Raw genomic sequence first — 72,089 nt, 5'->3', positions numbered from 1 at the left:
TGTATGTAATTTTAGTAGCCTCTACATATGTATGTATGTACTTAAAGTCTAAGTCTGATAATTTGGTTTCGCTAATTGCGCGCGTACTCAAAGGACCTTGCGTCTAATAATTCACCGCTTACCTCTGAGTTATTAGTTGTTATTTTGCATTAAGAGCTGTTTAAAACAAAATAAAGGTGGTAAAATTTACAACTTCTCAATCATAATAATTCATGCAAAGGATTCATTATTGCGGTATTATTTTCATATTGGTTTAATAACGAGTCTGTGCCCCATTGATAATCAAACTGCTGTAGGCAAGACCTTATAAATTTGGGTTTACTCGATTCTGTCAGTTTTTGAGACATCGCTCTGAAATTTTGCACACGTCTATTTCTCCTACAGCAGCTGCTTATGTGTTGAAACCGTCGCTATGGGATCACTATAACATATAGCTACCATACAAACTGAACAATAGAAATCAATTTATTGTATGAGAAGGTCCTTATTTGACAAGATTTCTTCACGACATTTGGCATGGCTTATTGCTAAAGGCAACGACAGAATCTCTGAAGAAATTCAGAGATCCTGCTAGCATCATTGATATATCAAAAGGATCGGCGAAAACCATTTTGTAATGGTCGTAATTAGTCTGTTGTACCGTGACGTTGAATAAAGAAGAATGCCGCAGGTTACAACAATGAATTTATTTGGTTTAAAATGCCTTCGTACTATTTACAATCACATCCTACGTGAGTAATGTACCCAGTAAAGCACTCTCCCTTCTATCACGGTTTCTGCCCTTAGTGCGGCACCGCTTTTGCATTATTTCAGGGCAGGATTTCCAAAATGGACGTATTGCAAGCCAGTTTCTACTCTCTCTGCTCCAGAGATGCCTACGGTTTTTAGCCAGCACCGAACTATTGGACTCACCTTCTTTTGACTCGAGTTCTCCGGTGCCTGAGAGTCTGCGTGTATGTCTCTTCTTTTAGTACGTAGTACATATTCCTAATAAAACGTGGTTTTCCACTTATATGAGCACCCTAATTCGAATTCAGTACGGAAAGCCGAGGCAAAAATTCCTTCATAACTTTCATTCAATAGTCCATTATGCTCCAGAGGTGATTTTCCTCTTTTGTCTTTAATAGCCTTGACAGACGGCAGCACTAAACCTAACTAACTGCATTGATTTTTCTTCATATTTCATCTGATTAAGTGCACAGTTAATCGGAATTAACGCTACCATCGGTCAAGGCTATAAGATAACCTTCATCAAGTTAAAGTTTTTCAAAATCACCTTTTCCTTAGCAGATAATACCAATATTCTGGGAGTATTTCTATCAGGGGTCTAAACTAATGCTTTAATACTTTGAAGTTCACAAAATATAAAGGCCACAAAACATTATTCATTCGGGTGGAAGTATGGCAGATGGCACAGCCAAAATAGTCTTTTCAGGGGATATAAGTACTATTGTTTACATTGGCACTAACTCAATATGGATTCTTTGTAGAATATGTTCGGGGGAAAGCATACCCGACGATTGAAGTTTAAGTGTGCTCTGCTTAATCCACAAAAAGAGAGACCCCACCTTCTGCGCCTACTACCATGAGATAAGCCTACTCAACATTGAATAAAGCTCTATCGAGCGTACTGTGTAAAAGATTAAAGCCCACCGCTAACAAACTACTTATTTGATAAGATCCAAGCTTCAGGCCTGGAAAACCAACAACTGACAAGATATTCACCATGCGCCAAATCTTGAAAAAGGCCCGTGAAAAGAGAATTGGCACACAACACCTTCGTCGATTTCAATGCTGCTTTTAGCCCGAAAAGTAGTTGCCTTTATGTCGCGATGTCTGAATTTGGTATAGCCACAAGACTAATACGGCTATGTAAACTGACCAAAAGCTTCGTCAGGAATGGGAAGGACCTCTCCGAGCCGTTCGATACCTAACGAGGTTTCAGATAAGGCGACTTCATATCTTGCGGCTTCTTCAATCTCCTGCTAGGAAAATAATTCGAGCTACAGATCTGAATAGAGAACGTACAATCTTTTACAAGAGTGTATAACTGCTGGCGTACGCCGATGACATCGATATTATTGGCTGTTTGTTCTGCTTTCTCCAGGTTGGACAAAGAAGTGAAGGAAATGGGTCTGGTTGTGAACGAGTTGATAGTCATAATTTCGAAGTCGTAAATAATTTCGTCGTTCTTGGAATCAGTATTAATACCAACAACAATGTCAGTCTCGAAAACTAACGCAGAATAACTCTTGCCAAAAGGTGCTACTTCGGACTGAGTAGGTAATTGAGAAGTGAAGCCCTCTCTCGACACGCAAAGACTCTACAAGTCTAGTCTCTCATTATTGCCGTCCTGCTATATAGTGCAAAGGCATGGACTATGACAACATCTGATGAGTCGACGTTACCAGTTTTCGATAAGATGTATGATCCTTTACGTTTTGGCAACGACGAATACCGCTGTCGATGAAACGATGAGCTGTACGAGATATACGATGACACTGACATACTTGTAGTTCAGCGAATTAAGAGACAGCGGCTACGCTGGCTAGGTTATGTCGTCCGAATGGATGAAAATACTCCTGTCCTGAGAGTATACGTCACAGTATCCGAGGAGGAAGAGAACGACCTCCATTCCGTTGTAAAGACCAGGTGGAGAAGGACCTCGCTGCACTTGGAATCGCCGAACAACGAAAAGGAAGGTTATCTAGGCTACGGTGTCTACGCCAGTAAAGAAGAAGAAGAACTTCATATTTATGGTATGGAATAAACGATGAATGCACCTATCGTTTGGTGATATTATTTGAGACTTGTCACTCGGGAATCAAAAAACCTAAACCCAGCAACCGAAAAGGTTTTCATCATCTTAGCAAGGTCAACAAATAATTTTCTTAATTAATTTTAGAATTCGAAAACCCGTTAGTAACTTTATGTTATTTGCTTTTTTAGTTATGGTATAGAATTGCTTTCGGACTTGAAAAAATATATAAAAGCATTCGAGAATAATAAATTTACTACTTTTCAGTAATCGTCTTAAGCTATAACGCTGGATGCTTTGAGAGAAATACATACTTATGTATGTATGTATGTATGTATTTGTATACATTTTTCGAGGTTATCTTGCTTTCCTCTAAAAAAGCCGCCACTTAAAACTAACCAAATATGTATGTATGTATATGGAAATAATTAAAACCAGAAGCTAAATGGCCCCGCATAAACTATGGCCCACATTACGACACAAAGGCGTCTAAAAAAATAATAACCAAATACCACAATAAATGGGTAAGTGGAAATAGAAAGGCCAAACTAATGAAAAAAGCGAGTGTGGAAAAATTGAATTTTACGCAAGTTTTATACAAAAAGAAAAAAATAAATAAACAAACACAATAGGCAGCAATTACTGTTATGGCGTAGTACCAGCATAGTTGTTTTTGTTGCTACTACTGTTGTTGTTGTTGTTGTTGTTTCGTTATAACGACTATTTGGTCGCTATTATGATTGTTCTGTTGACGTTATTGTTGTTATTGGTGGTGTTGTTGTTATTATTATTATAGTTGTTGTTGTACTTAAGTATATAATATATGTATTTGTTGTATCGCTATAGCGCGAAAGTAGGTCAAGCATTTGTAACATATGTATGTAATTATGTGGATTTATATGTATGTATTTGTATATAAATAAGTAAATTGTTATATACATAGCAACACATTTGTATATGCATACATATCTGTATAAAGTGTCTATAGAAAATATACACAAAGAACGAATTCGACTTTCTGTTTTTATTTCAGTTTCAAGCACACACACATATACATATATGCATACATATATTTGTACACATACCTACTCACTTTACGCACATAAATGCATAAAAACGTGAAAAGCCAACGCATAATAAAAAAATTACAACAACACACGCATGATTATGTACATACGTACCTACTCATGTAAGTTTATGCTAAGTGCATTGTGCATAAGTGGGCTGGCATAAGTACATATATACATATACATATGTACTTATATGTACATACATATATACATATAAATATGAACTACACTTCACAACTTTTCGTATTTTGAAAATATGAATTTTTCTCATTTGTTTTGTTTACTGTTGCCGTAAAGTGTTTGCAGTTGTTGTTGTTGTTGTTTGGCAGGTAACTATATACATACATACATACTTAATTTAACTCTTTATCTTTATCAAAAGCAGAAAGCAGCAGACAGCAGCAGCAGCATGTTGGGTGAAGGTCTGTCCAAGTGGCAAGAAGCGATTTTACCTTAAAATTTGTATGTATTATATCTGTAAACATATACAGTTGCGGTCAAAATAATGGTAGTACGCGTAAGGCAGAAATAAATAAAGAAAATGTCTACTTGTTATTTAAGAACTCAACCTACCGGAAGCCAATGGAAAGGGTTCAGAGATTCGCTGGGTTGCGCATACCGGAATCTTTAAGAACAACTCCAATGGCGGCTTTTGAACTGGTACTGAACCTGCTACCTGTAGACATCTTCGCCGAAAACTGCGCAACAAAATCGGCGGGACGACTACGGACTGCAGCAGATTTTACATATGAAACTTTTGGGGGATAACTCGGTGGGTAATGGCGGTTGGGCAAACGCCGACTACATAACCAATTCTTCATTGGGAAAGAAGGTTCAAAGTAGACATAGAGAAAAATGGCTGGCGTAAAGGTATTTCAGCTACGTGCAACACTCTAAACATCTATTCAGATGGCTTGAAAATGGACGGTGGAATCGGTGCGGGAATATACTGGCCAGAGTTAGGTATAAGGCAGTCTTTTAAGTTGCCACACCAATGCAGTATATATTAAGCTGAGGGCTTTACTGTTGCGTAAGCCGCGGAGCTGGCCTCTAATGCACCTGCAGGCAAGCAAAAATCAAGGCAGTAATCTCGAATCGCATATCGACCAGAAAGATCAGTGGAAAGCGTTGCCAGAAGTAAGCAACTTCACTTCTACTGGATGCCAGGCCACAAATGAAATAGTGGATTGCCCAAGAGCAGAGCACCTAAAGGATGACTACTTCTCTTAGACCTCGAAACTGAACTCCATCTGGTATCACATAGACCAGTTTTGGTCTATACGTGGCTATGCGTAAAAGCAGTCTTAGGAAATTAATTAATTTTAATATTACTAAAACTTAATTTCGAAAGGATTAGTTGATTATTATTAGTTGGATTAGCTCCACAAATTTTCTACAGGGTTGAGGTCTGAAGACTATGCAGGCTATTCCATAACTTCTAAATCACAATCTCACAAACGTCTACACCGCCTTTATTAATTTTCGCTGCAGGTGTAGGAAGATTCTGCTTTGAGAATCTTTTTAGACGCTTAGCCACTCTGTCAGTTATTGCCGTGCGACGGCCACGTTTCTCAGGATTCGGTTGGTATTTTAAGGCATTTCGAATGATGGTCGATGAAAAACCAAATTAAATTTTCAACCTCTTTATACGTTTTGCCTTTTGAAATAAGTTTTTTATAAGATCGCGTTGATAAGCTGCTTAGTGCTTACCTCCTCCCAATGCTGACAAATTTAATCAGATTTTTATAAAATAATAAAAAAAATACATCAGAAAACTCAATACTTTTCTGAAAATTGTTCACCCAATTAAAAATTTTATATTTTTGTTTTGATGGTTTAATCCAAGCACTACTATTATTTTGAGCACAGCTGTATGTTAGTAAGTGGCACTTGTAATTATACAAAAATTACATACTCAAAACAAATAGACGGAAAGCTTCTCAAAAAGGCGTATTTTCTCATGGCTTCATATTTGAAGGGCGTTTTCGAAATAATAACTGTAAAAAGCTTATATAATATACGCGTACATATTGTGAAAAGCAATTGCGCTTATTAAAAAAATAAACTTTTTTATGATGAGTTGGGAAAATGCTCACTTTATTCACATAATTCAAGGAGAATTACAAACTTTTTCAAAAGCTGCAAAGCCTTGGTTGCCGCCCCTTAAATGAAATCATATTTAACACAATGAAATTCGAATAAAATAGTTACATATGTATATCGACTTGAATACAGTTATTTGGTTCATAAGCTATGAATATACATATATATACGAGTATAGTCATATCTTAAAAAAAAGCATGAATTTTTACCATAAAGAAACTGTTATTACGAGATCGTCATGTGACCTATCGCGATATAGAGACTACTACAGACCAGCAGACGTTCAATATTGCGCAAACATTTGACTGTAAAAAGAATGTTCACGTTAGATCTCACACAAAAACGGCTCGTGTCGATTGGTGGAGGGAAATATTAAAAATACTGCAAGGTGCGTACCAAAGTAAACAAGACTTAAAAAAAAACAGAACAAATGGTTTTTTCGGCAAAATCAATTTATTTTATTCAAAATAGTCTCCTTCTGCTTCAATACAGCTTTTTGCATGGTCCAAAAGCATGTCGAACGAGTGTTTTAGCTCGTTGACCGGTATGGCCGCCAGTATGCCGGTGCAAGCCTTTTGAATGGCCTCTACACGTCTAGACGTCTGCATAACGCCTTCCATTCATGGCCAAATGCATTTTTCCGAAGAGGAAGAAGTCTCACAGTGCCATATCAGGTGAAAACGGGGAGTGGTTAATGGTTAAAATGTGATTTTTGTTCAAATAATCGTCCTTCGAATATTGGATTCTCACCAATTTGGTCATCAGTCAATTTGTGCGGAACAAACTGTACCCACACCTTTCGTAAGCCCAAATGTTCCGGCAAAATAAGATAAATCGATGTTTTGGAGATGTTCACTTCCATTTCCATGAATTTCAATGATGTTTTCGGCTGATTTTTGATGAATTCACGCACAATTTCGATCACGAATCACGGATTTTGATTGGCCCATATGGTGATCGTTATTTATGTCCTCAGGAACTTTGAAAACGTTGAAACCACTCGTGCACTCTGCTACGGGATAGGCAATCATCGCCGTAAACTTGTTTCATCAATTGAAACGTTTCGGTAAAAGTTTTACCAATTTTAAAACAAAATTTAATGTTGGCTCTTTGTTCGAAGCTCAATTTCGCACCGACAACACAAACATACTGATACTTAAAACCCAATAACTTCACTTCCAATCAATGAAATGTCATGAAATTCTCACTGGAAAATCCGTAAAGATAGCAGATTCTTACGCACCAGTCGACATCGCATAGATGGCGCCATCAGGGGCGCTCGATTCAAAAAGTTCTGTTTATTTTGGTACGCATCTTGTATAACGGTGCATGGAAATACATCTATGACATCAAACAGGTGATTGATGATGGGTTTGTGGCAAAAGTTCTTCGACAGTTGGTTTGAACGCGTTCAAAAGGGTATAGAACTTAATGAAGAATATTTTGAAAAAAAAATCGAATATTGACGATTAATATTTGTTTTTGTTTTTTCATCGCGAAATATAAAAGCCAGCACCCGCCCACTAGTCCCTCAGTTTTCAAAATATTGATATCAAATTTTACACATCTTCTTTTCACCTCAAGAAGTTGCTTATTCGTTGTGCAATACAATCTCCGAACATATTGTTCAGATCGCAGCTCTATAGTATATAGCTGTAAAACAAACTGACCTCACAAAATCAAGAAAAACATTTTTTTATATTATACTTAAATAGATTGATAGAAAATAATAGAGGCTTTGCACTGTCTATTGTGTTTTCTCCTATATCACATATGTATGGTCACAAGGTCTAGCACTCTCAATAATTACAGGAGCTTGCTTGGCGCGACTGAGGTGATGTGATCCCTCTCCACGTAGATGGTACCTAGACCTTGAGCTTCTTCTACAAATTCATGGGCAATCTAGAATCAGGTGTTCTAGAGTTAGCTGTTTCATGTCGTAAAACCGACAGTTTGCGCAAGAGACTACGAGGGCTATATATATTTCTGGCCTAGGCAACACTAGTGTCAGGTGCAATCTGACATTTCCATTGGAAGTTTTTTTAGCATAACTCAGAACGTTTTATCCTTTATCGTGAATTTGTTTATTTACAGGGTATAAAAAATTAATCTCGACCAAAAATGGAATTAACTCGTGAACAATTTCGTGGGATCGATGAACTAAAATCTTTGTATGGCTATTGAAGCACCATCCTATAGCTCTGTGAAAAACTGTTACAACGAATTCAATCGTGGCCGACGCTCGCTCAAAGACGAATTCCGTGAAGGTCGTCCAAAAACAGCCGTTGTGCCAGAAAACATCAATGCCGTACGTGAACTGATAATGCAAGACCGTCATGTAACATACCTTCAGATAGAGGCATGCCTATGCATTTCTCCCACCAGCATACATTCGATATTGCATGAACACCTGGCCGTAAAAAAGGTTTGATCTCCTTGGATCCCGCACAATTTGACAATCGCTCAAAAAAAAGGCTTGTGTGGATTGGTGTAAAGAAATGCTGAAAAAATACGATCGCTGTGCTTCAAAAGACGTTTGTGAGATTGTCACAGGTGACGAATCATGGATCTATGCGTATGAGTCCGAAACAAAACAGCAATCGACCGTGTGGGTCTTCCAAGACGAGCCAAATCCAACGAAAGTTGTTCGTGGAAGAAGCACTTCGAAGCAAATGGTCGCCTGTTTCTTCGGCAAAACTGGTCATGTGGCGACTGTTCCGCGTGAGCAACGTAAGACGGTTAATTCTGAGTGGTACACCACTATTTGTTTGCCTGAAGTCTTCGGAGAAATTCGAAAAACCACAAGAGAAGACGAATCATTGTGCACCATGACAATGCGAGCTCTCACACATCGGCTCAAACCAGCGCCTTTTTGACCGGCCAAAACGTCGAATTGATGGGTCATCCGCCGTACGTCCCTGACTTGGCACCCAACGACTTATTTTTATTCCCACACATCAAGAAAATAATGCGTGGTCAACGATTTTCGTCGCCAGAAGATGCTGTTGAAGCATTCAAAAACCATGTTTTGGAGGTTTCTCAATCGGAGTGGAAAAAGTGCTTCTAAATTGGTTTGAGCGCATGCAAAAGTGTTTAAATCTTGATGGAGAATATTTTGAAAAACAATAAAACCATTTTCGTTGGTAAATATTCCTATTTTCATTATTAGGCCAGAAATATATTGTTACGAATTTACTCTTGCTAGTTTACTTTGTTAGGTTCGTATCTCTGGATTGACAAATAAAATCAACACAGATTAATTTAATTCAACAACTCTTTATTTCACAACTCGTCTACACTATAGCAGTTTACTCTTAGCACTGATTGATTACGTTGGCGCTGCCACGGCTTATATAGCCACGCACTTCTCGCTGATGCCGACGTGTCCTTCTAGAATATCGCGTCTGGAAATTACCAGAACATACGGCTATACGGCGCCAGACGCAAGCAGACAGTCGCGGCGCCAGACTCAGCAATTGTTTAACTAGACGAGCAGACAGTGTGGCGCCAGATGTCTACAACAAGACAAATGCTATTCCATATACCTACAGCTATTGTTCATAATCAGGGATGCATATAGTAATACAAATACAACTTAATACTACTTTTTGTAACACTGCCCTCCACTAAAGCCTAATCGTCCCGATTAGGCACAAATCCTCTTGAACCAAATGGGGCGAGCCTCTCCAAATGTACTACTTTCATTTTACATCGTGCTTTCCCATTTCTTTGTATGCGGTATACCACGTCATTAAGTCGTTTCATCACCATATAGGGTCCTTCCCAGGCTGTCTGCAATTTCGGGGACAAGCCTTTCTTTCGAAGTGGATTGTACAACAGGACCAGATCACCTTCTTCAAAACCTTTTGAATTTGCCGCTTGATCGAACCGGTCCTTCATCTTATTGCTCATCAGATGCGTATGCTGTCTTACCATTAGATGCAATTCATTCATTTCTTCCTTTAAGGCAGAACAATAATCTCCATCATTTCTTACAGCTATAGGATTCGTACCAAACTTAAGATCAGCAGGGAGTCGCAGATCAGATCCGAAAATAATCTTTGCTGGCGTGTAACCAGTTGTCTCGTGCTTCGCTGAACGATACGCCAGCAGGAACATCTGGATGCACTTGTCCCAATTCCGTTGGTCTTTATCAACGATTTTCCGCAGATGTTCTTCGAGCGTTCGGTTGAATCTCTCTACCATCCCATCTGATTGTGGGTGTAACGCTGTTGTCCGTGTCTTGTGGATGCCCAATAATGTACAGACTTCTTGGAAAATGGAAGATTCGAAATTCCTGCCTTGATCTGAGTGTAATTCGACGGGCACTCCGAACCTTGTTATCCAATTTTCTACAAACGCTTCGGCTACTGTCTTCGCTTCCTGGTTTGGTAAGGCATATACTTCTGGCCATTTACTGAAATAGTCCATGACAACCAGTAGATATTTGTTTCCGGCCGTACTGGTTGGGAACGGACCTGCAATATCCATTGCGACTCGTTCAAATGGTGATCCCACGTTGTACTGTTGTAGCCTACCGCGACTTTTGGCTTTAGGACCTTTAGCTGCCATGCACTCTACGCAATTACTTATCCATTCTGCTATGGAATCTCGACAACCGATCCAGTAGAACCGTTGTTTAATCTTCTCTATAGTTTTTGTTATTCCAAGGTGCCCTCCACTAGGTCCATTGTGATATTCTTTCAATACTTTTGGGATCATGGACTTCGGTACTATGATCAGCAGACGAGAATGTTTGCCAGTGGACAAGGGCGACGTGATAATGCATCCGCATTTTTGTGGTGAATCCCCTTTCGATGTTCCGTTTCGAAGTCGTAATTCTGTAATCTTTCGATCCATCGTGCAATTTGGCCTTCCGGATTCTTAAACTGTAATAACCATTTTAATGCTGCATGATCAGTCCTCAGCAAGAATCGTTGTCCATACAAATACTTGTGGAAATGTTTTACACATTCCACCACAGCTAGTAGTTCTTTTCGCGTCACACAGTAGTTTTTCTCTGGTTTCCCGAGCACTCTGCTGTAATACCCAATTACTCTTTCTTGTCCCGTCGATGAGCTGAGACAGGACACCTCCAATTCCATAAGCGCTCGCATCTGTATCCAGGATGAATTTCTTTCCAGGTATTGGATAAGCTAACATCGGCGCCGTACAAAGTAGTTCTTTCAGCTGCTCAAATGCTTTTTCTTGTTCCAACTGCCATACAAACGGGCGATTCTTCTTGGTTAAATCATGTAAACTTCTAGCCACGTTCGCAAATCCAGGTACAAAACGGCGGTAATACGTGCATAAGCCAAGGAAGCTGCGGAGTTCATGTATGTTGGTGGGTCGAGGCCAATCTTTGACTGCTTTTATTTTTCCTTCCTCGGTGTGAATCCCCTCAGTTGACACTTTATGTCCGAGATATGTGACCTGCTTCTTCCATAATGAACACTTTTTGGGATTCAAGCGTAATCCGGCTGCTGCTATTCGCTGAAAGACTTCCTCTAGATTTTTCAGATGATCATCAAAACTTTTTCCCATGATGATAATGTCATCAAGATACACTAAACATATCTTCCAGTTGAGTCCTTTTAACACATGTTCCATCAGTCGCTCGAACGTTGCAGGCGCATTACATAACCCAAATGGCATCACAGAGAATTCCCATAACCCGTCGCCCATACTGAAAGCGGTCTTTTCACGGTCACATTCATCAATCTCGACTTGCCAATATCCACTTTGTAGATCTAATGTAGAAAACCATTTCGCTCCAGACAAGGTGTCTAATGTATCGTCGATTCTTGGTAGAGGATAACTGTCTTTCTTTGTGACATCATTCAACTTCCTATAATCTACGCAGAAACGGGTGCTACCATCTTTCTTTTTAACTAAGACGATAGGTGAGCTCCATGGACTTATTGAAGGTTCGATTACACCGTAGTTGTGCATGTCTTCAATAATTTTGTTAGCATCCTCTCGTTTTGCTAGTGGAACCCTACGCGGAGCTTGTCGGATTGGTTTAGCGTCTCCAGTATTTATGCGATGTTTGACAATGCCGGTTCTTCCTGTGTTTCCTTCGTTTGCAAATATGGATGCGTATTTTTCTAATAGTTTTTCTGCTTTTAATTTTTCATTTCCATGCAGTTCGTTCAGCAAATTATTTAGGAGTGTAGGACTTATCTGCTGAGGCTCAATCGTAGGCTTCTGTTGTGACCGTTCGCATCGTGCTATTGCACTTATATTCTGGCACTGTCCAATTACAGCTCCTTTCTTCAGACTTATAGGCGTGTTGAATTCATTCACTACTCTGACCGGAATGGTGGCGTCTTCTCTAATTTTCACAAGCGTTCTTCCTACCAATATGGGTGTATCTATTTTTGTTGGTTCCACAATCCACAATTCTTCAGTCCCACCTCCTCCATTCACTTTAGCCCATACAATCGCCTCAGATTTTGGTGGAATACTCTGATTATCATCAACAATCACCCTCTTACTTTCAACGTTGGTCACATATCCGGTGTTTATAGGCATCTCCATGTTCTGGCAAAACAGCATTTGCTTGTTTAAATCCAAAGTAACCCCGTGATCAATCATGAAATCTACTCCCATTATAATTTCATCCGTGATTTCTGCTACGATGAAGGTGTGATTAACTTCCAGGGTACCAATCATCACTTCGCAAAACACTTTTCCCGCGACAGCTGCTTCCTCCCCGGTGGCCGTTCGAAGCTTGCAACCGACTAATGGTTCAACCGTCCCTCTTACCACATCCGGTCGGATAATTGAATGTGTGGCACCAGTATCCAAAGTAAGCGTTGACAGTCGTCCATTTACGATGCCGTTGATAGTAAGATTGTTGTCATGGCGACCTATTTGTGATATCGAGATGGCGGGGCAAATAGTTGTGGGAACCAGCTCACGCCCCTTTGAACTGTTCCGTTTTAGTTTAACGACTTGTGAGATGTGGATGCTTCGTCCTCGTTATCTGTTGGTTGTTTCCGTTTTGATGGGTTTACTTTTATATTGCAATTTCGGGCAAAGTGACCCGCTTTTCCACAGTTGAAACATCTGCCTGTTGTATTTACTCGCGGTGCAGCAATTGTCTTCAGAGTCTTCAATATTTCTTCCATCAGCGCCGGTTGTTCCATTTCAACCCTTTGTACCTTGTGTGCTGGTTTACTTAGTAGGGAAGCTGTTTCCTGTGTGAGGGCGTGCGAAACCGTTTCAGCAAACGTTCTTTTTGGCAATGCATATGTGGCGCGTTTGGTGTCCACATCACGAATTCCATTTATGAAACATTGAATTTTTACCCTCTCAATGTAATCCACAGGTGCATCTGCATTTGCCAAATGAGCCAGTCGTTCTATTTCAGTTGCGAACTCTTGCAATGACTCGTTCATTTTCTGACCCCTATTTTGCAGTTCGATCTGGTATATTTGTTTCCGGTGCTCACTACCATATCGTCTTTCTATCGCACTCATCAATGCCTCATAGTTGTCCCGTTCACAGTCTGGAATAGTCTGAAGGATTTCTGCCGCAGGTCCTTTTAATGATACAAACAAGGACGCCACTTTGTCCGCTGCATTCCAGTTATTGGCCAATGCTGTCTTTTCAAACTGAAGTTTGAAAATTTGAAATGGAATACTTCCATCGAATGTGGGTGCCTTCAATCTTGGATTATTTGTTGATGGTGCAGGGCCATGCAGCGCATCCGATTACTCAAATGAAGAACTTCTGATTTCAAATTTTCTTCGTCATTTTTTAAAGTGCTTAATTCGTCTTCAAATTTTGAAAATTTCTCTTGCACTTGTTTTTGTAGTTGTGTAGTATTTTCCGTAATCTGTTGTACCAAACGATTTTCTAACTGCGTATTATTTTCAGTCATTTGTTGTGTAAGGCGAGACTCTAACTGTGATGTATTTTCAGCTATTTGCGTCATTTGCTGTGCCAGACGATTTTCTGTTTGCACTGCATTTTCTGTATTTTCAGCTATTTGCTGTGCCAGACGATTTTCTATTTGCTTAATAGCCACTAACAGCAAGTTCATGTCCACACTTGATGATGTTCGTTGTTCTTCTACTTTTTCTTCTACCTTTGTAGAAGTTTCTGGCCCAACAAATTCGAACTCGTCCACATTAATTCCATCCGCTTCCATTGCTTCACGTAATCGTACCTGCAGATCCGCCTTTTGCCCACTTATCGGCAAATTACGCTCCTCCAGTTCCTTTTTTAATTGCTGAATTCTCAATTCTCCGAATTTAACCATCTTGAATTTGGATTATTTGACAATCCCACTTCTGACACCAATTGTTACGAATTTACTCTTGCTAGTTTACTTTGTTAGGTTCGTATCTCTGGATTGACAAATAAAATCAACACCGTTTAATTTAATTCAACAACTCTTTATTTCACAACTCGTCTACACTATAGCAGTTTACTCTTAGCACTGATTGATTACGTTGGCGCTGCCACGGCTTATATAGCCACGCACTTCTCGCTGATGCCGACGTGTCCTTCTAGAATATCGCGTCTGGAAATTACCAGAACATACGGCTATACGGCGCCAGACGCAAGCAGACAGTCGCGGCGCCAGACTCAGCAATTGTTTAACTAGACGAGCAGACAGTGTGGCGCCAGATGTCTACAACAAGACAAATGCTATTCCATATACCTACAGCTATTGTTCATAATCAGGGATGCATATAGTAATACAAATACAACTTAATACTACTTTTTGTAACAATATATAGCAGCCCTCTTATGCCAATGAGCCTACAGTGCCCTGATTGATCATATCTCCAAACCTTGCAAGGCTGTCGTAGTAGTAGTTTAACGTGATGCATTCCTGCTGCTGCCAGAGCCGTTCTCTCCCCAATCTCTCCTCCGTGAGAAACAACTCCTTTATGGTGTGGGCTCCCACCGCAATGTATATATAATCCTCCACTAAAAACGATTTGACCTCATACGCTGAGATCGTTGAGTACAACGATATGCTGATTGCGATAGTTGCGGTGGAGATTGACTTCTGCACGCTGACTTATAGCTAAGATTTCTGCTTGAAAGATACTCGAAAAACGTCCCATTGGTATGGATAGTTTGGTATGAGGTCCCGCAATGCTTGCTCCAATGCCTTTCGGTGTTTTCGAGCCGTGAGTGTACCACTGGACAGTGCTTCTCTAAACCTCTTTGTAAAATTATTCCTCGTTAATTATTTGCTTACTGGATTCCCATAGGCTTGCTGCAATTATTTTGATATTGAAACTAAATATAAGAAAACTAAAAAAACTCAAAAAAAAGGCATGTAAATAGATAAATTTTTTTTTTTTAAGTCCGCCATATTCCATGTACTACAAACTGCCAGATGTTAATTATCTCTATGGCGAAAAATAAACTTATTTACAAATTCATACATTTATAGCATTGCCTGTTCGCATTTAAATATTTGCTAATACAACGCGCTGTCAATAAATACACACAAAATTATTTAAATTAACACGCCGCAAATAGTCTACACAAGCGTAAACTCTATGTAAATACTATATACTCATAAATATACACTAAAGTATATGGTAGGTACATACACAAATGCATCTAACAATTATAGATAAAACGCAAGCAACCTTTAAATAATATATTCATATACATATGCATATATGTATGCAATACAGGATGCTTCATTTTACCCAATAAAATAAATCAGATCGCAGGGAAGAACGATATAGCTTATAAAGCCAATATCAAAAAACTAAGTCAAAATAAGATAAACTTATTAAGACCACTGAGGAACAAGATCCGTATACGAGGATTCTTAACTAAATCAGCCAAAGGTCTTGATAATATGTCGTAAGATTAAAACACTTTGCTCTGATCGTTAAATACTATAGTGGTCTGATAACTAACGCTCATAAAAAAATAATAATCAAAGATACCAGTTAGATGTTTTAGAATTGGAAAAAGTAGTCCCCGAAAAATCGAATTCTAACAAACACAAATTGTTCGAACGGAATAGAAACGGATCCTGAAAATAATTCCTTAAGACCGAAACACATAATAAGACTCACAGATTCAAAATTAAGACACACAGATTACTAAAAACCACAAGAAATAAGGAAGTGCTGAGTTCGGTTGAAAACACAGGGAAGTACCTTCTTAGTCGAGTCAGTTACTTCTTGATTTGTGTACTGGAAGAATTAAATGGAATTTAAAATGGAGTATATGGGAAGTAGGCGTGGTTGTAATCCGATTTCGTCCATTTTCACACTATGACATGGGAATGGGAGAGGAATGCCTCCGACAAAACTTAGTTGAAATCGGTAGATAGGATTCTGAGATTTCATCTAAAAGTGAGAGGTGCCACGCCTGTCGTCCAATTTTACACCGGCTCCCATAAAGCCCTCGTTTACCATCTCGGGTGTAAAATTTTATCTCTCTGGCATATTCAGTCACTGATTATCGCACTTTTTCAGTTTTTTAGTACCGTTATATGGGCAGTCAACGGGGTTATTTTCCGAAATTATCCATTTTGACAGTGTAAATAAGACTTTCAGTAATTTGTTATCCACATACATAGGTGCTATGATTTTATGTTATTAGGAACATTTTTTATTAAAAAACACAATGTGACACCCTTTAGTCAAGCTCAATATGCAAAGTGTTAGAAAATATTGCAAATGTACAATTTATTATGTACTATAGTTGCATTTCAGCGTTCTCGCGTGCATTTGTATGTCTCGGCTCGTAAATGTGTTAATGAAATGTGCAATAATAATAAAACCCAGGCCATAAAATACTTGCATGAATTGTAAATGTGGTCAACAAAGTCATAAACATTACAACAAAATGAGCGTAAAAATGATCACGTTTTCAAGTTGAAAATTCATTTAAAACATTTTCTTGCTTCACTCAAACTATTTTTCACATTATGGACATATGATATTTATGTAAATACTTACGTGTATGAATATTTACATACATATTTCCACCCAATTGTATTCCGAGAATTATTTAAATTTTTAAATTAGGTTTTTATCTTTTTAGACGAAAAAAAAATTTCCATTTGATTCTAAATAAATTCTACTGTATGGTCTTTCTCAATAGTCTCTATAAATATACATAGATACTCGCATGTACACTCTAGAACCATTATCTAAGCGCCCTCGATTTCTCACTTATCTGTTAGCTATCTTGAAGTTCTGTTTATCGCGTAAAATCCACGAATTGTTCCTTCACACTTCTGGCCGCTTTCGACGGATGTTCTCAGGCAAACGCCTCGGTACGACCAAAGAGAACTCCTTATTGACCGTCTGTCCGTCCGGTACAGATTCATGATACATCAAACCACGAATATCGAAAAGCATAATAACAATGAGGATAATCTTGATTTTTCAGCGGCTTTGGCGAGTTTTGCTTTTTTGGTTTCGGTACGTTTTTTTCCTCCATTCCGATAATTATTGAATTCACATTTATCGGGACGAATCGAGCAAGAATGCATTTCACACCTACATAAATTATCTACCAAAATCATTCGAATAGACTCGCGAGAGAAGTCGACCTCTTTTGTCATTTCTCTAACACTTGCCTGATTTTCAAACACCACATCTGTACTTTCTTTAATTTTAATAAGTTTTTTAATTTTCATAAGTTGAAGAGTTCGAATGTCGTTCAAAACGTGGCATGTCTTCAACGGTCTCTCGACCATCTTTGAAGGCTGCTCTCCACAGACATCATTCATAATGTGAAACTCTCAGAAAATGATTCAGTAAAGCAGTTGTACATACTCAGAAACTACAGATTAGCCGCAGCAAAGTAACATTAGGAGAGAGGGAAGACTCTAACGAATCAAGCCCAATCTTACTCTTAATAGAATGCATCCCAGAAAACTTGCACTACTGTGGCACAAAGACTACTCCTTATGGCTGTTTCTCCACTGGAGAAGAGGCGCAGTGAGCATTTTTATGGATAGTTCAAAGCTAGGAGGGAAGGTTGGAGCGGGATTATTCTATGAGTGGCACTAACCAAAACTTAAATTTAGGCAGCCGGAGTGTCAGACTCATCAGACTCGTTCGAGTGCCTGATTACAGCAGAATCGCTGAAAAATGCAAAACTCACGAGCTCTTAGACGACGACCTGTTTCTGTGCGGGTGTGAGATCCTTGTGTCGATTTCACCTTGACGCAATCTTAGGAGTTCTCAATGGACATGCTCAATATGCATTCATACTATAAGGGTCCGGTCGGACTCAAATTTTCTAAGATAAATTGAAGGAAGTGACATAAAAACATCTAGGCTCTTTCTTTTCAACTTTTACGTACAAAACTGATATACCTTAGCTGAACCGGGAGACATAGGCGAAACGGACATTGCAGCAAGCAGAAATTTAAGCAAGCATACTACAATGTTAATCAGACTAGGCGGTCTTAAATTTGATTCCAGCGGAAGCTTCAATGAGATATCCCTTCTTATTCCAAGAATATAACCAGTATTATATATTTTATAATGTCCATTTAATTTGTTGCTATTTTCGACACTTTTGTCATCATTTGCAATTTTCACAATTCAGACACTGAATTATAATTAATTCTCGTGTCTAGCGCTGATCAAAAGATTTTAATTTTCGTATTTTTGTCGCAATAATAGAATTTCTTAGAGCAAATTACTAAAGCGCATAAATTTGTGTATTTATCTTCAATGTGTAATAGACTCATGCCAAACGACAGGAAACATCTGTTGTACACACCTTAAGCTTTTTTTGTATTTTTATTGGGAAATTTCTACGATTTGCAATCTTCTTCGTGGCGGCATCTTCTGATGAATCGAAAATACATACATACATATATGTATGTATATGTAGAAAGCTTGTATACAAGAGGAGATACACAGAGCGTTTTATATGCTTGCATACCGATGTCTAACGTATGAGTAACGGTATTAGACAAATGTATAGATACATATGTTTATAATACAATTTAATTGCACATTGGGTTGGCCCACTAGTAAATTTCTCTTTGATTGTATGTACTAAAATTGGATTATGCATGCTCAGCTCACTGAATCTACAATACAACAACGGAAATAATTGTATTTCTGAGTTTTTTGGTCATACCTTATCAATTATCTTATGATGGCCCTAGTGAAGACGATAAAAACAAACAGGTATTAAAATCTAATTTTTAATTTCAATATTGAGATATCATTGAAATTCTGTATTTCTGTGAAAGTACATTCGATACCATTATGTATGGAGCTTGATTTATTTTGCATGGCCACCGCCCGTACGCTTGCAGAAGTCCAGATGCTGAACCCAATTTTCTATGGTTTTCAAGCATAAATCGGCCGATACTGCTGCAATTTCACGTTCGATATTCGTCTGAAGTTCATCAATCCTCCCTTGCTTGTTGCTTTAGACTATAGACTTGACGTATCATTCAGAAATAGATTAACGGTGTCATATCACACTACAGAGGCGGCAAATTGACTAGGCAATTTCATGAGAAAAAACGTTCAACAAACTTGGGTTTCACTAAATCGATTGGGACATTCGCTGGGTGGTTGTGGCGCCGTCTTGTTGGACGTATTGTCCAAGTTCACATCATCCAATTAGGGCCAAAAATATACGGTTATCATTGAGCGGTAGCGATTCCCATTCACAGTAACGTACCGGTCTTGATCATCACGGAAGAAGTACGGACCAATGACATCGTCGGTCCATAAGACGAATCAAACCGAAATGGTGAATCATGAAGTACGTGTGGATTGCTGCCTGACCAATAAGACATATTTTGCTTATTGACGAAGCCATTCATCCAGCCTCATCGCTGAAGATGATTTTTCGATGAAATCATTTTTAAGTTGTTGCTCAGTCCTATTCACGAACATTCGACAATTCTTGTAATCAAACGGCTTCAGTTCTGGCGTCAGTTTGATGTTGGAGGGATGAAGGCGAAGATCTTTTCGCATAATTCGCCACACCGACTTCACAGAAATGCCAGACGTTTGAGAACGACGTGTGAGAGACTGATTTGGGTCTTCCTCAATTACTGCGCTAGCGGCAGCTTTATTCTCAACACTGTGGCATTTCTTTGTGTCACTGGCATGGAAACATTTTGAGCTGTGCCTGTGAATTCAAATTTTTCCACTAGACGCTCAATTGTTAATCTGACATGACGATTATGACGACCATAAATTGGACGCAGCGTTCTTAAAGTTGAGACCATTGACTTTATCGGTGCTTGATTTCCATTCTGAAATTTAGAAAAAATTCTTTTTCCATACATCATACATATCCAACAGAACTAATGGCATTCAATGGACAGAATAAAAGAGTTAGCCAAGCTCTGAAACTTCAACAATTTGTGAGACATTTAAAAACGTGTCTCTCAACCCACCATTTCTGCATATTCTATATTTCCATATATGTATGTGTGCATGGGTGTATGACTGCGTGTGTCTAATCCACAAATTAGAACCTCGCCGCATTAAATTCCTTTTTCAGCACAAGTCACGCATCAAAAATGGGAAATAATTATGTACGAAATTGCTTCAATTAACATTAAAGTTAATTGAAAGCATCAGTCGCTTTATTAAGACGTTAAAAGCAAAAGTCCGAAAATGGCATCATACGAACGGCTACACCAGACAATAGGTGTTTATTAGTGTGTGTGTATATGTTTGTGGTTTGTTAACTTGTGCATGTTAATCGAGCTAGTAACTAGGGACTTAGAGACTTATGTACATATATACATAAGTACATAGATACACGAAAACTATAAAGAATTAGCAGCTCTTAGTGTTATTTATAGACGAAGTGACTTCACGTCATGACATCATAACACACAGCCAGCAAGAGACATCAACGCGCATCACTAAACGCCAACACAAACAAAAAACATACTAATTTCCATAGAAGAACAACAAAATAGATAGATAGTGCAAATATATATGTATATACATATATATATCTACATATCTATTTGTTTGTATTTGGTAGGCTTGCGTGGGTTGTGTGTTCCTACGTGTCAAAGATCTCTGATCTATTGAACACCTTAGTTACACACACAATCTTTTGTACATGTATTTATTATATACATATGTCGCCCTTGCCTTCCGCTCCATACGGCCCAGCCATAGAATTGAATTAATCTAATGAATTTCCATGGACATCAATGCATCATTGCATATTATTAGCCATGTTCTCCCCGGTGGCGTGTAGGTGGTTGCAATTAAGTATGTAGACACATGCTGTTTGCACAGCGACCAGGGCGGTAATTAAATAGCAAACAACCGGTAATACGATGCTGTTATGTAAAATACATAGTGGGGGGTACAGGAGAGGAATCTATGCAGAAAATTTGTACACAAATTTGATTGAAACTATGGTCAGCAGCTACTGGCGTAAATCAGCTTACCTTTCACTATGTATGGCTGACCAAAGTATCTGAGTGTATGAAGCATGTCACTACAAAGCCCAGAGTCGGTATTTCGAATTGGATACTCTTAAGTTTCTAGATATATGTAACGAATGAAGTTATTCATGTGGGGTGGCTTGAAAATTGAAGACTTCTCTTTAAAAGGCGATCAGAAAAGTTATGCCTTTGATTGCTCATTTAGGCCATTATTTCAGAGAATTTAGCTCAAAAACACTACAGAGGAAGCTACAAAGAGATACAAGGAGATATATACAAGATCTTTTTATTTCTTTGTGGATTTAGTTTTCTAAATACTTTAAATAAGCAAATACAAAAACAGAAAATAAGGAGAAGAACAAAAATAAAAACTATCCGAAATCAAAGCGTAGCTCAAAGTAGAATGGACTTATAGCTGTTTTCGATACGCCAAAGTTTGATATGGCGAATAGAACAAACGACTGGAATAATCCCACTTAGGTAGCATTACAAATAGTTATACTACCACTTCATCTATATTATAAAGAACTCGCTTGTTACTGCATTCTCTTGTAACAAAAGCGCAGGGGTCAAACATAATGAGAAGCGTGGCGATTGTAGGAAACCTACCGACAACTGAATTTGACGGATGTTTTTTGACGTATGATTTAATACTCTTTTCGGACCATTTCATAATGAACCGACTGACTCCGGAACAGCTTTGGCAAGTCGTGGATTTACTTGTAATACTCTTCACTACTAATATAATGATTCGGTTCGCGCGACGCGCCATGAAGTTCACTTTTAATTGAATGCATACGTGAATAAAAAAATTGTCGCATTTGAAGTGATGATAATTCATAAGCCATTGGTGAGACGCCGTTACATCCTCAAAAAGTCGCTGTGTTCTATGGCCAAATGGAATTTTTTTGGCCCTATATTTCTTTAAAAGTGAAGCCGGCAACGTTAATGACTTTTCGTGCCTGAATTATACATAAGTTGTTGATGTGAACGACCTTTGGTTCCTAAAAGATGGCGCTACATGTCATAAAGTCAACGAAGCAATCAATGAATTGAAGAAAACGATTCGGTGATCGCTTTATATCACGTCCTGAGCCTGTGGCGTGACCTCCAGATTTTGTAGGGTTATGTGAAATTGCTTGTCTATGCAGATTAACTAGAGACGACTAAGGTCCGGGAAGAAAATATTCGGCCCGAACTGCTACAATTTTAAATTATTTAATTATTGAATTTATTCCGTAATAATTAAATTTAATAGCAAACAATAAAATTTTTTTTCTTTATTTAACAAGCTCCAGGCATTCTAAACTGAACTTTACATACTACTCAAAATTATTCAATAGAAGGATCTCGTTAAGGAGTAAGACACTATAAGGGATCAATCCATCAATTTTCGCGAAATAATATTGAACCTCAAGTTGATGGAAATCCACTTTTTGTAGATAGTTTTGTTGACTATAATATAAAAAAACATGCAATGTCATTTTCATCTGTGATAAAGACAAATGAATGACATAAAAATTCTAGTAAGTCACTGTCTAATAGGCAGAAGAAGAGGAGACTATAGAGCATCTTCTATGCGAATGCAAGGAAAAGGATCACTACTATCGGTCGAGGGTTCCTTGACGATGTTGCAGAAGTTGCACAGACAAAATTTTTAGTATTAATGAACTTCATCAGATGCGCGGGTGGTTCAGAGAACAAATAATAGACTGAGGGTATTTTCGTTTCGGTGTTTTTACAATGAGCCTCCTAAAGGTCAAGGTGCGTCGTCAGACATATATTCTAACGACCTGTTTACTGAAAGTTAAAAAACTCCGACCTGGGAAAGATCTCAACTAGGAAAAATTTTAATCACAGAAAAACAGTACAATTTAACAGCAAATCAGAAAAATTCTGCTTCACTTTACAATTTTAATACAATGTTTTGATCTATAAATTGTTTTTCACTGCATTCAGTAATCCTTACAATTTCATCATGGAAAGATATACACAAGAACAACGTTTGCAAATTATTTATTTTTATTCTTAAAATAACCGTGTTCCAATTGCAATTTTTCGTGCGCCTCTGGCATTTTATGATCGTAATAATCATCCAGCTGCGTTCGCTATTCGTCGAATTGATCAAAAATCTGAGAACACATTTTCTTTGCATAGTGTTCAAACGCCAAACAGGCAAATAACTGCTCGAAGTAATAAAAATATTGTTGCCTTTTTAAGCAAGTGTAGTTGAAGACTGCAATTTGTCGAATGCAAGACTTTCTCAAGAACTGGAGCTGTTCTCAAACATCAGCCTGGCGGATTTTGAGAAAGAATTTGGGCTTGCATCCATAAAAAATTGTTCTCACTCAAGAACTGAAGCCAGTGGATCACCGTAAAGGTCGTGAGTTTGCTGATTTCGCTTTGAAACAATTTGAAAATGATAGCGAGTTTTTTTAAGAAAATTATCTTCTGCGATGAGGTTCACTTTCATCTGAGTGATATGGTAAATATACAAAACTACCGATTCGGAGCGAGAAAACCTACATGTTATGAACACCATAACATTCTCATAAATTACCAATTTGGTGTGGTTTTTGGTCTGGCGGAGTCATCGTCGGTTCGTACTCCTTTCGAAACGAAGCTGGTGAAACCGATTACTGTCAATGGACAGCGGTATAGAGGGCTCCCTTCAAGCTTTTAAAAGTCATTATTGAACATACTATTCATGGCATACGATTTCAGTGAGTGGAAAAAGTACTCCAAAAATTGGGTTCATCAAATTCGTGGCTGCAAAAGAAGTCGTGGAGGCCATTTGATTGTTGTTATATATATTCAGAACTTAATTGTATTTATTGTACTTCACATTGAGTAAAACACATTTCAATTTCTTCAACAATTAGTGTGTATTTTGAAAAGAAATAATATTACTCTTATTGGAAAACCACGTACAAACATACATACATACATATGTATATGCGACTAACAATTTTTGAAATTCACATGTGGATACAACAGCCTAATGCGGTCCATATTTAAGGCAAGCCATCGCTGAAAACCTGATGAAGATGTAAACTTCGAATACTGAATTTTCATAATCACATTTTCATTAGCTTAATTGCATTACGTTATGTAAATTTAGAATATTACCTAACTCAAAAACAACCAACAACAAAAACCAGGTAAATAGCCAGCAAATTCTAAATAAAGCGACCGATTGTGGAATTCAAAATTTCATTAATTCACTCGAGCTCGAAAAATATACACAAACCCACATACGTATATATGTCAATATATGTGTGTGTGTGCACATTAAATGCGCCTGCACGCACTTGGTCGTTGGTTGCACAGCTGCAACATCGGCATTGTTGCAATGTGCAACGTGCAACGTGCTGCATTTGCGTTCACAGTGCGTGTCGATTTCAAAATATCCGCACAGCGAGTTCAACGAACTCATTGTGGAGTTTCTACTTCTCATTTTTTTGAGAGTTTTCCCCTTTTCGTTTAATGTTTTTTCAACCGTTTTTTTGCTTTTCATTTTTTCGGAGTTTCTTCCCTCTTGATGTCTGGCTGCTAGTTAATCGTTTTCGGAGAGTAGGATTTGGAAAATGCCACAGCATTTGTTTACATACGAGTGGGCAGGTAGTTTTTGTTTTGTTGTTGTTGTACGCGTATTAGAGTAAACAAAACTCATGCCTGCCTGTGGCATGGCGCAATCAACAGTGGCAAGCAGCGGTTGCATGCTGCATGTTTACGTCATAATAGCTGACAGACGCCGTTGCCAGAAAGTCAGGCGCGCACCCAAACTCATATCCATACATATGTATGTATGTATGTATGTATACGGTGCGGTGTGGGTATATACGCAAATACGCTGCATTGCCGTCAGTTGCCGCTGCCACGCTGTGGCATGCAATTGGAAAAGTGCGCACGCAAGCAAGATTCAAAGAAATGCAAGCAGACACTGTTTTTTTTTTGTTTTTATACCCTGAACAGGGTATATTAAATGGGTCAAGAAGTTTGTAACAATCCGAAAAAACGAAGACCCTATAAAATTTATGACAGGGTTTTCAATAGGGACGCTACAAAAGTAGACCGAAAGGGACAGCAAACAATGTCATATTTTTTACCGCTCTTTAGACATTACTCTTCAGTAAGGTTTGCCATTTAATCGTGGAAAGATATACGATCCAACATTGAGTCGAAATTATTAAAATTCACTATCGGGAATCGGAGTGAGTGGTCTCCACTTTAAGCGCGCTTCGTCCAATTGATGGTCGTCATAATCGTTCTGTCGGATCAACAATTCAGTCTGTAGTGGAATAATTTGAATTCACAGGCACAGTACAAAATGTTTCCATGCCAGTGAAACAAAGAAGTGCTGCAGTGTTGAGGATATTGCTACCGCTAACACATCAAACCCCAAATCAGTCTCTCACACGTCGTTGGGCATCTCGGTGACGTCGTTGTGGCGGTTCAGCGAAAAGATCTTGGCCTACATCCCTCCAACATCAAATTGACGCAAGAACTGAAGCCGCTTGACAACAAGAACCTTCGTATGTTCGTAAATTGGGCTGAGAAACAACTTCAAAATTATCCGGATTTTCATCGAAAAAATCATCTTCAGCGATTAAGTTCATTTCTAGCTGAATGGCTTCGTCGATAAGCAAAATATGCATTATTGGTCAGGCAGCAATCCACACGTACTCCATTTCATCGCGAAAAGATTACGGTTTGGTGCGGTTTATGGGCGTTATTGGGCCGTACTTCTTCCATGATACTCAAGACCAGCAAGTTACTGTGAATGAGAATCGCTAACGTTCAACGATAACCGAATATTTTTGACCCGTATTGGTTCCGACAGGAATGTGGTTCCAACAAGACGGCGCCACAAACCACACAGCAAATGTCACAGTCGATTTATTGAAAACTAAGGTTGGTGAACGTGTTATCTCACGAAATGGCCCAATCAATTTGCCGCCTCGATCGTGCGATTTGACGCCAAAAGAAATCGTGTTCGGCTACGAATCGACTTTCATATAAAGAAAAAACTTTTGTGGCGCTCTTCTTAAGAAACCCGTTATATGTATAAAGGATCAGCAAGACGAACTGAGTCGATTTAGCCATGCCCTTCTATCCTGTCTGTTCGTGTGCATCTGTACAAGTGATGTATCGCCGATATCGAACCACTGTATCATTTAGCTGCCATACAAACTGAAAGATCGGAATCAGGTGCTTATATGGATGGCTTTTTCATTTGCCGAAATAACATCAAGAAATTTGGCATGGATTATTGCCTAAAGCAATGATGCAATCTCCGAAGAAAGTATTCAGATCACATGACTATAGCATATAGCCGCCATACAAACCGAACTGAGCAAAATCAAGTTCATGTGTAGAAACAGTTTTATATATGAAGGGTATTCTAGCTTCGCTACAAATTAAGTTAATGTTTTTTTCTTGTTTTTGCAGACAAACATTCATGCCAATTGCACTTTTCATGGGAAAATCTGCGTTATTCCTCATCTTGGCGCGCTCGGCTCACTTTGCTGGACAGCAGTTTATGCTGCAACTCTTATTTGTCCATATACTCGTACATATGTACGTGTGTGTGCATACCTTCGTTCAACAGTTGTTTGACGCACGCATTGCTCCGTCCACGCAATGCAATTGTTGAATTTTCCCATTTTCCGACTTTTATTTGCGCGAAACCCTCGCTGGAGTATGCTTTGAATTGGTTAGTTCGCTTCCTTTGGCATTTCCTTGTTGATTGGACTTGGGTTTTGCTTGATTCTCTTTTCAATCAAGAGCACTTGCGTTGCCAACACACGCACAAATATGCACACGTGCAGCTCGTTGCCTTTAATTTCGGATTCGAGTGCAACGGATCCTCATTTTCCCCGAGTTCATTGCACCCCCCGCCACCAATGCGTTTTCCCTCGCTTAGACTGCGATTGTCATTGTTTTTGTAGTAGTTTCAGCCGCCGCGTGCGCTTGAAGTCACCACCATTAAGCGGCGTAGCACCTTCTCTTGAAGTCGCATGCTCAGCACCAACGAAGCTGTACAACTCAACAGCGTCGCCGTCTTGTTGCCAAGGGTTTTCCCCTACTTTTCATGCATAGCAAATGCGTGTCGGACATTCTTCTAAGTCGTTGTTATTTTTTTCGTTTACTTTACTTTTTTGTTGTACAACAATACTTTCTTACTTTTCCACTCTCTTATTTTCGTGTTTTTTTTTTGTGATCTTTTTTCACTATATCCCCCTTCTGCTTTCGTTTGTGATGTCATAAATATTAATGAGTGTATTGAACTCTTTCCTGGATCGGATTTCAAGTTAACGACCGTCTTTAGAAAATTGTCTCCGATTGTTTACCTCGTCCTCAGTTCATTGCCTTCTTATGCGTAAGTTTTTTTTTTGTTTTTTGATTTTTGGTTTTCGTGGAATAAATTTAGGCCAACCAATCTGATGGTTTTTATACAATCGGTTTGGAAGTTGCGAAGATTGTACGTATGCACATAGATGTATGTATGTATGTACATATGTATATTTATAAACTCGCTAATGAATGTCGTCAATGGGATGTCAAGCCAAGGTAAAGTGAAGTGAGAGATATTTTTGTGGTGAGGCTGCCACATTTGCGGTTCAGCATTGTGATAAGCAAGTAATTTGAAAGTAAAAAGAACATACGTATAGACACACCTTGATACATATATACATACATATTTGGTTAGAATAATACTAGTAGATAGAAGATGGTACCTTCTCTGTTTAATTCTGCAGCTCAAATGATTTTTTCCAAGAATTAAAGAAGTCACAAGACTCTAAAATCTCGTTTGGTATCGAGAGGTTCTTCCCGATCCTGACGGTGGTTTTTATGTTGCTTAATGTCAGATTACACAAACGTATTAGCTTTGTGGAGATACCAAGTTCAGATATAGCTGCATAGAGGTAGTTTATTTTCGTGCTGTCGATGGCGGCTTTAAAATCGACAATGGGGTGGTATGTGTCGATTCTCTTTTCAAGAGTCTTTTCCCAGATTTGGCGCATGGTGAATATCTGGTCATTTGTTTATTTTCCAGGCCTAGAGTCACACCGATAAGTCCAATCAGTTTGTTGACGGTGGACGCTTCACACAATACGTTCGATAGAGCCTTATGTATATGCGATGTTGAGGAGGCTTATCACACAGTAATTGGAGCAGTTTTAGGGTCTCCCTTTTTGTGGATTGGGCAGAGTGCACTTAAATTCCAATCGTCGGACATGCCCAACCTTATTCTGTAAAGAAGCTGTTGCACGCTCCTTATCAGTTTTTCGCCGCCGCATTCAAAGTAGCTGGGCGGGCAATCCATCGGCCCCCGCCCCTTTTTTTCTTTAGACGGGTGATTGCTACGGAATGTCTGTTGCATCCTCATCGATTGGGAAATCGGTTTCGGCATTTTCAGTTGTTACACTTTCACTAAAGTTTTGTAGAAGTTCTTTTCTCTCCAAGGAGCTACTCATTTGTCGGAACCGCAAATATCAGACCACAATAACGTGTCGCTGCCATATAAACCGAACGATCCGAATCAAGTTCGTGCATAGAATTTTTTTCTTTCTTCTTTTTTAGCAATTTTCCGAAACTTAACTCGTTTTCCATAACTTTATAACTTTTGTCTAATAATTTTATCCAAGCATAAGTATGTTTTTCGGTTGAACCACAGTAAACAATCGTTCCACACATTAGCTAATGTGTCTTGGAATTTTGGTGCCACATTCACAAACGTATAATCATAACCTCAAATTAATTTGGGTCATTCTTTCTTCCGCTTGCTCCATTTTGCGTCTTCCTTTCCCTGTGTATAACTGCGAATGTATTCGTATGCGTTTATGTGTAACTGCAGTGCTTTGTCGTTCTATGTGTGGCATGCAACAATCGTTTCCGCATCGCTTGGTATTTCAGCATCAAATGCTTTTGGCATTTTTGAGCGTTTTGACTGTGGAAAATCGACAATTCGTTATGTGTACATACATATGTACATGTATGCAACATACATATAAAAATTTGTTGTTGCATGTGTGTTTGTGTATTTTTTCTGACCTTATTTCTTTATCACACTCCGTTGCTATGTACCGTTATTCGTAGAATTTTCTGTCGATTCGTGCCATTTCGTAGTTTTTTAAGCGCATTTTAACCCTCTTTCTATAGCTTATCTATTTCCGCACCGTTTTTCTCGCTCAAAGCTCTTAGGCACTTTTGGTATTCGAAGTTTTTTTCATTACAAGTTTTATTTTTTGACTGTATTCATGTTGACTTAATTCTATTGCATTTCTTCACGCAAGCCCTTTCTTCATTTCTTCTTTATGACTTGCCGTTTCTACATAATTCTTTGTCCTTGTTATTGTTACTGCTTTTCGGCTTTGTTGCACTTTTCCTGTTTGTTGACTTCCTTTTCAAACTGGTGTCTATAGTTTTTAATGATTGTCTTACTTCCTTCCTTATCGTCTTTGCCATCTTTTTTGCTCAATTTTATTGCACTGCTTTGTGTGGCTTGCAGTTCTTAAAGTTTCTATGTTTCTTTTATTTAATCTACATCTTGTACATACATACACACATATGTAAGTATGTCTGTGCGTGTATGGGTATTTATTTGCGCCCTTTGTTACATTTCCACTGCTGAAACTTTTATTGCACCCGAAGAACAGCACATATAAAATTCATCTCTGCAGTTAACCCGCATTACCAGGGGTAGTTTTCGCCCCAGTTAAAGCCAACGCCACGGAGTGTCGGTATGTACTCCAATATAGTAAATAATCGCTGCATAACGTTGCCAATGAGATTTTGGTGTCATATTTACTTATTTGCAGCAGCTGAGTGAAGGAATTTCCTAATGAACACGAAGACTCAGCCGAAGTTTGCTGAGGAAAATGTTTTGGAAAATGCGGAAAATGTAAAGGTATGCGCTTATTGCTGTGTAGAGAAGTTTGTGGTATCTTAGGTCTGACGATTAACTTCTATTCGGTGGGGATTAAAAAAATTTAAGGTGAAACGAGGGCAAATACTTTCCAACCCAACGAAGAGGATCATACATATACTTACATAAGTATGTATGTATGTACATATAGTATGTATACTACTGTAAAAAAAATAGTAAGACTTTTTAATTTAAATTTCGACCGAAAACCCATTCATCGAAATATTTTTTTTTTTTAGATTAGTGTCTGTGACATCTAAGTATGCCAAATGCCACATCAAAATAATCATTAGTATTTACTATAGGTTTATCATTTTGAAGTACATATGTACATACATACATATGCATGTAAACCGCGTTGCGCGATTTTTACAATGAGTGAAATTATTCAATAAAGAAGTTCCATTAAATTTTGTGTGTTGAATCAAATTTCTGGTGCCGAAACATTCAAAATATGAGAAAAGACCTTCGGTAATAATTTTTTGTCGCAAGCAAGTATTTTTGATAGGTATCCTAACTGGATACTGTTCCCCTGGCACTCATAATGTGAGGCTAAAACTTTTGGAGGGCGCAACTTGTCAAAATTACAATAAATAAAATGAGTTGGAAACAGCTAGACACTTTCTGCTCCACCGTTCAGCTTTCGTCAAACTATAAGGTTGAAGTATCTCGGTTACCACAGTTTTTACGATCCCAGCGAATTGGCTGGAATAGATATTAGCCGTCTCAATACATTTGATCCATACCTAGGAGTTCTGGGCATCACAATGAACAAGATTCTCCTTTCACGGGTCTTTTCCAAAATTGGCGCATGGTGAATATCTGTTCGTCCGACCATATTTTAAAAAGAAGCTGATACTTTGTCGCAGTGTTTGAATAGCTCGGCCGGCAAACCATCGGCCCCCGCGGCTTTGTTGTTCTTCAGACGGGTAATTGCAATTCGAACTTTTTCATGGTCAGGCAATGGAATGTCTGCTCCATCGTAATCGATTGAAGAATCGGGTTCCCTTCTTTGTACTTGTACTTTCACTGCCGTTCAGCAGACTCCATAATTTTAATATGCTTAGGCCATCGGTCACTAGATCACCTTTGGGGGTATATTGGCTCCGGTCTTGAAACCTTCTATTAGCCACCGCATCTTTTCGTTGAAATTTCGGGCTTACCCGTGCCGTTCCACAGTTCCCGTATACCGAGTTGTTGACGAGTGCTCTCAGAGTGCAGGAGTGCAAGCCGAGTAGAAAATCGTTCGGCTATCTGTTGTGATTGCAGCTTCTCGACGTTGAACCTTCCTTGTGTTTGTTGACGTTGGTGGTAGTTCCATCTGGAGACAACCAGGTAGCTTAATGAATTTTTCTATGCTGGAATCTGGTACTACAGATAGCCATATTTCGGGCCCCGGCGAAGTCGATCAGCCTCATCCCATTTGGGGTTGTTTCCTCGTGTAGACTGAATTTACCGACTGTTGCGCCAAAGACACCTTCCTTTCCCACCCTGGCGTTAAAGTCGCCGTCATAGTGCTGGTTCAAAAAAAGCTCAAGCAGATGGCAAATGTTTGTTTACCAAAAAATGAAACGCATTCATTAAATTCTATGGAAATACATATGTATGTACGCAGGTGAATGATGACAGTTGTACATATTCGTACTTACATATGTACATACATATGTACGTATACAATTCAGTTTACACTTTTTTCTGCGCTTCGGCGCAAACTTTTGAAAAAAATGCGCTTTAAGGTCAGCTTTAAATGCGCTTCAGCTATGACAAATATGTACAAATGTTTGTAAGTCTGTTTATTTCTTTGTTCTTTGTAACTACAAAAGTATCTATGGATAGTTTTCCTTTCAACATACAATTTATCGAACACTTATTATATGCGGAATTGTATATTATATTAGGGTCGTCCTAAAATAGAGATCGAAATTTATTTAATCTATAACTCAATATGTGTACGTAGTATCCACAGTCGAAATCATAATATTTTTTGTCATACACAAAAAGCAATAGCATACATATACCACATATGAGATTTAGGGGCAGCCAAAAACTTCAAATACTGTACATACTTATGTAAGAAGTTATCAGAAATACCTTTTTAAGCCAAACATTTTTTTTAATCCTAATACGGAACTTTGAACTTTAAGCGTTTTGGACTTACCCTGATGAGCTCATCTATGGTATCTTCTGTTCGAATTTTCGTAGAAAATCATTGTCAGCATTGTTGTAATGACAATTTGAAACGCAATTTCAGCTGACAACGACGTCCGAAGGCTATTTAGATACGCACAAACACCCATACACACATGCATACATATGTACAAGTAATACTTGAATATGTGCATGTAAAACGCAATTCAATCCAATATGCTCGTAAATGCTATCTTTACAACGCGACACAACAGAAGCCGCTATCAAAATCATATGTATGAAAACATATGCACATATGTACATACATCCCTATGTACTTAATAACAGTCGCATGCATTCATTGGAAAATGGGCTTCCTACAAACTTGTGTATGTGTGAGTATATCATTCTGTGACGTAATTTGTACGTCTTCCTCCACAGCTGTGAACCACAGTTCAAGTTTTCTTTGTTTCGTAGCCGAAAGATCCCAGTATTAATGCTACATTTGCGTTGTAAAACGCATTCTTTATTGCGTTTCGCTTTTGGAAATACATATGTACATATGTATGTATGTATGTACATATTTGTATGTACATGTTAGTTTTGCTTTCTCAGTCTGGATAAGAAAGCGAAGCAAATGCGTCTGGTGGTGAACGAAGGCAAGACGAAATACAGTGGCGGACAAAAGTCTACATACACCCCCTGTTTTCTTCGATGTGAGAGTACAAAAACTTTTTAGAAAAATGTGTTGATACAGTTTTATTCTAATCTTCTTTCTAATAACAACAAACTTAAAAAATCCATTAATTAATATAAAACTACAAATTTATGGAATAAAAACTCAAATATTGTGTTGACAAAAGTCTACATACAGTACAAAAATATCTTAGTTCAGTGCGAAAAACTGTAAAAAAAATGCTAGTTATTAAGACGTTTTAGTATTTTAGTTGGGTCCCCCATTAGTATCTATAACTGCTTGAGGACGCCGTGGCATTGATTCTGCTAAATTTGTCAACGCTGCAAATGTAATGCTGTTCCAAGGTCCCAATATGCGCTCTTAGAGTAGAGCAGAGCTAGAAATTTGGTTCTTTCTAATTCTACGCTCCAAAATCTCCCAGACATGTTCAATAATATTCATATTTGGACTTTGAGGTGGTGTATTTAATTGACTTGGAGTATAATAAAGCAACCAATCCTTGACAATTTGCGCCGCATGCATCGGATCGTTATCTTGTTGAAATATCCAACCGGAACCGAGCCCTAAATTAACCACCAAAGGCTTCAAATTATGTTCCAACAGAGACTTATACTTATAACCGTCCATTTCACCTTCAATAAAGTCCGAATTTCTAACTCCAGAGGCCGCAACAACTCCCCAAACCATTACGCTGCCGCCACCGAGCTTCACAATTGATACTACGTTCTTCGGTTCAAGCGTGGCGTTAGTTTTCCATCAAATTTTAGCACTTTCATCACTACCAAAAAGAGTGATTTTAGAATAATCTGTAAATGAAACTTTTTTCCAAAAATCCATTTCCTTTTCTTTGTGTTTTTTGGCGAACTTTAAACGAATTTTCCGATTTTTTCAGAAATAAAAGGTTTCTTCCGTGGTGTTCTACTGTGGAATCCGTTATCGTTTAGAGTTTTTTTTTTATTGTTCTTGGTTGGATACTCATTTGTGACGTACTCGCTATGCGTTCGGCTATATTTGGAGCATTTACTTTTGGATTTTGGTCTACTTCGTTGAGAATCAGGCTGACGTATCTACGAGATTGTTTTTTTGGGGGTCCACTGCGCGGTTTATTTTCGTTGGAACCATTATTTTTAAAGTTTTTTTAGAATTGTCTGTACTGTTGCTCGACTCAAGTTTAAAATTTTAGAAATTTCACCATATGATTTTTTTCTTTTCTTTCTTTTATCACCAAATTTCTTACATCAATTGATATTTCATTTCACGGAGCCATTATAGCTATTGAAGTGTTTAAACCACAACTAAATTCAATAAATATCAAACAATAAACATATTGAAATAAAAGAAAAAGGCTAACGTTACCTTACTGTTAATATAACAATGTACAAAGTATGAGATTTGAACTGTATGTAGACTTTTGTCAAAGCAATTTTTGAGTTTTTCTTCCATAAATTTGTAGTTTTATATTAATTAATGGATTTTTTAAGTTTGTTGTTATTAGAAAGAAGATTAGAATAAAACTGTATAAATACATTTTTCTAAAAACTTTCTGTACTCTCACATCGAAGAAAACAGGGGGTGTATGTAGACTTTTGTCCGCCACTGTATCTCCTGAAACAAACCGTCGTCGCACTGGCGGCTCTTCTCTCACGTCACTGTTGACAGTCATAACTTTGAAGTCATAAATAATTTCATCCATCTAGGAACCAGTATCAGCACCGCCAACAATGTCAGCCTGGAAATCCAACGCAGAAGAACTCTTGCCAACAGGTGCTACTTCGGACTGAGAAGTAAACTCTCCTCTCGACAAACAAAAACCAAACCCTATAAGTCACTCATTACTCCCGTCCTGCTGTATGTGCAGAGACATGGACGATGACAACATCTGATGAGTCGACGTTACAAGTTCTCGAGAGAAAGGTTCTGCGATAGATTTATGGTTCTTTTCGCGTTGGCCACGGCGAATATCGAATTTGATGGAATGATGAGCTGTATAAGATATACGACGACAGTGACATAGTCCAGTGAATTAAAAGACAGCGGGTTCGCTGGCTAGGTCATGTCCAAATGGACGAAAACAATCCAGCTCTGAAGGTACTCGACGCAGTACCCGCCGGGAGAAGCAGAGGAAGAGGAGGACCTCCACTCCGTTGGAAGGCCCAAGTGGAGAAGGACCTGGCTTGGAATATCATATAGGCGCCACGTAGCGAAAAGAAGTAACGACTGGCGCGCTGTTGTTAACTGGGCTATAATCGCGTAAGCGGGGTCTACGCCAGTAATGGAAAAGATAACTCTACCCAGGATAAACTCTAATTGAAATCCTCAATTTATACCAAAAAAATATGTCTAACTCTATTTTCAAATCCGGGACATCGAAAATTCGGAGCTTCACTGAATAATGATGGAAAGTGGTACCAACTCTGTTGCATTTGAAAAGCAATACTGCAATCTCTAATATAGGCCACTAGCACTCCAAAGTGTTCTCGCAAATGCAAGAGCGAAATCCAAATGTGATATTGTTCATCCCCAATTCTTTGCAAGTATCCGCGGCTGTTGTTTTATTGTTATTGGGAGTGGTGTTTAGTGGTGGTGGTTCCCAAACCCAGCGCACAACCTCGTTAGGTGAGTACTATAAAGTAAAGTCTTCTCCCGAAGAACAAAAACCAAATCCTACAAGTCGCTTATCATTTCCGACCTGCTATACGATCCGCAGTCGATGGAATGAGATACATATACTATACTTACATACGACGACATTGACTTAGTTCAGCGAATTTCAGAGAGATGCATATTAAACTGTCAGAAAAGAAACGAGATCTCACGATAGTACATCACAATAATATTCCGGAAATCACTTTGAGCTTGAGGAAGTAAGCTAAATTTCTTCCCAGTACAATTCTCATAGAACCAATGCACTGATGCTTTGCTATACAGTGTGCCAACACTGTAAGCATATGCTCTGGATATTTATTGATGAATTTTATAAGCTTATCTAACAACTGTAAACCGGTTAAATCCCCTTAAGTGGTTATTAAATCATATGGGAGTGGCCAATTAATATGTAAATTCAATATACATACATACATACATACATATGTACATATGTATATGTATATGTATCTAATCAGTTTTGCTGTCCCTTTGATTTATAGATTATAATAGATTCAATAACGCATATAATTATGATAATTTTTCTAATAAAAATATTTATTACTTTATCAACAAGCCTCACAATTTTTTAATTAATCCTCTATACCGATTAGCCATTGGAAAGCTACTTTCAACAGTTACACATTGAACGGGTGATCCAAGTATGGGTACTTTTTCCATTAGCCGGTTTTTGACTGATCACGGCCGAGTCGTGTCAGACTATCATGTTATTTTTGTTCAGTATTGTTTGTCATTTCATCATGGTAAGACTAACACCTGAACAACGTTTACAAATCCTTCAACTTTATTACGAAAATTCGCTGGTTTCTAACTAATACTACTGAGCGTAGTATTCGTAACACCATCACCATCTTGAGACCCAGTATTCATTATAGAAAAATATGCGACCGAATAGACCACGTCCAGCACACCGTAAAAGAAATATAGCAGCAGTGGCTGAGAGTATACACAAAGACCGTTCGCAGTTCGCAGTAACTCGGACTGACATATGGAAGGACTTGTCGTATTTTATGTCGAGATCTTAAATTGAAAGCGCAAAAATATACATATGTACATATGTATGTATCTTGTGCAAGAACTGAAGCAGCTCGACCTTCTCAAGCGACATCGCTTGATTCTTTGGGCTCTTGAAAAGTTCCAAGAAGATCCGACGTTTTCGAGCCAAAATCAGCGGCAGCAATATTCTCGACACTTCAGCCATGATACTCATTTCTGGCTCAATAGGTACATATGTATACAAGCAAAGTTGCTACATTTGGGACGAGGAGCAAGCTGAACAGACTCAAGAGCTGTCATTTCATTCAAAAGACCTGTGGGATCATCGGTCCATACTGGTGAACACGTAACCGCAAATGACGACCGTTATCACGCCATGATAACCAACTATTTTATGACTGAAATTGAAGCTCATGATCTTAGTGACATTCGATTTCAACAGAGCAGATAATTTCACGTTTTGGGCCGGTCGATTGGTAACCAAGATCGTGTGATATCACAACATTAGAAGTTTTCCTGTAGAGCTATGTAAAGTCTAAAGTGTATGCGGACTATCCCGCTTCGATTCAGGCATTGGAGCAAAACATAACGTGTGTTATTCGCCAGTTACCAATCAAAATGCTCAAACGAGTCATTAAGCATTGGACTCAACGGATGGAGCATCTGACACATAGCCGCGAGCAATATTTGAAAGAGAAAATATTCAAAAAAATAAATGCCAAAGAATGTACTTTCGAATGATAATTAAATTTCATGATTTTGAAAGTTAGGACTGACTAAAAATCATATGGATTTAATACTATCTATATATACGTCTGTTTAGTTACTTTATAGAAACCAATATAAAAGAATTTCATTACTTTTCCAGTAGGTAACTTTCGTAATATGTATCTCGCATTGTATAAATGTAATCGAGTTCCGCTGGCATGGCGTTAAAAAGATAAAGTATCGCACTAAAAAAGCGTGTCAGACAGTTTCGTGATTACTGAATGAGTATTGTTTTTCCAAACTATAGATAACTGTTTCTATAAATAATAAGATTAGAGTAACGCTTCGAAAGAGGAATGAGAGACCTGGAAATGAAACAATTTTTTAGCGTGGATGACGAGAAGTGTCTCCATTTCACATCACCTTAAGCACCTTGATAAAAGTGCTACGAAAACATACATATTTTTCGAATGAAGGCAAAAGTATGTGATGTGATGACACTCACAAATCGACAAAGCGCTTTGAACCTTACACAAATCTGTTGAAACGGCTAATGCCAGTTTTTGTTATACATACACATCTTCTGGTTCGCCGAAGGTAAGACTACAATATACTAGATATTTTAACCTCAGTCTGGCACGGGTTGAATAATGGAGCAGAAAGTCTCAGTATGTATCCATTTCACCCTTCTCAATGCAACATTCTTAACTTGCGTCCTTCAAGATTTTTAGTCTTGCATATTGAATTAAGAAGTCAGGTCCTCTCTAGTCGAACGAATACCAAACTCTATAAGTCACTCATAATTTCCATCCTGCTATATGGTGAGGAGGCATGGACAATGACATCATCTGATGAGACGAATTTTCGAGGGAAAGGTTCTGCAGAAGATTTATGGTCCTTTGCGCATGAGCTGTATAAGATATACGACGCCATTGACATACATAGTTCAGTGAATTAAGAGACACCGGCTGCGCTGGCTAGGTTATGTTGTCCGGATGCACGAAAACACTACAGCTCTGAAAGTATTCAACGCTGTACTTGCTGGGGGAAGCAGACGAAGACCTCAAATCCATTGGAAAGATCAAAAGAATAATTACCATTTTACCAAATTACCAAAATAATACAAAATCGTATTGATCTTGTGATATTTTCCACAATTTGTCATCGTAAATTAACAAAGTCTAATTAAGCCTTTCTAAGCTCTCTAATGAGAAATTACCATGGTTTATAAACACAAAAACCAGTGAACGCGAGTTTCTTTCTAAGCAAGAGTTTATTTATAACACACAAGCCAATAAACTCGAGTTTGTTTACAAACATAAAACACTAAACTCGACTTTATGTCTCAACGTAAAGATGTTGAAAACCACCAACTTGACACCAATTAATTCAACTTTATTGACCTCACACGCTACACAAGGAACATATACATACATCACATAAAACTAAGTCACAACTTTAAGATCACCATCAACATCATTGCCATCGCTTATCAGTAGAAATCACCATCGCTTAGCGACTCAGTCTTAACTTGCACCCCGCTGGGCGAATGTTGGGCATGCCAGTATTTAAAGCTTTGCGCCAGATCCTCCACATCGTCATCGCCACATTCAATACCAACCTCCGGTTCCGTTGGCCTATTGCTAATGCCACCACTCGCAGCAGCAACGGCATCAACATCACGAGCACCACCACCACCACTGTCTTCACCCGCATCCGCATCGTCCATCCACTTGCGCTTCAGCATTGGCTTATCGCGTTTATAACGCTTCATATTGCAGAATTTCACATAGATTTTGCCACGTTTCTCGGTGCGATAGTATTCCAATTTTTCGCTGGGGAAGAGCTGCAATATCTGCTGCTCCAAATTATGACTAACACGCAGTGACAAATGATATTCATTCATATCGAAGAAATTCACTATCAACTGTATGAGCAGCGTACGATGGACATTCATAAAATGCTGATGCTGTTGGTAGTATTCGAGCAGTGAGAGGCCCTTAAAACCCGACGAGTTCAGTATGTGCAACAGTGGACCGTTATCAACTTCTTCCTCGTCCGTGTCGTTGATAAATTGGAATTGTGGCGCTAAGCGTGAGCCACCACCACTAGTTGTTGTTGCGGTTGGCGTTGCTGTTGTTGTTGTTGTATTAAGTGGCAACGCATTCGTTGCAGGCTCCGACATAATGCCGTCCTCCAGCATGCTCGGCTGACGTGTCAGCTGTGGCATCTCACGCAACGCATCCTTAACGGGCGCCAACGGCGGCGGCGTCTTACTCTGTGTCGGCATTTTAAATAACACCTCTGACGTATTGGTCGCTACGTTGACGCAACGCACCGCTGCCGTATTCGTAGCACGTGTTTGCACACTTTTATGAACCGTTATCACATCGCTTGCTGTTGCCGTCGGTGTTGGGGGCGACGTGGTGGTGTGTGGCAAGTGCGTTGTGCGCGCCAACGTGTTGCACGGGTTGTAGTGTTGGTAGTGATTTGGTGCGCTGGCAGCCAGCAATGGTTGATTTTGATCACGACGCCAACGCTCGAAGTAATATTCAAAGCGTATACGTGTGCCGAGCTTGTAGGAATGTAAAAGTTCGCCGATGTGGTGGCATTTCATCATTCTCAGTTCGTCGATGCCGATGTTTTCGTCTGTTGGAGAGGGTGGGAGGTGGATGAAAAAGGTTAAAATTATTTTATTTTTATAGTTTGTTTGTTTAGCGGCAATACCTTGAAACTGTGATAACAATTCGGGTATACCCCAACTGTTTAGTAAGGTCTTCAGTGCAGCTGAGTCCAACATCTTCACTGTTTACCAGCTGAAATGATGAATTAAAAATTTTTATGAAAATCATCGTATGGCATTTTGTTATGAATGTGTGTGTATAGACTTACCAATATTTCTGTCACTTTTATATAATCAATTTATGTATGTACGTACATATGTATGTACTCAAGAGCTCATCAAAACCATTTTTCGAACGAATTCATCACTACTAAAAGTTACGAAACACATACATACACATACTGATATTTACTTATTTTACCCACTCTCGGCTAAAAATCAATTATTTGTTATTATTATAATTATTATCTTTTTGTGCACTGAAAAAAATCTCAAACAATTATTTTGTACTTAATGTACTATACATCCAGCCAGAGCGAAAGCGTGCATTCAACTAAACCAGAAGTAAAATGCTACATCCAAACCGCACAACGGTACATACATACATATATGTACATATGTCCGTGTGAATGCATGCAAATACAACTATACACAACAATTCATCTTTTCAATGAATGCCCACTCACCAAAAACTTCAAGCTGGCTTCTTCTATTCAATGTAGCTTCTAGTTACACAATGGTGCTGAGTATTCTATAGCGCTCTCTTTCGCACACAGACGCATTGAATATGCATTAAATTATTCGAGAAGTAGGAGAAGAAGACGAAAATTTATTCATTATATGTACATTTTGTTTTTGCTCGGTTTTGTACTCAACGTTACGTACATATTCATAATATTTCTAAGCAACAGTACAGTTAAGTTTGTCTGTTTGTGACTCTACAAATATACTATATGTATATACATATGTACTGTATGTATGTAAACAGCTGGTATGTACTAATGTATTGAGGCAAACCAAACATTTTACTAAAGTCATACATACATATGTATGTATAATTTTAATCAATTTTATTCAAAAATGTACTCAGGGCATCTTGATGTATCCGCATTCATGTATGTACATATTTACATACTTTTGTACGTATGTATGTGATATGTACACTTTTCGTAGCTGGAATACATATGTTTAGGGCTTTGTTAGCGCTAGTAGTATGAGTATCTAAACTCATTTGTATGTAAAAATATATGAATGTATGTACACATGTATGTATGTATGTAGATATGTAGAATTAATGTTCATGCGTTCTGTTCGTTGGTTCGTATACACGATGTATTTATTCACTTGCATCGTCACTCGGTACTGTGGGCTGCAGTCTAGCGAAAGGTGTTTATGAAAGAGTTAGTGTACTTAAGTATACTTAAGTTATTTAGAATTGAAAAAAAGCAAAATTAATAAGAATTTACAATATTTTTTTAATTATAAAAAAATAATTATTAACTCTAAACGAAAACGAAATATGTATCTATGTATCTATGTATGTAGATAAAATAAGTAAAAGATAAATTTTTTCATATTCAGATTGGTTTACCTTGAATCCTGGACGACCATCGTTGTTTTGTTGCTGTTAGACTAACAAAGCACATACATACTAAATGTTTGAAATAAATAGAATGTGTTAACGCAAGTGAAGAAAGTTCTCTAAGCGCTATTCACTTGGAAGTGGCCAGAAACGATTATTTTATGGCTCAAGCAGCTTACGACTTCCGATCAAGTATCCTCTGGGTACCATTTGAAGGTAAGCTAAAGTAAACAAACGAATCAACCCTCCTCAGGTTTGTGCGCTGGGTTTGGGACCCGCCACGTAAAACAGCACCCCAATGAAAAGGACACAGCAGCCTCTAGTGAAAGACCACCTTTTGATGACAACCGCTACCCAGCTGGTTAATGTCCTCGTAAAAATAAATGCTGACATCACCGTCGTGCAAGAAGTGCGATAAACAAGACAAGGACTACGATAAGTAGTTCCTTGTGACATTTACTACAGTGGCCATATAAAAGAGCACGAATTCGATATGGGATTCGTGGGGGAAAAGATACTTTGTCGCCAAGTTCTGGCATTCACCCCGGTGGAGGAACGTCTAGCCACAATTCGCATCAAAGCGAAGTCAGCTTCTTTGTAGAATATGGTGAGACGAAAGCATGCCGACCCCAAAATATGCGCCAAATACCTCCTCAACACCGCATATAAGGTTCTATCGAACATGAAAGATTAAGGCCCACCTCAGTGTGGCTTCAGGTCTGAAAATCAACAACTGAGCAGGTACTCACCATGCGCAAAATCTTGGAAAAGAGGATTCACATACACCAACTCTTCGTCGATTTTAAAGCTGCGTGTGACAGCACGAAAAGCCTTTATGCCACTGGGTTTAAGTTTGGTATCCCCGCAAAACTAATACGGTTATGTAAACGGACGTTGAACAATACCAAAACCTCCGTCAGGATCGGGAGGGACCTCTCCGAGATATTGCTGGAGAAAATAATTTGAACTCCAGAGCTAAACAGAGAAGGCAAATTCTTCTACAATTGCGTACAAATGCGGGTATGCGCCGGTGAAATAGATACCATTGACCACAACAACCGCGTTCTGTTTTCTCAATCAGTCATAACTTCGAAGTAGTAGATAATTTCGTCTACCTTAGAGCCAGCATTAACACCAACAACAACGTCAGCTTCGAAATCCCACGCAGAATAACTTTTTCCAAGGTTGTACTTTGGACTGAGTACGCAATTGGAAAGTAAACTCCTCACTCGACAAACGAAGATCAAATTCTACAAGCCACTCATTATTCCCGTTCTGCTATATGGTGCAGAGGCATGGACGATGACAACATCCTATGAGTTGGAGTTACGAGTTTTCAAGAGTAAGGCTTTATCTTTGGTATAACTAATAGTATCATATTTACGTGTTTAAAAACACAGCACACATTTAGAAAATAAAAAAATAAACCTTGTATTTTTTAATTTTAGGCACTCTCACCACAGTGCAAAATCACCTTTACCCACTTGTGACTAGTTTACGATGATTGATTAGACCATAAGCAGCATAACCGTATGAGGAAACACATAAAATTATAAATTAGCAACTTAAGCAGTTCAATCAACGCAAACAAATTCATTATTACTTCTTTATCTATATACATATGTATGTACGTATACATAAAGCAATACTGATAAAAAATAATAAAAAGTTAGGTTAAATTCTGGCACCATTTTTAAGACTGATTTAAAGATAAGAATATTTATTGAAAATAAAACAACAAAAATTAAAGAACTAAAAATATTTTTTTTTTCATTTCTGATTAATATTGTTGCCATTGAAGAAAAAAATATTTTCATTTTAATAGTAATTTATTTGAACTTTGCACACATTTGGGCAAAAAATAGTAAGGCTTTTTTATCTGCGAAAATCCATTCGTCGAAATATTTTTTTCTAGGGCTGTCAGTAACATTTGTGTCATATGTCGTATCAAAATAATCTTTAGTAATTAGTATATGATTGTATTTCTGAAGTATATAAAATGCATTCGGCGATTTTTACGACGAGTGAATTTGTTCAACAAAGAAGTTCCATTAAATTTTGTAAACAGAATCAAATGTCTAGTAACGAAACGTTCAGAATGTTGAAAAAGTCCTCGGTGATAATCGTTTGTCGCGAGCAAGTGTGTTTGATTGGAACAAATTATTCAAAGAGGGTCGAGAACGCGTTGACGACGAACTACGTCCAGAATGACCATCAACATCATCTGATGATTAACGCGTTAATAAAATAAAAAATTGGTGCTTGGGAATCGACGAATAAGAGACAGAGATCTTACTGTCATCGTTGGAATATCGGACCATTGTGAAAGATCGGTTGGGCCAAAAAAAAGTAAAAGCACGATTGGTTCCACAATCACTATATTTTGTCTAGAAACATCGTTGCGTTAACGTCTATGAAATAATTGTTTCCGACCACCAGGATGTCATGAAACGAATAATCACTGGCGGAGAGCCTTACATTTATGCTAAAAACCCGGAAATAGACGATTCATCAGCAGAATAACGTGGAAAAGAAAAGGCGAAACCGAAAAAAGCCACAATGCAAGTCGTCAACGGTATTTTAACAGTTTTCTTTGATTATCGATGTGTAGTGTACTCTGAATTCCTTTCGACCGGCCAAACTGTCAACAGAGTATACTATTTGGGTATTGAGCGTCATTTACATGATGTCATTCGTAAAAAGAGGCCGGAATTATGGGCCGGTAACTCTTGATTTTTGCACCACGATAATGCACTGTCGCATACACTATTGATTCGTCGTGAGTCTTTCGCCAAACTTTCAACTAATATCGTGCCGCAACCACCGTATTCCTGATTTAGCTTCGTTTGACTTCTGGCTATTCAGCAAACTCAAACGACTGCCCCTGGGAAACCTTTTTGAGTCAATTGAAAACACTAAATGTGAATCGCTGCGCACATTGAAGACTATTCCGGAAATTGAATTTAACAACTGTTTCAAAGATTGGAAATAACGTTGGCACAAGCCTTGAGGCCAAGGAGAATTACATTGAGGGGGACGACAGAGATTTTGAAAAATAAATTAAGAATTTTTAAATTATGAACAAAGTCTTACTATTTTTTGCTCGTAGTAGTATGACATAAGTACTTTCGTTTAGCAACTAACGTCTAAACGCCACACTGTCAGGTGCATACCTGTCGAACGAGTCACATTTCGTATACTAACGAATGAATGCGCAAAGTAATCACTGAAAATGAGATGAATACTGAGCACACAATGCTAAGGGTTTGTTATGCATACCATACACGAAATATGCACATATGTATGCATGTACATATGTATGTATATATGAATAGGTGGCAACAAAATAAACACAGCCGCAAAGAATAATAGGAATATTTTTCATAGTATTACAGTGAATGCAGTAAAAAACAGTTAAAAATAAATTGCAGATTTAAATTTGAAAAACGAATGTTGTGATGGCTAAAATAATACGTACATATCGTCACCTGAAATGCAAAATAACGTATCATCAAAAAAATCGAAATTGAGTGTCTTATTGAATACGCTTCACTACTTCAAATTATATACATAATATTACATATGTTCAACATTTTCTGGTTCTGCGGTCATATATAAAGCAGTCTTAACCAATATTAATATTTTGTTTCACTCAGGTTCGATTTTATTTCGTGTTTCATTCATGCCACTGTAAATTTCTGAAAATGTTGTTACGTTATTTTGCATTTCAGGTGACGATATGTACTTTCATATGTATATGCATATGAACATACATACATAGGCACATACATCAAACATAAACAGGCAAATTCATTAAAATTTATTGCTAAAAACCCCATTATAACTATAATATCTACATACAGGCCTAAGCAAGATTTATCCGTTATTTAAGGAGTTTCGTGGGTTTTGACGGCTGAAAAAATACCCACTTTTTACCAATTTTTTTCTTATATGAGCATATCACAGAGCAACATTTTTGTAATATTTTGTAAATTTTCTATAAATTTTTACTAAATTCCACCAATGCCAGCAGGTTTCCGGATGCACCGTCCAAAAGCGTCTCTCCGCGATGGTTCGCTAACTAAAATTTAAATTTCATCGGTTAGTTAATGAGTATAAGTCGTGATTAAACGTACGATTTGGTAAAATACATTAGTTTTGGTTAAAGTTACGAACAATTAAAAATGATTTTAGATCAAGTTTTTACATCAAACGACCTTTGGTTCCAACATTACGGCGCTATATGCGATGCAATGAAGGAGACTTTTCGTTAGCTCATTATCACGAGTCGTGGGCTACCAATAACTTGCGATTTAACATCGCTGTACTCTTTTTATGGAGTTAAATGAAGTCGGTTGTATACGCATTTAAGCGTAAGACGATTGAGCACTTGGAAAATAATATTCCCCAATTGCTGCAAAAATTCACCAAAAATTGGGCCTGTCGGCTGGAATTTATTCGATTTAGCGACGGCGTTCACCGGAAATAGTTTAAAAAGAACTCGCATGACACAAGTTTTCAATGAAGTCACGATATTTTTTAATGATTCTTTAGCCGTGGAAATAGAAAATTTCTACCAAACTCTTTCTCTTTTCAAAGTTTTCGCGTCGTAAGCAAACAGCTGCCAAACCTATTGGCATATGGAGATCAAACTCCACTCGAAAATAAAAAAGGTTGTATCAATCTCGGAAAAAATATCGATTAGGTTAGGGCGCGCATATGGATAAGTCCCGAAAAAATTGTATGTAATTGGTAATGACAAATAGCTAAAGAAATGAGAGAGAGAGATATGTAGAATTGGTCAAAACCGAAGACTTCCATAACAGATTTTAAGAAACTTATTGATTCAGTTTTCCAATAACAATTTTCAAAAATTATGTGAATATTCACAATTATTGGATATCAGAAACTAAGTTGTATAAGATTTCTAATTGACCAAAAGTTATTGTAAGACCATTTTATTAGTAAGACCATGAAAAGGCCAACGGACATCTCTGAAAGAGGAAAGTTTTTATTTTATGTTTAAAGCAAAAATATCGCTACTCTAATTCATATATCATATACTGTACATAAATGTTCTGAACTGATAGACCTAACAATATGTGCAGTTATGAACTCTAAACGGCCAGCTATGGCATAAGTAGAAGTGTCCAGCCTTAAGCATATAGTATACCTTATAAAATTTACTGGATTGAATTTGAAGTTTATGAAGATTCATACAAGCTAGGGAACTTCTGTACCATGAAGCGGTACATCAAGAGAGTTAATTGGAAAACAAATCTGAATGATATATCTAAATGCTTTCTTTAACCACATTAATTCCCAAAAATTGTAGTATTTAAAGTCACAGTGGTCTAGAAAGTACAGTATGAGGTTGGATTGAGAAAATAACATTTGAAGTTATGAACTCATACTTAGACCACTATGTACCGTACTTTGTAAAGCCAGAAAAAAGCTCCGGTAGTCGGATATCAGGTTCTTTATTTCTATTGTCGCTATTTCTTCTGGATGTCTAAAACTACAAATAAAAATCATTATATGTATGTAGTATATCGGCGTTCGGGTAGTATCGACCGGAAAAGTCCGTCGAATATTCAGTAATCCTGATTTTAGTTATATAGGGGCTAGATCAAGTTTTCGCTCGATTTTATCCGTTTTAAGCATACTAATACACAGTTATGAGTAAAACACTCTCTCTCAATTTCATTGAAGTCACTCACATATTGACCGATATATGCGGTGTAAAGTCACCCGAAAGTTCGAAAATCTCGGTGTTAGGTATATGGGGGCTCCGAGCATTATTAACCCGATTCAACCAATTTTTGACATATGTATACCATTATAAGAGAAGGATTATCGCTTAATTTCAATTATATGTTCATCTCACACATTGACCGATACTTTCAGTCAAAAGTCAACTATATGTACTAAATATGTGGAGTACACAGGAGCTTGATCAGTTCTGGTTGAGTTTGGACAGTCTCTGGTCATAATGTAGCGTACTCTAAGGGCATTATTCGTGCAAAATTTTGTTTCATCATATTAACTGCTTCTTGATTTCTAGACTGGAAAGTGAAAGTTCTCCTATACGGAAAGTAGATGTGGTTGTAGTCCGATTTCGCCCATTTTCACACTGTGACTGTTAAGAATGTAAGAAGAACGTCGCGAACTAAATTTAGTTAGTCGATCGGTCTGGTCTCGAGATATGTGATTTCACCTAAAAGTGGGCGGTGCCACACCCATCGTCTGATTTTTACTCCAGCTCCCATTAAGACCTTTCATACTTTCTCGGGTGTAAAATGTTAACTCTCTGGCAAATTTAGCTATTGATTTATCACACTTTAGAATAGCTTTCCGTGAGCGTGGTAGTATTTCTAATCAAATTTCGTTCGAGGAATAGTTGCGAATGTTGAAAAAGACTTACGATGATTCAGTTTTATCAAAAACGTAAAAGATGTCGGGAGATTGTTGAAGACATGCCTCGTTCTGGACCTTCGACCTGTTAAGTGTTAGAGAGATGGCAAGAGAGCTCGCCATCTTTCGGAAGTGCGATCGGTATATACGCGAACTAGTCCCGCAGCTTTTGAGACACCGATTTGAAAATGTGTACACGTCCTTTTCCCCCAACGAAGCTCATCTTATCATAACAACCGGTATTGGACCGCTATAGAATTAGCTGTCGAACAAACTGAATGTTCAATATCGAGTTCTATGGAAACTTCTTTATTTGTGAAGCTAGCTTCTGTGAAACCAAAGTTAACCTTCTTTTTTTCCTTTTGATTAGAATCATCAACTGGATCAGCTATGCTAGATACATTTCCATCAAAAGAAATCACCACACGCCCCAAACAACCGAAAAGCTGCTCTTAATCATCTCACTAAGTTAGCGACTATCGAAACCAAAGCAAAGCGTGAAAAAAATGTCAGAATGTCATCACTTGCTCAGAGTTGTTGCCAACGCTACTTTTTTGTTTGCTTTCCTTGGGGACAAATTTCATAACAATGAGTGCAATTAATTGCATTATTCAACACATGCCCCACGCCCCTGGAACGAATTAAGTGAATGAGGCTGCTGACAAACAAAGAAAAAACCAACGAAAACGGGAGTAAAGCGAAAAATCAGCACACGAAGTACACACCCCACGAAAAGCTGAGATTTTTCTGCACTTGTTGTACTTGTTGTTGCATGATTTTTTCAAAGTTTTTGGGTCGAAAAGGCGAGCAAGCAAAATGTCAAATCATTTTGTAGGTACCCAGAAATGAAATGACGAAAAACTGCAAAAGCACCGAAGTCCAAATGCAGAGCGTGTGCAGGAATTGAGCGCCGCTGCCAAAGAATCGATCCGTCTGCAAAGTAAGCAGCACACACTTTGTCTGTGCAAACTTTGGCACAAATATATTTAGAAAATTGTATGAAAATGTGTGCATATACAAGGTGGCAGCGCTACAGAGACGCAGCTAGTCGCTGATTACTCATGCCGCTTTCCTAGCATGCGCACAACGAATGCCCAAACACGAAGCCACAAAGCGACCCACAGCGACACAAACGGCAGCGCCGAGCTGACGAGCGAACGAAGCGCAACGAACAAGCGAACCAGCGACCCAACGACCCAACGGCCTACCGACACACCGACCCAAAGCCCCACTTCGAGGCCGAGCGCAGCCACACACACACACATATGCATGCATGCGATATCGCCACACTTCACATCACACCATAACACGCTGCGCTGCACCACTTTCAAACGGCGCGCCGATTGCACCCGACCCCACCCGACCACGGCCGTATATTAAACGAATTGCCGCTGCCGCGCCACACAAGTTGGGGGTTAAGCGTTATTGCTGCGGCTGCTCCACTGTTGACGCAGCTGCTTCCCCAATTTCGTTTTTTGCTGTGCTTGCCGTTGTTGTTGTTGCTGCTTCAGTTTGCTACTTTGCTGCTTGAGTGCTTGACTAGGTTGCTGGTTGTTGGTCGCTTGTTGTTGCTGGGGGCGCACGAGCTGCCGCCGCTGCTCAGCTCCAACCACGGCCGTACCAAGTGTGCACCTACCCACCTACCTACCGCGCCCCCGCACCGCTCACATGCAAACCGTTTTGGACAGCAAGCGAGAAAAGCTGTCGCCGCTGCTGGTTGTCGTCGTTTCGTCGTTGTATGGCAACATTTTTGCAGTCAATGGGTAGCACACATTAGCAGAAGTAAATTCACTGACGACAGACGCGTACATTTTGTGTTGCGGACTCGGCGCATCGGCATCGAGCCAGCTGTCATCAGCGCTCAAGCAATCAGCAACGGTCAGCCGCCGTATAAATAACTAACTAACAATTTAAATGACATTTCAAATATCATAAATCCACTTTTCAACTCAACAACGCCGCATTGTTTGCCTGCGCGGTTGTGTGAGTTCGATTGCTACTCTATGTGTGAGTGTGTGTGTGAGCGCGTTCTGTGCAATGAATTAAATCACTTATAAAATGAAATACTTTTGAAATAATAAAAAATGATAAGTAATAAATTGAACAATGCGTGCGTGTGTGTTTTTGTACACACACACATACATACATGAGTATACAGCACACACACGCACACTCGTATATACTTATGCATAGTTCTTAATTGTCTAACTCGAGTAGTTTTCAAGTGCTTGCCAAGTGATGTAGTGGAAAAACAATTTATGAATTTTTGCAGTTAAATTGAAAATTAATCAAATGAATTCTACACACATGCACATACCATGTAGTATGTATGTGTATATACTATATATAAATACATAAAAGTATTTGACGCAGCGAAAGAACATTAATTTGTCGCCGCATACACACACATATTCACCATTAAGTGTAGAGAAAGTCGAGGAATGCAATAAGGAACTCTTGAGATCGCTGCGGAAAATTATTATGTACCATTACACTAACGATTTGCCGCAAAAAGCAGTATAATGTTGGCCATAAACATACTGTGGTAAGTATAAGATAAGTTGAAAATAGTTAGAAATCCAAAAATATTATTTTTTTTATTAATGAAACAACAAAACATGGCTAAAATTTCAAATAAAATAAATATTTCATGAAAGAAATAAAAATCATTTACAAATAACGCATTTTGTGGTCTCCACAAATTCTAAAAAAGTCTATGTTTAACATTACATAATTATATAAGACGACTAAATATACATACATATATTTATATACATATATGTATATTTATATATACATATGTATAATTGAGAGAAAAACCACAAAAAGCCCAAGTTCAGCGTCCAAATCAAAATTCGTTTAAAAAAAATTACGAGATCTTCATATTCTTTAGACGAAAACAAACAATCATATAAAAAATTTAAAAACTATTTTTATTATAAAATTATATATAATATTTTTTGTTTTTAATTTAAACATTTATTTTAATTAAAAAAGAATTAAAAAATGTTACATAATTAAAAATTATTTTTAAAAAATTTTATAATTAAAAAATAATTTTAAAAATTGTTTTAATAATTCAAAAAAATTTAAAATTAAAAAAAAAATCTCCTCTTTTTTCAACACAGAAAACATGAAAAAAACTAACGATTTTCGAAAAACACTACATTTTTATACTTATACCTCGAATTGTTATATAATATAATGTAATGCTCAGCTAAGTTTGGGGGCCTCTGTCACCTCGTTAGCTGTTTGAAGCGAACAAAAAACGAAATATTCTATTAAAACTCAAATCCGTCACAAAAAAAATTAAATTTCCTAACTAAAACTAATTTATCAGGTTATGGGCGTGGCACCGTCCGATTGAAAGCTTAATTTTGTAAATCTTAGTAATCACTTAACCACTTTGGAGAATTAATATTTCTATTTATTCATTGTGTATTACGGTAAAAAAAGGTGTAAGTCTTAGTAACCACTTTGGGTAATTACTTTTTCTATTTATACATTTTGTATTAAGGTGGCTCACGAATACTTTCAACGAATATTTTGATTCGCTTCCTTCATGGAAAACTAGGTTCTTAGACACCTCTACGAAAATCTCTCCAAACATGAGCGCTAAATTGTAACAGGATGACTGTCCACCCTTATATTTTTTTTCTTATTATCAACTAAAAAAATGTATAAATCGCGTCTAGATTTTATAGGAAATTAAATGGTGCACAAAAAGTCTGTTGCGATTTTTCGTAAACCTAACAGTTTAACTTTTGAATTTTGATTATTTGAAACTTGAGCTTTGTCTTAGAAATCAAATTCAGTAGAAATATTGAAAGTTAGAGTGATTTTCTACTGACCTCATTTTTTTCGATGGAACCAATATTCTGTTTTTCAGCCTTATTTTTCATTAAGAAACTGCTCCGATTCCGACAAATTATCAATCGAATATAAGAATGTATCTATGTATCAAATTTTTTCAAAATTAAACAGGTTTCAGATTCGTAGTCTCTTAGGCGAAGTTGTTCAGCATGATCCGTACAACATTTCTCTTATAGGCAATTTAATAGAAAAATTAATTGACCTGCTCTAATAAATCTAATGCACGTTGAGTACGATTTAATACTCAAAAATTTCAACTATCTATTCTACTTAACTGATTCTAGGGTCTTATTTGATGGCAACACTCTGAAAATAAATAAATATATATTTTAATAAAAACAGACATATTTAAATATTGCATAAGCTTGCGAATTTAGCCATAAGCACATAGATGTGTCACGTAACTCAGATAACCAATTTATTTTGATAAGCATTTACTATATTAATTTAGACAACGAATTGCGTTATCTATAAGCAGGCACTTAAAGTCACTCATAACTTTGTTCATAGCTAATGAAATCTGATGTAGATGTATGAGCTAAATTAGGGTGGTCCGTATATATTTGCATACATGTAAATAATTATTATAAAAGGTGATCCATTTCAAAGTTCCCTACTTTTTTAAGGGAAAAATACAGCAACTTTAAATTTAATGCGGAATGTTTAACATCATTCGAAAGAATATTTCTTAACATTTATTTTTTGAAGATTATCTCTTTCAAATGTTGGCCGTGGCTACGTCTCAGATGGTCCATCCGTTGAGTCCAGTTTGCTGCGCTGACTCGTTCGAGCATTTCGACTGAACTGAAGCGAGTTTGTCTACATAGACTTTGATTTTACATTTCACCACAGGAAAAAATCAAAACGTGAAATTATCTGCTGACCGAAGTGTTCTCTTAATAAATTCATTAATTCATGCGATGTGTGGGAAATGGCAACGTCTTTTTGAAACCAAATGTCATTCAGACCTCGCGCTTCAATTTCAGGCATCAAATTATCGGTTATTATGGCGTGATAACGGTCGCCGTTGACGGTTACGTTCCCACCGGCATTATTTTTGAGGAAATATGGACCGATGATTTCACGGGCCAACAAATTACACCAAACCGTTGTTTTTTCTGTATGAATTGGCAGCTTTCAAATCTCTTCAGGTTGCTCTTCGTCCCAAATGCGGCAATTTTCTTTGTTTACATACCCACCGAGCCAGAAATCGCTGAACAAAATTTGGCTCGAAAAAGTCGGATCTTCTTGGAACTTTTCAAGAACCCCTAGAGCGATGCGATGTCGCTTGGGAAGGTCGACAGCTTCAGTTCTTGTGCACAAGCTGTATTTTGTACGCTTTCAATTTAAGATCTTGACGTAAAATGAGCCAAGTCGTTCCATACGACAGTCTGAGTTGCTGCAAATGGCGCCGAATCGACTCTCCACGATCTTCGTGTACACTCTCAGCTATGGCTGCGTGCTGGACGTGGTATATTCGGTCGAATATTATTCAATAGTCAATGCTGGGTCTTAAGATAGGTGATGGTGTTGCGAATAGTATGCTCAATAGTCCGATTATATTGACCATAAGTTGAGCGAAGCGCGCGAAACTCATTCTTTACAGAACCAGAATTTTCGTAATAAAGTTGAAGGTTTTTAAACATTGTCCAGGCGTAAGCCTTTCCATGATGAAATTCCGAACAACACTGAACAAAAGTAACATGACAGGTTGACACCACCCACGCGAGATCTATCACAAAAACGCTATTAAAAAAAAGTACCTCTAATTGGATAACCCGTTATAAAAAAATTTTTCATCAGCCATAATTCAATGAGCAAGCACTGTATGTACAAATTTACATATGCATATCTATATTCATTAGAAATGTTTGCATATGATTATACATATACTATGCTTGGTATATGACAACCAAATCAATAAAACACCATATTCTGTCTTGGCCCTACACAGTTCAAGGCAGTGCGAGTGTACTATGTAAATATACCATATACTATATACATACATATGTACATTCATATATCCATTCAAAGTAAATATACAAGCTCACAATTGTTGAAGAGCAAAAACTAACAGCAAAGAAGGTGTAGGGCTAGTTTTTGTTATTGCTGTAAGTTTATCTAACTTTTTCTCATAGTGCTACAGCACAGTACAGCTTTGGTGGGGCTCAAGGTTCCAACTAAACTTCAGTATTTAAGTATATATTTATTCACATGCATATGTATGTAAACATGCACGTAAGCTACGCTAATAGCTTTCAATGCAACGAAGTTAATTACAAATAAAACACACACATACTGGTACATAGAAATAAGTACTCGCTTGCAATTGTGTTTGTAATGACTTAATTTGCGACTTAAAGCAACATCGAGCAGCTGTTGTAACTCACGCTGAGAACTTTAGACACTTACGAAACGCAAATGAACTAACGACAAAATAATAAGCGGCTATAAACCGACACATGTACATATACATATACTCGTGCATTTGAATTTACAAAAGCAAAATATTAAGTTAGAAAATCAAAACGAAAACAAAAGCCAAACACACACACTGTTTAGTAAAATTGCATGCGATAATTTTTTTTCCGTATTTCCTGCTATTAGACGGCAAGTTATTGTTGTCTGACTTAGACGTATAATTGCATGGTTGAACGGCAAAAAATAAAAGTGATATAACAACAAAGCCGATTGCAGTGGAAAAACAAATCTATAAGTATAGTATATGCATTCATGTATATGTATATGTTCAATATATTTATATACCATAGTATACATATAATATATATTTCTATGTACAATTAAGATGTTAATAATGACTTTCAAATATTCAAAGCAAAGCAGATATAAATATAAAGTTGTACATTATATATGTATGTATGTATGTTTACTTGTGGCAAATGTACATATGTCTACATGTGTATGTATGTATGTATACTAGTAAAATGTGTTTTATACAAAAAACACCAGCTAATAAAATTGCATGAAAATTGCTACAGCAATTAATAGCTTTGCTGCAAGTCGTGTACAATTTTTAAATAATACATTATTAAGTATTATATACAAATTTACATATATCTGAATATATGTACATACTTATATATATATTTACATACACATGTCAACAAAAAATGTACATACATACTTACATTTGTATGTATCAGATACGACACGTTCATTTGCACTTTGAAATCACGTCTTCACAGTAGACAGTTTGCATTTCAAATTCATGTTGAATTTTAAAAAGTTTATTTCACAAAAAAATTAATATAAAAAATTTAAAACAGAAAAATTAAAACAAAATGAACTAATTTAAATACTTAAAACAAAGGATATAAAAAAATAACTTACTAAACAAAAAATAAAAAAAATAAAAAACAAAAATAAATAATAATAAATAACAACTTAAAAATAAAATTCCAAAAAGAGTCTTATAGAAGTTGATTTTTTGTTAAAATAAAGCATCTCACAAAATTATTTTATAAGCTTGCCGAATATTATAAATACAACAAATAAGGAAGAGCCAAGTTTGGGTATAAGCGAGCATTAAATACTCTTGCAACTTGCAAAGATCAAACCGGGAACTTCCCTCAGGTACTGGCAAAAAAAGCTTTATATAACATATCGAATTTAGTACCGACCCGATTTTATCTATTTTTGCCAATATCACATACTATTTATTAACAAGCCGCATACTAAAAATTTCTTGGTGAATTTCAATTGTAAATCTGGCTCATGGACCAATATTTTCGGTAAAAAAGTCAAGTATAAGTACTGGGGTCCATATATTCGGTACCCGAGGGCTTGAACAGTTTTCGTTAGATTTGGACAATTTTTAGTCATAAGACGGTATATTCTACAAGCATTATTTTAAACAAAAATTTATCTCGTTATATTGATTGATTCTTGATTTATACACTAAAAAGGAAAGAATCATATGAATATAAAGTTGTATTATATGGAAAGTAGGCGTGGCTAAAGTCCAATTTCGCCCATTTTAATACTGCAAGAGAGGAATGCCACATACTAATTTTTGTAGAAATCGGTCCGTTGGGTCTCAAGATGTGTGTTAAATGCATTCGTCAGCCGTCTCGAGGCACTACCACCCAATTCATGCAAAAATGTTTACAAAACTAATATAAATGCCTAGAACCACGAGCAAATACATGTATCTATGTACATATACACTGTGCATATGTACATATATGTATGTATATAGCATACATACATATATGTAACTATCTAAGATTATTGTTAGTCATATGTCGCGTTCAAATACAAGGTTTTCCACATTTTGTATGTTCGTTTGGTTGGTTTCTTGGTTGTGTTGTTGTTGCTATGCAGCAACTACAACATTGTGTATTTCTCACACATTCGCATCAAAACTGCAATTTTCTATTCGTTGCTTTTATTTATTGTCGCTTTTGTATTTTGTTGTTTTTTGCAATTTTATAATAGCTATTTGCACGCTGACTAGATTTAATTATCAGCGACACACAAATGCAAATGAGCAAAACTGCAGTAGCAGAACCAAAAGCGAAAATGATTGGCGAAATCTTTAGACACTTGCATTCGCAGTAGCTTTTGCAAGACGAATTCATTTAAATGAAATTGTTTTAAGAAAAAAGTGAAAAAATATTAAAAAAAAAAAAATAATGAAACAAAATTAAATTAATTAAAAAAATAAAAACATTTATTAAAATGTATTTAAAACGTAAAAATAAAAAAATATTAAAAATTAAATTAAATAATTAAATTTAATTTAAAAAAAATTAAATTAATTACATTAATTAATATTAATTAAATTAATTTACTTTAATTTGGTTAATTTTAAAAATTAATTAAGTTAACTTGAGAATTAAAAAAAATTAAATTAGTTAATTAAAATAAGTTTAAAATAATTAATTAAAAAAATATGTGTATGTAATATTGTATATAAAAAATGTTACAATTAAAAATTTTGGCAATTAAAATATATAAATTAATGAATTAAAATAAATCTAAAAATTATTTAATTTAATTTGAGATTTTAAAATAAATTTATTTGAATTAATTAAATTAATTATTTTTTAAATTTTATTTTAATTGATTAATTTAGTTTTTTTAATTCTCAAATTAAATTTATTAATTTTTATTTAATTGATTAATTTAATTTTTTTAATTCCCAAATTAAATTTATTAATTTTTTCAAATTTATTTTAATTTATTATTATTTTTTAATTCTCGTTCATGATTATTATTTTTATGTTTTAAATACATTTAAATTTAATTAATTTTAGAAATTAGTATATATGTATTTTCAAAAAGAAATTTGAATCATTAATCTTTTTTTGATTTCCAAAAAATTTTAAATTATAAAAAAATAATTAATTAATTAAAATATTTATTAAAAAATAATTATTTAATTATTATTTATTATTTTTTTATTTTTTTTTTAAATAATTTAAAATTGTTTTTAAATAAAAAAACTTAATGATTTAATTTTTTTATTACATATACATATGTACATAATAGTTTCTAGCATATAAAAATTAAAAAAATAATAAATAGGTATGTATAAGAAAATTTTATTTAAAAAAATACAAGCAAAAAATTTAAAAAAAATCTGTGGACCTCGGTTGCGGTGCCATAAAAAATAACAAGTATAGAAATTCTATGAAATTCTCTAAAAATGCCAAAAAAATTTATTCGATAAAAATATAAAAAAATATGTATATGTATGTATGTACATATGTACATATATGTATATTTAAAAAAATTATGTGCACCTTGAATGTTGTGTCACCCTGTTTTACGCTAGCATTTATGTTTTACTATTAACTTTCATCTCTTTTCTCTAATACTTAGTATCTAGATACACTTAGTTTCCACATTGTATTTGCGCAGTGACAAAGTCTATTACTATTATTAATGTTCAGTCCCTGACAGGGCCATCATTACTGTCATATTTTATGCTGCGGGCTGCATGCAAACTTCTAATAGCGGCCAATATAACCAAATGGAAAATTTTTAAACGAACAATATGCCATATGACAGGCTGTCAACGACGTGCTAATGTTCAACACAAATGAAAAAAATAAATACAAACTTATTCTTCTTTATACAATGTACCCAGTAGGAATGAAATTCGAATTTTCATAAGAAAACGAAGTTAGATATAACCTTTGTAAAATTATTATTACATGGATATGGAAATTTTCATTCTCACGTCAGAATATCAAAAAGTCAGTTGGCTATATGTTTTACTTAAATCTCTATGATTCATTTTTCTATAAGTTTCGTGGTGCAGCTGTTTAGTCTTAGAGGGGGTTTTCCTTTTTAAATATTAAATTAAAAAATTTTCCACCTTACGTCATAAGACGAAGCTTTCCTACAGTGCATATAATAGGCATGAGAGTCCACTACTCATCCTCTACAACTGAAAGTAATCACTCAACTGTTGGCCTGACTAACAATCGTGCAGCTTGACTAGCTGAAGTCCACGAGTCGTCCAAACATTAAACAGTTCAATCACGCGATCGCATCACATCCAATACACACACAAGCACATGTGCATATGATCAACCCTACCATTATAACTAACTGGCATCACAAAGTGACCAGTGAGAGTCAGAAATTTCCGCCTTCACATTCCACTTGAACCCCTCCTTTCTAGCACAGATGCGTTCTCAGGGCTTCACAGTGTAAATTTCTATACTAGCTTATTTGTATGATCATCGCTATAGCTACATACATACATACATATGTACATATGTGTATGATATTAAGTACAGTGTTAAGTTGGCTAAAGATTTATGAGTGACAGTTTGCGTGACTTGACAGCAGCAGCAAATGCAACTTGTCGTGTTGACTAGCAATTATTTTCAGTAATTTTCTATTAATACTAGGTGTCTGTAGAACCGAGATCTCGATATCTATATACTTTTTTTGTACTTTTATTACAGGTCGATTAGTTTTGCAAAGAAAAGTGTAAAACTGGTCATTTCTACTTTTGCTCACACAACTAATGAATTGAAAGTGTAGAGTTGTTTGACAAATCGATAAAAATAATTGCAGCGTTAGGTTAGGTTGGAAAGTGGTTAGTGGAGCAAAGAACAATTAATGTATTTATATTTTTATACATACTACTATGAACCAAAAATAGTACGATTTTGTTCATAATTTTAAACTTCTTAATTTCTTCTTCATAATTTATGTCGTCCCCTTTCAAGTAATCCCCCAATACAATAGCGCTAACGTTTTTTCCTATCCTCGAAATAGTTGTTAAAGTGAATTTCCGGAATAGCCTTCAATGTTTTCGATTGAGCCAAAACGGTCTCCCCGGAGCGGGCGTTTGAGTTTGCTGAATAGCCAGAAGTCACACGGAGCTAAATCAAGCGAATACGGTGGCTGCGATACGATATTGTTTGAAAGTTTGACAAAAAACTCACGAAGAATCAATGCAGTACGCGACGGTGCGTTATCAAGGTGGAATATACTCTCAAATAGTAGTCGTTGTTGACATTTTTGCCGATCGGAAGGAATTCGGAATGCATCACACCTCTATCAGCGAAGAAAACTATCGGCATAAGCTCGATTTTTGACATGCTTTGATGTGGTTTTTCGTCTTCGGCTCACTTTTGCCACGATATTCGACAGACTGATCGTCTGTTTCCTGGGTGCAAGCATAGATCCAAAACTCTAAACCGGTAATAATACCTTTAGTGACATTCGGGTAGTCGGAAAACATTATTTCACAGACGTTAACGAGACGCTGTTTTTCGAAAAAATTTAGTGATTTAGGAACCAATCTTGCTTTCACTTTTCTTAGATCCAAATGATCTTTTCAAATGGGTTTCACTAGTGCTTCCAATATTTCAACGATAGTAGTAAGAAATCTGACATCGAGTGTCTATTTTCAAGCAACAATTTCTTTATTTTATTGACGTGTTGATAACTAAGTAAGCTGTCTACATGGGGGGCATGTCAAAAACCAGTCTTTAAAATATATTCTTAAAGCCAGAATCTCCAGAACTATATTTCTATTGAACTAATATATGCGAGCCAATGTCAGCCAGAAGTGAATGATGACAATTATTCCATTAGTTTCCGTTGGGCCACCACACCACAATTTGTTTGTTGAGATCATTTAACATATTGTTCTTAAAAAACTGTTTTAAGACATCTGAAATGATCAAATCAATTTTTTTGAGACATTTTACGAAAGCTGGTCCGTTTATCAGAGATAATTTAAACAAAATTTTATGAAAATAGTTTTCGTGTCCGGTCATTGAAACGTACTCAAGTCCGGTTATAGCAATTGGTTTTGTATAAAAGTTATAATGAGCACGTTTTGTTAATGAAATTTATCCAGTTATAGGAGATGTCCGACTGTGAGGACTGTCCGAAATGGGGATTTCACTGTATATACTTTATAGGGTCGCTCAGGGTATACAAATATTTTTACAATAAATGTATAGTCTAACGAATACAGCAAAGCTTACAAAAAACAAAAACAGTTAACAACAAAAAGCAATAAAAACAACAATATGTCGTAATGGGCAATGATTAGCTTGCAACATGACATAAAAACGAATCTATGATTGTGTCAGCAAGTCAAACGGGTCCAAAGCTGTGCAACCAAGCAGCAACAGAAAAGTTGATAGCAAGTGACAAACACACAGACACACATGCATGTTAGAAGTATATATTATGTATTGAGAAAATTTCATTTATGTGTAAATGTATATCTACATATACATATGTACATATATGTAATGTTTAAGCACTATTTGAAAATATACAGCTTTTCTATATTTTTCGTGCTGTTATCGTGCTGCCAACTCGCTACCCACCAAAATAGTGCTTTTTTTTTTAATTTTTAATTTTGCTCTTTCAAGTGAGTCGCCCGCATCTCGCCAACAGTATGGCGGCAAAAGCAAACTGTGGCCTCTTTTCAATTTTTACGTGCCTTTTTCTCCAGACAAAAGTCAAACAAACAGACGCGAGATCGCTTGCATACATACAAACACATGCATATGTATATATGTATGTATGTGTAAATATATTTATTCAGCAAACCAGTACTACAAAATTAATTCAACGCTTTGACTTTGTAGGCAACCGAACGGTATTATACCGAAACTCAGTCTTTTGTAGCTTTAACCAGTTTCTATTTGGTTTTACCGTTTTCTTTTTGGCTAAAGTTTTATTTACCTGCTTGTTGGGTTCAATATGGCTGCGATGCTGGTGTATTTTGTAGATAATTTGGAAACTTTTTGATTATTTCGTTCGTTTGTTTGACTCTTAACTTATTGTACATAGGATACAAATATGATTGTAGTACTACATATTTGCCTAAGCACATACATACATGGTATATAATACATCTATGCATATACAACGATTGTATACACATGTATGTACATACATATATACATGTAAAATGTTTCATGATATTCCTTAGCTTTCTTTTAGAAGATCAGCATTTGGCATCTTATATAATCCAGCTTTCATTCCCTGCCGCCCTTTGTTATCTTCTTTCTACTTTGAGTTGAATTTTTGGGGAAAAAACAAAGCGCTTACTACATGTTCGACTCTCGTTCCGTTTATGAAAATAAAAAGGCTCCAACTTTGGTTCTTAACCCATCGAACCAAGATCACAGATATTAAAGAATCTCCGCCTTGAACAATTTACACTATTTTGAACTACTCTGACAGCGCAACCAAAGTTGAAGAATTGAGCTTCTTCATAGGAAACGAATATACCAACTTTACATACATATGCATTCTCAAGCGATTTACATAGGCGTGACAAACGCGGGACAGTCAAGAAGGAAGTGTTGAGTTGTTTCCACCTCGTCTTCTTCCATAAAGCTTCTGCAGATGGCGTCTGGTAAGATTCCTAGCCTAATTGCATGTACGCCAATAGGGCAATGACTGTTAAAACCATCACAACTGTGGAGAGACTAGCCTTACTAAGGGCTAGGAGATCACTAGATCACTTGCGTTCGATCTTGGTTAAAAAGGATTTTACGTACGTAAAAAGGATTTATCCGTCTTATCACAAAGATACTCCATGCTTTTGATAGTGACGTTACGCACTCCTTGATCAACCCTAAACGCCCTGTTAATGAGTGCAAAGCTATTATCGCCGGCTATCTGAGTGGATGAACAATTTTCCAAAGGCGGAGCAGCAGATCTACTGTTTCCTTAATGGCTGCAGCCACAGCTTGGAAAATACTGCATTAGTCAGGAAGTCTGAAACTAGAGTTGATTGAGAGTTTCTGACAGTAAACACCTCCACGAACCTTTCCCCCAAGCTTTGACGCATCCGTAAAGAAGGTCACTGCCCCTCTTCTCCAACGGCTTCTTCCCACCCAGAAATCCCTCGCTGGTATATGGATAGAGAACCAGCCCAGCACATGCTAATGAGCGCCGCCCATTGAACGCTCTTAACTTTCTTTGCAAGTGTGGTCTTTTCTAAAACCCTTCATCACATAAAGATACCATAAAACATAATGGGGTTGATTATGATTTGGTAGATTCAGAAAACCATTTTGGGTGAGAGACCCTACCTTTTGACAATGACTCCTCTACAGCAGCTATAAGGCAATCAATGCCTTTTTTGCTATACTACGATATTCGGCTTCCATGAAATCATCCAGGATGAGCCCTAGATATTTCGCTGTAGCCGCTGATTACGGAAGGATGTCTACCATTTGCGGCGCAGATTAGTGAATACTCTAAATATAATCTAATCACTTCAAAATTTTATATTATAATATTATATTTACATTATCATATTTACATCCCCAAAACCAAAATTTCAAAGATAATTCTCGCTGTTTATGAAAAATAACACAGAAATCTGTTACAACTACAATAAAATAATTTTACAGTTATACACATACATATTTAAATATGTCCACATGATTGTATACAGTTTTTCACTTATATTTATCTACGCTAAAAGCCGTTACGCCACTTACATACATATGTACTATAAGAGAATTATTTTTCCGTTTTGTGATATATATATTTTTTTTCTGGTTCATTACATATTATTTTTTTAGCTGTGCATCTAAAATCAACGCACGACATGCAAACGTAATAAAATCGTGTTCAACTGGTTTTTCTCCGACTTTATTTAATACTTTCTTTTTCACAATTGCTTCAACTCATTCCATTTCATTCATTTGCTCCCACAGCTTGGTTCGTCAACCCATTTTGTTGTTTAAATTTTATAGTTTTTCGTTTTGGCTGTTAAGAGCATTTTATTTCATTTTTTAAAGGCAATTGTAAATATATGTATGTAAATACTTAAATATATAAGGATGAATGTATGTATGTATTAGTTTTTTTATTGGTTAGTTGATGCTAGATATTTAGTGGGAAGGCGAAGTAAATAAAATGGGATTTTACCAAATATGTAAGCAGTTATTTATAGTACGATACCGTAAATTATTCATCATGTATTACTTGTCTACTAAAATTTATGTATGGTGTCATCATCGTTTCAAAATTTTTGTCTAGCTAATGACGTCATATGTACATACTTACGTATTTATTTTTTTTTAGTTAAACTAGTTTCTAAAACCATTTGAAATTTTAAATGATTTCGTTATTTTATTGCGCTTTTATTAAATCAAAATTAGGCTCTTTAAGCCATGCAAGTAAATATCGTCACCTAAAATGCAAGGTAAGGTAACATCACTTTTCAAAAGTTTACAGGCGAAGGAAAAACGATATAGTAGACGATAGTAGTAGATAGAAATTTGAGTGATGGTTATAAAATGGTTATATGTACATACATATGTACTGATATTGGTTATCATACTTTTATATAGAAAGAAAATTTGAGATTTGGTTATAAAGTGGTTATACGAGGGCTGCTATATATATTTCTGGCCTAATAATGAAAATAGGCATATTTATCAACGAAAATGTTTTTTTTTTTGTTGGATTTGGCTCGTCTTGGAAGACCCACACGGTCGATTGCTGTTTTGTTTCGGGCTCATACGCATAGATCCCTGATTCGTCAACTGTGATGATCTTATAAACGTCTTTTGAAGCACCGCGATCGTATTTTTTCAGCAAGCCTTTTTTTGAGCGATTGTCAAATTGTGCGGGATCCAACGAGAACAAACCTTTTTAACGGCGAGGTGTTCATGCAATATCGAATGTATGCTGGTGGGAGAATTGCATAGGCATGCCTCTATCTGAAGGTATGTTACATGACGCTCTTGCATTATCAGTTCACGTACGGCATCGATGTTTTCTGGCACAACTGCTGTTGGACGACCTTCACGGAATTCGTCTTTGAGCAAGCGTTGGCCACGATTGAATTCGTTGTAACAGTTTTTCACAGTGCTATAGGATGGTGCTTCATAGCCTTACAAAGATTTTACTTCATCGATGCACTCTTATCGTAATAATCCACGTCGAAAGTTGTGAAAAATGATCGCACGAAAATGTTCTCGAGTTAATTCCGTTTTTTTGGCCGGGATGAATTTTTTAATTCCCTGTAAATAAAACAATTCACTATTAAATGACAAAATGTTCTAAGTGATGTTATGCTAAAAAATGTCAAACTTTCCAATGGAAATGTCAGATTGCACCTGGCAACACTTAGTGTTGCCTAGTCCAGAAATATATATAGCAGCCTATGTATATTTATTATTATATCTGAGAGCAATTTTCGATTTTTTTGATGATACGTTGTTTTGCATTTTAGGTGAAGCTAGATAATGCCTTCTTATTCCATATATTTTTCAATAAAAAATAATAGGTATTTCTTCAAGTTAGTAAGTACTCACCTTACAGTTCATTTCACTATGGCTTGATTGCTGCTGCAGTATTTCCTCAAAAAAAAAAAATTTATGTGTAAAAATGCATCACAAATGTGTATTTAATTAATGCCGCTTTTTCCAAAAATTTTCCCTATTACATGCATGCATTCCATAAATTGAACTATTTACATATCCGCACATACTTAAGAATGCAAAGGCGATTAAGTGCACCAAAAACTGTTCTCTGACCACATTTGACCTTGACGCTTAATCCTCGTGAACTACAAAATGCCTACCAAATTTGCTTTTTAAACTACTTATTTAAATACTATTATTGTTGATTGATGGCATTTGTACAATAAATTATGATTAATAATTTTAGTAAAGAAATCATAGTAAATTCTCGCTTATTCAGCAGGTGTTAATCTCCATAAAATTAGTTGCAAATTCATTCAACTCGCTACTTTTTGTCCCTTACAACTTTCAGTGTAATTTATGCAAAACACACTTTCAACCACATAAATTACGCATTTCCTTTAATTTCACAATTATTTCACTAGAACTACTATAATAACACTGATAAATTCATTACAAACTAATTATTTTAAACAATTTATCAATAATTTCGTGACTTTAAAAGGCTTAACTTAAATTCACAACACTCGCGGTTACAATCTGCGTAATAACTGTTGGGACGAAATATCAATGACACGATTAACATGTATGAAGGAGGAGACAAAAAGGCAACAGCGCTGCTGTCCTACAAGTAGAAGGGGTAATTAGGTGTGCAACAGCTATTAGGGCTGAAGTAAATGCCATTTTTTTTCTGGTACTTAAATTAATGTTTGGTTGATGTCGGGTCGTTGACAGCGCTGTCTTTGGCAGCTACTGCACGCTACTCCATACATATGTATGTTTGTATATACATATATAATATTAAGCACTAATTTTTAGACGCAGCAACAATAGCATCGACTAGTTATTGCTCATTGAAACAAAAACAAAAATTTGTGTACTAATCCTTTCTCCTGAAACAATGTACTTACATAGGATAGTGAGTGTGATAACAACAAAAACTATACGCAGCAGTTGAATATGCTTGTTACCCCGCCGCTGCTCGCCAATGCTGTCTTTTAAACTCCCACCGCTTTGCAATAATCCTGTGAAGGTGTTTAGTAACATAATTTATGCGCACTTACATATGTACATATATTTTTTTTTGTAGTTGCTGTTGTTGTTGCACTATTTCTTTAAATATGCAACAAATTGCATCGATAACCCAGTTAACCATATAGAAAATCAGATAACGCATTGAATTGTTACGTGTATTGGCATAAAATATACATACATATGTACATATATTGAGAAAAAATATATACACATGTCTGTTTGGATTACCTTAAGCATATATTTACATATGTATGTATACAACTACATACACAATCAAAAAGTTAACAACAAAAATCAGCAACACAGTGATGCAAAAATGTTCACCGGCTGCTTGTTTGCTGTAGTCATCAGCTATATAATTGGTTTTGTTGTTGTTTTCTGCTTTTGTTTCATATTTGTTGCAACTTGTGCTCGGTAGCAAAACAAATTGCTTATGCACGCATAAATAGAAGTAGAAACGAGTTCTTATCCTGTCGTCCCCCTTACTCTCTGTTCGGCCAATGCTGATGCTGCATTTTCTATTCCCTTGTTTGGCCTCAATAAACTGGCAGTCGTTCTAGGTGTGCATACTCACATACAGACATACGTATTGCTTTATTCAGAGTTCGTTTGGGCATTTCAACACATACTTATAAATTAATGGCCTAAAGGAATGATTAGACAGCGAATATTGTAAAAAAATATTATTGAAAACAAATTTTAACTTATTTTTTATACAATTTTATTGAAGAAATTAAATCCACTTGGGCATTTCAAAATATTTTTTTTCGATATCGAATATATACATGTAGTATAACATATTCTGCGAAAATTTTAAAATGATTCGGTAAATAGTTTCGGAGATATGATGTGATTGGCTCTTAAAAGTTTTAAAAAGCACGTTTTTTCGCAACTTTGTTATCCTAGTCGGTGAAAAAATTCTCTACGATACGGGTGGGACCGATCGACGTGGAATACCACACGAGCTTCTTAGATATACTTACCTATTTGTCAGGTAAAGATCGAAGACATACGATTCTTCATAACAAATTTTTAAGCAGCTTTGAAGTGCAATTTTTTCACAAAAAGCTAATTATTTTCTGCCAAAAATCAAAATTTGGACTAGTCCTTCGTTCATTACTTATGTATATTCATCTATTGTAATAATATATTATTTTTGGATTTTTTAGATTTGAGATGAGTTTAAGCACATAAATCTTCCTCATTGCCCGGCAACTTTTTTCAGAAGTGCTTCTGGCTATCAGCTACGAGATTAAAGAAGTACAAAATTTTTCAAATGAATCAGATTATTAAAGTACATTAAATTCTCTAAACATGAGTTTTTTTATTTCTTCTTCTTAATTGCATAAGCTATAATTATAGCCGAGTTTACAACGGCGTGCCAGTCGTTCCGTCTCTTCAATAAAAATTCAAAAAATCCGTTTTTTTAGTGGAAAAACTTCTTACTAAAAGTTCAGAAAAAAAAAATATTAGATAACTGCCATAAAAAAGAAAAAAAAAGATTTCAAATTATTAAAAGGAATATTTTCTTGACTGTATCATAATTCCAATAATAACAAATTTCGTACGATCCCAAAAACTCACCAGCTAATACTACGAACATATGTATGTAGCATATTCAATCCCTCAGCGACAAACCCGCTTTCACTCAATTTTCCTACAGGGTACTCACCATCGCTATTTTGTCCCACTTCCAGTGTTGCACATTCAACCAGTTCGTTCTCCCATGTTGAAACAACCTGTGCATGGCCCACTTTTAGCTGCAATATATTCGCAGGCACTTGCCGCAAAAGCAACAACAACACTTTTGCTAGTTGCATTGTGACACACTGCGCATGGATGCATCACCGACATACTTAGTAATCTATGCGCCCATATAATGCCATACAAACATACATATGTACATATGTATGTACGTACATAGATATTGTATTTTCCCGCATTGTTGTAATTCTTCTGCTTGCTCTACTTACCGTATTTTCTAGCATGTCATTTTACAGCTGTTGAGTTGTTGCCAGCGTTGCTTCTCCGATGCGCTGGCTTTTGATATGAGTATGTGTGTGTTTGTAGGTATGCGTTTCAATTGAGTATTTAACCCACTGTGCTACTTTGTAACCAGATGGGACTGGGAATGAGTGTACGGATCAGATGATTTTTCGCAATCTAATCAGATGTTGTTGTGGCACGTATAGCAGTGCAATTGGAAGAATATACTTATGTACATACATACATACATACATATGTATGTACATAAATATTGATTAGCAAGAAAGGAGCTGTCATTTATACATACATACATATGAGATTTCAAAATAAAAAATTTATTTAATTCTAACTGTAAATTTATTTTGGTTTTTTACTTTTTGGTTATCCATAGATACAATTAAACTGTTCTCTGAAGAATTTTAGGAGTGAAAAATGCTCCTTTTTTGAAAATTTCAGTTTTTTCTAGGTAGTACAATATAAAATTATTTTTCAACTTTTTAATATTTCTTTATAAGAAATATTCTTTAATATAATATACATATGTACATATGTATGCATGTACATACATGTATACATTTAATACTTAAGTAGTAATGTTACTAGTGCAATGTAGCATAACTCTTGGAAAGGTTTAGAAATTTGTTTACATACATACTTACATATTTTCAAAGTCTTATACATATGATTCGTATATAATAATATAATATATGCATACATACAATCAAACTCAAATATTAATCATAAATTTCTCTCTTATCATTTCAGTTCTTCGAATCAATATGTAAAAGTCAAAGCAAAACTGGGGAGAAGAGGCGGACATTTGGCTTATTGGAGGTATTGGAAAATAATATAAATATTTTTTACATTTTTTATTGGAAAGAAAAAGAAATTTTAACTCGCTTTTCCAATAATTTACATGGGCAAGTAATTTCAAACTTATGAGCGTAAGCCAGTATATCATTAAAATGGTTTATTGTCCTTAAATTCGTGTGACGTAATTTGTGGATGGCCCCTTAGGTTATGAGGTCTATCCTAACAGGGATCTCAATTGGACAGCTTATAACGCTCATAAAATAGATCATTAGACCCTTACAAATCGACAAAGCGCTTTGAACCTAACACAAATTTGCTGAAACGTCTAATTTTAGTTTCGAATAAGCTTCCTAGTTCGCCGAAAATAAAACTGTCGAGATGTTTCAACCACAGTCTTGCAAATGCTGTTCAATGTAAGTGATTGTACCTGAATGTTTCCAATTCACCCTGCTCCACACAAAATAAATGTAAGATGACGGAGACATGCACTTTCAAACTTCCTTTCTAGCTAGGACCCTCCAATTAAAAAGCTCTCTGCGCGATTCCTACCCATCTATGTATGTACGTGTGTACATACCCCTTACAAAATTTAAAAAAATATACATACATACATATTTTATATGTACATATCTACAATAGAAACATACATATGTAAGTAGATACATATATACATATGTATGTACATAATTATTGACTAAATTCGGAATTAAGAGGAATTTATTACATACATATGTATGTAGTTATGTATGTACATACATATATTCATACATATCATGCACAAATATTAAGTCATTCTGCTTTTGTGCTTTTCACAAGAGCTAAGATTTTCATAAAAAAACTCAATTTGTTTTCACTCAAGCAGCAGCGTTAACAAATGTACATACATATGTACATACATACATATATAATTACATATTATACAAATGTACATATGTATGTATATTAACATTAAAGTTTTTGTAAATTTAAATAACTACCTCATATCGTAATAATTCAGAGTAGCTCAATTTCCGTAAGCCTCTCAATTGAGTCAAACACTAATTGAGTCGAAATTTTGAGGCAAAGTACCCAAAAGCTAACAAAAATTGCACGTTTAATTGCCGATATTATTGACAACTTCATATACAAAGTTATTTATGTACATATGTATGCATATATTTACATACATACATACATACAGCTGCTGCACTTCTATGCTTCAAAATTAAATTGAAAATCGAAAACAAATTAATCAATTTCCTTCGCAGAGAAAATGTTATTCGCCAACAATTTCGTTGTATACATTTTTTCCCGAGCGAAAACATATTGTAATTTCCGTATTGACTGCCAAGCAGAAAAGGAATAAACAGAAAAAATAAAACAAAATAACAGCGATGACTACACCGTTGGAATAGAGAGTAGTGGAAATTTCCTTAACAAACAGATATGAACGCACCAAAAGCTAACACACAGTGTGCTGCGGATGCCAAAGCACAGCACAGCAGTCAGGCAAGAAAAAGTTGTAGCAAACCAAACCAGTCTCACATGTACCCATATACTAGATACAAACATACTTAGAGATAAAATGTATATATACATATATATATATGTATGCATGTATATAAATATGTATGTAATATTAAAGTATGCATACACTCGCATAGCACCAACATGGCCCAAGTGCCCCACTGCTCCACAACGCTTTGCAGCCAACAACTTTTCATGCTACAACGTAGCGGTTATGTGGCGTCGGCAACGACGACGACGGCGAAAGCAGTGGCACGAGCAACAAAACAGCAGCGAACAGGCAACAGTAGAAAATGTGTGTCAACGACAAACTTGCCCAACTTGTTTATGGGTACAATACGATATATACACATGCATATACATATATGTAGATATAAGATATATATGTATATAGAAGAGCGCATATATACATATATTGTATATTTGTCATTGTATATAAACGTGTATGTATATAATTTCTTGTTTGTACACTCATCGATTTGCAAGGCAACTAAAGTTGTCTCCATTGCTGCTGTCGTCGTTACTCGTGGCAGCAAAAAGCTTTCTCCACCTTGTAGGCAGCTCTTTATATTATATACACATACATATATTATATACAATATACATATGTATGTGTATATGAGTGTGAGTATGAGAGCGCGGCCAAAAATGAGCACGAACTCACGGAGGCATGGCAATCAAAGCTGCAAAGCAAGCATATAGCGAGAATTACTAACTGCTGACCTACAAGCGTTTGAAACTACAAATGAAAATACATACACACAAAAACTTTTCCAGAGATAACTCCTGAAAGCTCGCTCAAATTCAATGTTTCTAACTATATACTTCCACATACCCATACATATGTAGCAGTTTCCCCCCGTCTGCAGCAGCAGCACATTGAGTACACAGCAATGAAGCGCGCTTTTTAGGCTTTGTGCTTTACCCCTTTTACCCTTTTGGCGCCTAAAAAACTTTGCACACATAGCAACCAAAAACTATGTCCACAAAAAGCTTTTTCTTACACTTACTTATATAAGAACATAAAAAGATAAGCAAAGCAAGCACGCTCTTCAGCGTTGGCAGAATTACAACAATGACGCTGCCAACGACTACGTTACATGGCCGCTGCGCTGCACAACCCGTCTGGAGTAATAAAAAAAACGTTAGAGAGCTTATAATGTAAAACCACAGTAACTGCGCGTTCAGTAGGTAGGCAACAGCATACAATTTCCCCAACACTTGTGCAGTGCCCAACGCAGGCAAAGTAGTTTTCTCCGTGCTGCAAAGAGCGAGTCACCGCCACAACGTTACAAGTCGTCGTCAACATTGCCCCTGTTGGCATAGCGCTGTTGCTGAACACGACGATTCGGGCCGCAGCGATGTTGCGATGTTGACGTCGGTCGTGTGGCCTGGTCGCGGCAATCGTTCGAAGCGGAGGTTGATTTTTTGGAACAACGCATTTCTGTCGCCTTTTTCTGTTTCACAATTCATTCGTTCGTTGTTCGTGGTTGTGTACGGTTCGTGTTTTTACGTCGAGCGCTTGAAGTCGCTGTGCTTGAAGGAAAAAATATATAATATATAAAATGTGTGTGCATATAGTACTTGGTAAAACAAAAAATGTGAATGTGAACTAATTGAAAGTAGCAATGATGTCGTTCATCGTAGTTGCTGCTATATGCGCCTTGTTGGCAGTCCAATTGGGCTAATTCTGAACTTTGACTAATGCTGAGTAAAAACAAAAAAGAAAACGTCGCGTAATTTTTATGAATAAAAAAAACTTTTCAGAAAAGAAATTAAACATTAATTAATATAAAATATAAAAAGCATTTAAAAATTGCTGTTGGAACAATAAAATATCACGTGCATGTGTGCATGTTCTTGGGCACGCAAAAGCGAGGACAAAAATTATAAA

At 36.6% G+C, this 72,089-nt stretch overlaps 1 protein-coding gene and 1 long non-coding RNA gene across 2 annotated transcripts; one reads left to right on the top strand and one right to left on the bottom strand.

Moving 5' to 3' along the window:
* Window positions 1-38,707: 38,707 nt before the first annotated feature.
* LOC105233677 (uncharacterized) lies at window positions 38,708-40,647 on the bottom strand. The gene is made up of 3 exons (XM_049450948.1): window positions 40,351-40,647; window positions 40,186-40,274; window positions 38,708-40,107 (listed from the first exon to the last, which is right to left on the bottom strand). Exons 2-3 carry the CDS (start codon window positions 40,256-40,258, stop codon window positions 38,951-38,953), a joined length of 1,230 nt encoding a protein of 409 aa, XP_049306905.1. The 5' UTR covers window positions 40,259-40,274; window positions 40,351-40,647; the 3' UTR covers window positions 38,708-38,950.
* A 1,026-nt stretch (window positions 40,648-41,673) lies between these two features.
* Window positions 41,674-43,434, top strand: LOC125777081 (uncharacterized). The gene is made up of 2 exons (XR_007422090.1): window positions 41,674-43,005; window positions 43,112-43,434. It is a non-coding gene; the product is annotated as an uncharacterized LOC125777081 (long non-coding RNA).
* The last annotated feature ends 28,655 nt before the right edge of the window (window positions 43,435-72,089 follow it).

The sequence above is a fragment of the Bactrocera dorsalis genome, chromosome 3 (assembly GCF_023373825.1).
Source record: "Bactrocera dorsalis isolate Fly_Bdor chromosome 3, ASM2337382v1, whole genome shotgun sequence".
Taxonomy (NCBI): Eukaryota; Metazoa; Arthropoda; class Insecta; order Diptera; family Tephritidae; genus Bactrocera; species Bactrocera dorsalis.
This window is presented reverse-complemented; position numbering and strand designations above follow the sequence as displayed.

Coding starts and splice junctions, on each gene's coding strand:
- LOC105233677 (XM_049450948.1), bottom strand. CDS start 40,258: ATGTTGGACTCAGCTGCACTGAAGACCTTACTAAACAGTTGGGGTATA. Junction 40,108..40,185: donor ATTGTTATCACAGTTTCAAG/GTATTGCCGCTA, acceptor CCTCTCCAACAG/ACGAAAACATCGGCATCGAC.